This window comes from Heptranchias perlo, chromosome 16, assembly GCF_035084215.1.
Source record: "Heptranchias perlo isolate sHepPer1 chromosome 16, sHepPer1.hap1, whole genome shotgun sequence".
In the NCBI taxonomy this organism is placed as follows: domain Eukaryota; kingdom Metazoa; phylum Chordata; class Chondrichthyes; order Hexanchiformes; family Hexanchidae; genus Heptranchias; species Heptranchias perlo.
The window spans coordinates 57,172,196-57,244,284 of record NC_090340.1 but is presented as its reverse complement, the minus strand read 5'-3'; the positions used below and the strand labels follow the sequence as shown (position 1 = coordinate 57,244,284).

The 72,089-nt window shown below is 47.4% G+C and overlaps 1 protein-coding gene across 1 annotated transcript; it reads left to right on the top strand.

Annotated features, from left to right (window-relative positions):
• The first annotated feature begins 18,219 nt into the window (after positions 1-18,219).
• Positions 18,220-39,167, top strand: clec3a (C-type lectin domain family 3, member A). Its single transcript, XM_067997522.1, has 3 exons — positions 18,220-18,419; positions 26,133-26,213; positions 36,490-39,167. The coding sequence occupies exons 1-3, from the start codon at positions 18,317-18,319 to the stop codon at positions 36,879-36,881; spliced, it is 576 nt and encodes a 191-aa protein (XP_067853623.1). The 5' UTR covers positions 18,220-18,316; the 3' UTR covers positions 36,882-39,167.
• The last annotated feature ends 32,922 nt before the right edge of the window (positions 39,168-72,089 follow it).

Genomic DNA, 72,089 nt, shown 5'->3' with positions numbered 1-72,089 from the left:
CGAGCTGAGGAAATATTTCTTCACTCAGAGGGTTGTGAATCTTTGGAATTCTCTACCTCAGAGGGCTGTGGATGCTCAGTCGTTGAGTATATTCAAGACTGAGATCGATCGATTTTTGGACACTAAGGGGATCAAGGGATATGGGAATCGGGTGGGAAAGTGGAGTTGAGGTAGTAGATCAACAATGATCTGATTGAATGGTGGAGCAGGCTCGAGGGGCCATATGGCCTACTCCTGCTCCTATTTCTTATGTTCTTTAATAGGCGAGGGAGACATTTGATAAGGTCCCGCACAAGAGATTTTTAGCAAAAATGCAAGTCCATGGAATTGGAGGCAACCTTATGACATGGGTTGAAAATTGGCTGGTAGGTAGCGATAAAGGGAATGTACTCTGATTGGTGGGATTTGAAAAGTGGTGTTCCCCAGGGATCTGTAGTAGAGCCTCAGCTTTTCAGCATATATATCAATGACTTGGATGATGGAAGAGAGAGTTCTGTATCCAAGTTCACAGATGACACTAAGTTAAGAAGCACAGTAAGTTGTGCAGATAGGAGCAGGAAGTTACAAAGGAACATAAACAGATCAAGTGAGTGGGCAAAACTGTGGAAAATGTGGGGCACTGTGAGGTCATCTACTTTGGATCCAAGAAAGACAAATCAGAATATTTTCTTCACGGTGAGAAACTCGGAACTGTGGAGGAGCAAAGAGATTTGGGTGTCCATGTACACAAATCACTAAAAGCTAATGGACAGCTGCAAAAAGTAATCAAAAAGGCTAATGGAATGTTGGCCTTTATCTCAAGGGGGCTGGAATACAAAGGGGCAGAAGATATGCTTCAGTTGTACAGAACCGTTGTCAGACCCCATCTGGAGTACTGGGTTCAGTTCTGGGCACTGCACCTTAGGAAGGATATATTGGCCCAGGAGGGGGTACAGCGCACATTCATTAGAACAATATCGGGGCTTAGAGTTAAATTACGAGGACAGGTTGGAAAAACTTGGCTTGTGTTCCCTTGAGTTTAGAAGGTTGAGGGGTGATCTAATTGATGTGTTTAAAATGACAAAAGGAATTGATCGGGTAGATACAGAGAAACTATTTCCTCTGGTGGGGGAATCCTTACATCCTTGTTCCAAAAAGGGTGAAAGCATAAATCCAGCAACTATAGGCCAATCAGTTTAACCTCGGTGGTGGGCAAACTTTTAGAAACGATAATCCGGGACAGAATTAACAGTCACTTGGACGAGTATGGATTGATTAGGGAAAGCCAGCACGGATTTGTTAAAGGCAAATAGTGTTTAACTAACCTGATAGATTTTTTTGAAGAGGTGACAGAGAAGGTAGATGAGGGCAACATAGTTGATATGGACTTTCAAAAGACGTTTGATAAAGTGCCGCATGGTAAGCTTATCATCAAGATTGCGGCCCATGGAAAAAAGAGGGCAACAGCAACATGGACACAGAATTAGCTAAGGGACAGGAAACAGAGAGTAGTGGTGAACGGTTGTTTTTTGGACTGGAGGTAGGTGTACAGTGGTGTTCCCAGGGGTCGGTGCTAGGACCACTGCTTTTCTTGATAGACTTCAAGAGGATATAGATAGGCTGGTGGCATGGGTGGACACATGGCAACCGAAATTTAACGCAGAAAAATGCGAAGTGATACATTTCGGTAGGAAGAAAGAGGAGAAGCAATATAAATTAGAGGGCACAACTCTAAAAGGGGTACAGGAACAAAGAGATCTGGGGGTGTATGTGTATAAATTGTTAAAGGGCAGGTTGAGAAAGCGGTTAAAAAAGCATACGGGATTCTGGGCTTTATAAATAGAGGCATAGAGTACAAAAGTATGGAAGTCATGATGAACCTTTATAAAACACTGGTTCGGCCACAATTGGACTATTGCGTCCAGTTCTGGGCATCGCACTTTAGGAAAGATGTGAAGGCCTTAGAGAGGGTGCAGAAGAGATTTACTGGAATGATTCCAGGGATGAGGGACTTTAGTTACGTGGATAGACTGGAGAAGCTGGGGTTGTTCTCCTTGGAACAGAGACGGTTGCGAGGAGATTTGATAGAGGTATTCAAAATCATGAAGGGTCTAGACAGAGTAGATAGAGAGAAACTGTTCCCATTGGTGGAAGGGTCAAGAACCAGAGGACATAGACTTAAGGTGATTGGCAAAAGAACCAAAGGTGACATGAGGAAAAACTTTTTTACACAGCGAGTGGTCAGGATCTGGAGTACACTGCCCGAGGGGGTGGTGGAGGCAGATTCAATCATGGCCTTCAAAAGGGAACTGGATAAATACTTGAAAGGAAAAAATTTGAAGGGCTACGGGGATAGAGTGGGGGAGTGGGACTCGTTGGATTGTGCTTGCATAAAGCCGGCATGGACTCGATGGGCTAAATGGCCTCCTTCCGTGCTGAAACCTTTCTATGATTCTACGATTCTATGAACCCAGAACAAGGGGGTGTAACCTTAAAATTAGAGCTAAACCATTTGAGTGAAATCAGGAAGCACTTTTTACTCAAAGGGCAGTAAAAATCTGGAACTCTCTCCCCCAAAAGGCCATGGATACTGGGGGTCAATTGAATTTTTCAAGATTGAGAGAGATAGATTTTTGTTAGGTAAGAGTATCAAGAGATATGGAGCAAAGGCGGGTAAATAGAGTTGAGGTACTCTCTGAACAAGATTACTAATTAGACACAAATTAGAGAACTTTATACTGTGTGTGCATACTCACTACAAATTGGATTGAGTCCCTTTCCATGTAAGACCCTTATAGCCAGCAAACTGGGCAGATTTTTATCCATTCCATGTCTGGGCTGGATTTGAACTTCAGCCCCAGAGGTGAAAGGCAAGTATCCAATCCATTACAGTGTTTGCCATCTGATATTTTTAAATAAGAATTTTTTTTCTAAAATGGTGGTGTTAAATCTTTCTTACTTTGCAAAATATCTTAAAAGTGCAGCTCACTGTTTTCTTTCATTCATTCTCATCATTTGGTAATGAGCTCCAAGGAAAAACAAACTTGGAAGCCTTAATTCATTCGTTAACTTTGTAATGAATTTAAGCATTGCACATCACAAAAACAAAACCATGTGCACACATTTTGGTTATCTGCTCCATGCTGGAACTTTAAGAATTGACAAGGTAAGTTTGGATGTAGAAGACTGCTTGGCCCATTTGATCACATCCTTCTGGAATACAAACCCTACCATCTTCCCATTACAGCGTTTAGCTTGTTAAACGAGTCCAGTGTCCTGCTCTCAAACTCGGCAATCCAGAAGGTGAAAAGGTCTGATTCAGCTCATTTCAATCCTAAGTTGATGTCCTTTTTATGAAAGGCCAACAGCTACATGAATAGGCTTGATTGTCTTCTGGGGGAGTAATTTTAACCCTCAAGAACGGGTGGGTTGGGTGTGGGTGAGAGGTTAAAATAACAGCTTTTTGGAGCGGCACCGCATCCCGGCTCCAACTCGCCCAATTCTGGGTTTAACCCAGGCAGGTTTGTCTGCGTGTGCACACCAGACACCAGGAAGCCCCGCCCCCACTTAAAGCCGGCGGGAAGGGTTATGAGGTGAGTGCCTTTATTGCTTGTGGGCCCAGAGGAGCAGAAGTCCTTCATCCAGACCGAACAAGCTCATCTGGCCGACAGGAAACCCGCCATCGGCAGCCACCACCCTCCCCACCGTGGTGGACCCTCACCTACCTCTGACTCTTCACCCGACCTCCAGCAACCTCCGATCACCCTTCGATCTCCCCCCCGGCCCATGGTCCCTCCCTCCGATCCCTGTCTGCGGCCTGCTGTGCAGGCCATTCCACCCGACAGCCAGCCTGCCTGATTGACAGTGCAAAACCCGGAAGTAAAATTTATTGATCTCATTAATGTCACGACTTACCTTTCGGGTTTCACACCAGAAAATCTTCCTCTCCCCGGCTCCCTTCCCAGCTCGAAGTCAAAATTCTTCCCTGGGTGTCTACAGGGAGCCCTTAGAAAGAATGAACTTGCATTTATATCGTGCCTTTTACGACCCCAGGACGTCCCAATGCGCTTTACAGCCAAAGAAGAACTTTTGAAGTGTAGCCACTGTTGAAATGTAGGAAATGCGGCAGCCAATTTGCGCACAGCAAGGTCCCACAAACAGAAATGAGATAATGACCAAATAAGCTGTTTTTCTCTCTCTCTCCCTCTCTCTCTCTCTCCCTCTCTCTCTGCCTCTCTCTCTCTCTCTGCCTCTCTCTCTCTGCCTCTCACCCCCTTCTTCTCTCTCTCTCTCTGCCTCTCTCTCTCTCGGCCTCTCACCCCCCCTTCTCTCTCTCTCTCTCTCTCTGCCTCTCTCTGTTTCTCACTCGCGCTCTCTCTCTCTGTCTCTCACCCCCCTCCTACCTCTCATTCTCTCTCACTCATTCTCTCACTTGCTCTATCTCTCTCTCTCCGTCTCTCTCTGTTTCTGCCTCTCTCTGTCTCTCACCTCCTCGTCTCTCTCTCTCTGGCTCTCTCTCTGCCTCTCTCTATCTCTCTCTACTTCTCTCTCTGTTTCTCACTCGCGCTCTCTCTCTGTCTGTCACACCCCCCGTCTCTGTCTCTGTCTCTGTCTCTGTCTCTCTCTCTGTCTCTCACCCCCCCGTCTCTCTCTGTCTCTGTCTGTTTCTCACTCGCGCTCTCTCTCTCTGTCTCTCACCCCCCTCCTACCTCTCATTCTCTCTCACTCATTCTCTCACTTGCTCTATCTCTCTCTCTCCGTCTCTCTCTGTTTCTGCCTCTCTCTGTCTCTCACCTCCTCGTCTCTCTCTCTCTGGCTCTCTCTCTCTCTCTCACCCCCCCGTCTCTCTCTCTCTCTCTCTCACACTCAGCGAGTCTGGATCCCCTCAGGAGTGTTTCTCGTTGATGGGGATTAAAAGCCCCAGTCGGATCCTCCTCCCGTTTCCCCTTCCGATTCTGCCTCCGATCGAGTTCCGGGATTATCTTCCCGATTCGACTCTAATCGATTTTCAGGCTTTCTTTTGGATTATTGAGTGTTGTAGAGGCTGCTTACTGTGGATCAAACCCTGCTGTGGATTTATAATCTGAACACCTCCCCACTCCCCTCTCTCTCTGTGGTGGTGGGGGGGGAGTCCCTGCATGTCTTTGGTAGGGGGGGGCGGGGGATGGCGTTGAGGAGTACAACCTTTAACCCGCTTCCCAGTCTCCCCCTGCCCACCTCAAAGACACACTCGCCCCTCCCCCCCCCAACCAATGCCCATTCTCCAGGTCTTGACACTGAGTGTTGGTTGGCTATTTGACTGTGGAGGGCATCCCAGGGGAGCGCAGTTCAGGCTCCCTGCCCAGGTATAGAGGGGACCCCCAACCCCCCGCACCCAGGCCCACTCCCCACTCCCTACCCAGACGCGCAGGTTTTTGGTGACCCCTCTCCCGCGCGCTGACCATATATCAGGCAGGCGGAAACCGTCTCTCTCTGCTCCGTTAAATCCGGTTACCCACCCACACTGCCCCCCCCAGTGTCTGGAGAGGGTGAGGGGGGAGAGAGAGGGGGCACGGTGTTTGTATCCGGGGCGAACGGGAAGGTGTAGAACAATAAATGAAACACTTGCTCAACATGTTTCCTAAAACAGCGTTTCAAACTGGTGGGCCCGCAGCTCCTGGGTGGACTTCAGGTGGTTATTTGGAAGGGGTGACTGTGCAGTGCGGGAGGGAGCATCTGGTCTCGATGGCTGACGGTGCAGCCATGATACAAAAACAGGACTTGCATCTCTATATCGCCCTTTCAGAAAAGACATACTTGCTCTCGAGGCAGTACAAAGAAGGTTCACTCGGTTAATCCCGGGGATGAGGGGGTGGACATATGAGGAGAGGTTGAGTAGATTGGGACTCTACTCATTGGAGTTCAGAAGAATGAGAGGCGATCTTATTGAAACATGTAAGATTGTGAAGGGGCTTGATCGGGTGGATGCGGTAAGGATGTTCCCAAGGATGGGTGAAATTAGAACTAGGGGGCATAATCTTAGAATAAGGGGCTGCTCTTTCAAAACTGAGATGAGGAGAAACTTCTTCACTCAGAGGGTAGTAGGTCTGTGGAATTTGCTGCCCCAGGAAGCTGTGGAAGCTACATCATTAAATAAATTTAAAACAGAAATAGATAGTTTCCTAGAAGTAAAGGGAATTAGGGGTTACGGGGAGAGGGCAGGAAATTGGACATGAATTTAAATTTGAGGTTAGGATCAGATCAGCCATGATCTTATTGAATGGCGGAGCAGGCTCGAGGGGCCGATTGGCCTACTCCTGCTCCTATTTCTTATGTTCTTATAACTATTGGCCAGGATACCGGGGATAATGCCCCTGCTCTGGCACTGAAGTGTCATCTTAGATTATTTGCTGAAGTCTTTAGAGGGGACTTGAACCTACAACCTTCATGAGTGAAAGGTGAGAGTGCTACCACTGAACCAATGGCTGACATCTGACCCAAGTATTTTTCCGCTTGCAGTAGTTCTTCGTTGACTGAAATAAGGAACAGTTTGTCACTTCCCTCACTCGATTACTGCCTTGTAATTAGACAGAGAGGTTCCATTATACTTTGTGCATGTGCAACATAAACAAACAACCCAGTATTGAAAAGTAATTAAATCCCAAAGAAGGTCATTATTAAAGGGTCGATGTTTCCATTGTAATTTATTGGTATAGAGTCGTAGGGTATAATTTATGGGTGAAGTTAATCACTGTAATCAGGTCCCCTGCTGAAGTTGGAGCCATCTTGTACCGTGCTACAGAACCAACACTCAGTGCCATCAAATGGCCAATTTCAAGAAACCTCTGGAAAATTCCTCTCCGAATCAATCACGCCAGCTCCAGGCAAACGCAGTTACCTATGATGCATCACGAGACGTACTTAACTAACCCACACCTAACTACACTGGGTGCAGAGTACACTCGGGGCTCTTGTACACAAGCCCATATAAAGTGCAGGTAAGGTTTACATTTGGAAAAGGATTATTTTCTTGAAATGGCTGTGGATGTTGTTTGTTCCAGATTCCTTGCCAAGTGGCTTTGGGATACCGTTCTATTAAATGTCACATGTTGGCTCAAATGCTGAGTATTCCAGAACTTTCCACAGCAGTGGCATCAATCCCTTCCGGAATAAATGTGTCGTTCTTGGATTATGATGAAAGAATTTGCGTCCGATTTAACACTAAATGCTTTATGATCTCTTCCTCCCCCTCTCTCCCACCCCCAACACAATATGTGACTGATCAGACTCTTTTTTTTTTTCCGTTGACATATGTTATAGAATTAATGTATTGGGGAAGTGCCTTCAAATCCCACAGTCGAGGTATAATTTGCTGTTCACGTTCTGCAGTTCTGAGGCCTTTCTGTTCCATGTATAGATGAGATGGAGGAAAGAACTCGAAAGAGGCACACAAGGTGAAAAATAAAAGATGTGGTTGGCAGCAGATGAAACAGGACCAAGAGGAAACAGAATAAAAAGGTGATTCACTGCAGGATACCTGACAGCTACAAATAAGAGCTCACCTCATATCATAAACTGTGACAGTTCACAAATGGTTTCCAGTACTACCCAAGCTGCTTTTGAAGTTCCAACGAAAGGTCATCGACCTGAAACGTTAACTCTGTTTCTCTCTCCGCAGATGTTGCCTGACCTGCTGAGTGTTTCCAGCATTTCCTGTTTTTATTTCAGATTTCCAGCATCCACAGTATTTTGCTTTTGTTTTACTTTTGAGCAACGACTGATGTTACTCTTGTGATTGTGTTTATTTTTAGTTATGTCAGAAATTCTTTACTTTTTCAATGATTGGAGACCCGGGGGATGCTGTGATGTAAGATGGTACATTCTAAGATTCTTGAATAAAGTGTTCTTCTTCTTTACTGTCTTGATGAACGATCTCACCTGAAACATCAAACCCTCTTGCAGTTGCAGACTGACCTGCTCTGCACTCCCAGCATTCTCCACTCTTCGCAAACCTCGACTAATCCTGAACTCAGCATTCTGAGTTCTCACTCGGACAAAGTCCCAAGCGCCATGGTCTACCTGTGCCCCCCCAGAATCGAGTTCAAGGTCCCGTGTCCTTGTCTTCAAGTTGCTCCGCGATCTCACGTCCGCCCTACTGGAGCCATACGTCCCTGCTCCCATCCTGCACTCCTCTGACTCCAGCCGACTGCCTGTTTCCTGCTGCCTGCAATCCACTAATGGAGGCCCATCATTCAGTCACTATACCCCTGCCCTCTCCTGAAACTACTTCATCTTGCTACTTCCTAACCTGCTCCCGAAAGCTCCTTCTCTTTGACGGCGTCTTCATTCTGGCGCACCTTCTCACCCAAATTTTCTCCTTTTAAACTGTTCGGTGGCAACTTTTCAGCTTGTTAAGTGCTCTGGGACGTTTCTTCTGCATGACGAGTTTTTATTTGAGACCTTTTCTTTCATTCTCAGGATGTGGGCGTCGCTGGCAAGGCCGCCATTTATTGCCCATCTCAATTGCCCCGAGAAGGTGGCGGTGAGGTCATCATCTTGAACCACTGCAAGCAATGGTTTCATACAGCTGGGTGGTTTGCTAGGCCACTTCAGAGGGCAGTTAAGAGTCAACCGCGTTGGTGTGGGACTGGAGTCACATATAGGCCAGACTGAGGAAGGAAGGTTTCCTTCCTTAAAGGACATGAATGAACCATTGGGTTTTTATGACAATCTGATTCTTACCAATACCAGCATTCATGCCCTCTTCTATGTGTGTTCAGAAATCCTGTTGGATGAAGAAGTTCTCAGAATTCATTTATCACATGGTGTGATAGAATCACAAATGGAATTACAGCTCCCTGAATGATTACTGTTACCTCTGGAACAGGCTGAGGGCTCATATAGTGGACACCGATTCGCTGTATTCCTTCAAGCAAGGGCTGGACCTGTTTCTGTCAGGAGCGGCGATCACCTCATACAAGAGGTAGGCACTGCATACAATTATCAGGGCCAAAGTGATCTCCTGGACGAATTTCGGGGGGCAGGTTGGAGGCCGGAGAGGAATTTCCCAGATTTTGTTCCCCAAATTGGCCTGGGTTTTTAATCTGTTTTTTTTTTTTACCTCTCCCAGTAGATCATATGGTTTCAGGTGGGGTGGGGAGTGCGGATATTGCGATGCACAAGGTATCACCATTGTGTGGGACAGGCTGAGTTAATCCCGGGGATGAGGGGGTGGACGTATGAGGAGAGGTTGAGTAGATTGGGACTCTACTCATTGGAGTTCAGGAGAATGAGAGGCGATCTTATTGAAACATATAAGATTGTGAAGGGGCTTGATCGGGTGGATGCTGTAAGGATGTTCCCAAGGATGGGTGAAACTAGAACTAGGGGGCATAATCTTAGAATAAGGGGCTGCTCTTTCAAAACTGAGATGAGGAGAAACTTCTTCACTCAGAGGGTGGTGGGTCTGTGGAATTTGCTGCCCCAGGAAGCTGTGGAAGCTACACCATCCCTGGGTATGTCCTGTACCACCGGCAGGACAGACCCACCAGAGGTGGCGGTACAGTGATATACAGTCAGGCGGGAGTGGCCCTGGGAGTCCTCAACATTGACTCTGGACCCCATGAAATCTCATGGCATCAGGTCAAACATGGGCAAGGAAACCTCCTGCTGATTACCACCTACCGTCCTCCCTCAGCTGATGAATCAGTCCTCCTCCATGTTGAACACCACTTGGAGGAAGCACTGAGGGTAGCAAGGGCACAAAATGTACTCTGGGTGGGGGACTTCAATGTCCATCACCAAGAGTGGCTCGGTAGCACCACTACTGACCGAGCTGGCCGAGACCTGAAGGACATAGCTGCTAGACTGGGCCTGCGGCAGGTGGTGAGCGAACCAACACGAGGGAAAAACTTACTTGACCTCGTCCTCACCAATCTACCTGTCGCAAATGCATCTGTCCATGACAGTATTGGTAGGAGTGACCACCGCACAGTCCTCGTGGAGATGAAATCCCGTCTTCGCACTGAGGACACCATCCAACGTGTTGTGTGGCACTACCACCGTGCTAAATGGGATAGATTCAGAACAGATCTAGCAGCTCAAAACTGGGCATCCATGAGGCGCTGTGGGCCATCAGCAGCAGCAGAATTGTATTCCAGCACAATCTGTAACCTCATGGCCCGGCATATTCCTCACTCTACCATTACCAACAAGCCAGGGGATCAACCCTGGTTCAATGAGGAGTGTAGAAGAGCATGCCAGGAGCAGCACCAGGCGTACCGAAAAATGAGGTGCCAACCTGGTGAAGCTACAACTCAGGACTACATGCATGCTAAACAGCGGAAGCAACATGCTATAGACAGAGCTAAGCGATTCCACAACCAACGGATCAGATCAAAGCTCTGCAGTCCTGCCACATCCAGTCGTGAATGGTGGTGGACAATTAAACAACTAACGGGAGGAGGAGGCTCTGCAAACATCCCCATTCTCAATGATGGCGGAATCCAGCACGTGAGTGCAAAAGGCAAGGCTGAAGCGTTTGCAACCATCTTCAGCCAGAAGTGCCAAGTGGATAATCCATCTCAGCCTCCTCCCGATATCCCCACCATCACGGAAGCCAGTCTTCGGCCAATTCGATTCACTCCACGTGATATCAAGAAACGGCTGAGTGCACTGGATACAGCAAAGGCTATGGGCCCCGACAACATCCCAGCTGTAGTGCTGAAGACTTGTGCTCCAGAATTAGCTGCGCCTCTAGCCAAGCTGTTCCAGTACAGCTACAACACTGGCATCCACCCGACAATGTGGAAAATTGCCCAGGTATGTCCTGTCCACAAAAAACAGGACAAATCCAATCCGGCCAATTACCGCCCCATCAGTCTACTCTCAATCATCAGCAAAGTGATGGAAGGTGTCGTCGACAGTGCTATCAAGCGGCACTTACTCACCAATAACCTGCTCACCGATGCTCAGTTTGGGTTCCGCCAGGACCACTCGGCTCCAGACCTCATTACAGTCTTGGTCCAAACATGGACAAAAGAGCTGAATTCCAGAGGTGAGGTGAGAGTGACTGCCCTTGACATCAAGGCAGCATTTGACCGAGTGTGGCACCAAGGAGCCCTAGTAAAATTGAAGCCAATGGGAATCAGGGGGAAAACTCTCCAGTGGCTGGAGTCATACCTCGCACAAAGGAAGATGGTAGTGGTTGTTGGAGGCCAATCATCTCAGCCCCAGGACATTGCTGCAGGAGTTCCTCAGGGCAGTGTCCTAGGCCCAACCATCTTCAGCTGCTTCATCAATGACCTTCCCTCCATCATAAGGTCAGAAATGGGGATGTTCGCTGATGACTGCACAGTGTTCAGTTCCATTCGCAACCCCTCAGATAATGAAGCAGTCCGAGCCTGCATGCAGCAAGACCTGGACAACATCCAGGCTTGGGCTCATAAGTGGCAAGTAACATTCGCGCCAGATAAGTGCCAGGCAATGACCATCTCCAACAAGAGAGAGTCTAACCACCTCCCCTTGACATTCAACGGCATTACCATCGCCGAATCCCCCACCATCAACATCCTGGGGGTCACCATTGACCAGAAACTTAACTGGACCAGCCATATAAATACTGTGGCTACGAGAGCAGGTCAGAGGCTGGGTATTCTGCGGCGAGTGACTCACCTCCTGACTCCCCAGAGCCTTTCCACCATCTACAAGGCACAAGTCAGGAGTGTGATGGAATACTCTCCACTTGCCTGGATGAGTGCAGCTCCAACAACACTCAAGAAGCTCGACACCATCCAAGATAAAGCAGCCCTCTTGATTGGCATCCCATCCACCATCCTAACCATTCACTCCCTTCACCACCGGCGCACTGTGGCTGCAGTGTGCACCATCCACAGGATGCACTGCAGCAACTCGCCAAGGCTTCTTCGACAGCACCTCCCAAACCCGCGACCTCTACCACCTAGAAGGACAAGGGCAGCAGGCGCATGGGAACAACACCACCTGCACGTTCCCCTCCAAGTCACACACCATCCCGACTTGGAAATATATCGCCGTTCCTTCATTGTCGTTGGGTCAAAATCCTGGAACTCCCTTCCTAACAGCACTGTGGGAGAACCGTCACCACACGGACTGCAGCGGTTCAAGAAGGCGGCTCACCACCACCTTCTCGAGGGCAATTAGGGATGGGCAATAAATGCCGGCCTTGCCAGCGACGCCCACATCCCATGAACGAATAAAATAAATAAATAAATAAATAAATTTAAAACAGAAATCGACAGTTTCCTAGAAGTAAAGGGAATTAGGGGTTACGGGGAGCGGGCAGGAAATTGGACATGAATTTAGATTTGAGGTTCGGATCAGATCAGCCATGATCTTATTGAATGGCGGAGCAGGCTCGAGGGGCCAATTGGCCTACTCCTGCTCCTATTTCTTATGTTCTTAAAGGGTCTTTTCCTGTCTGCCTTTGTTCATGTGTTAGTGTGTTTGTAAATCTGGTCTGTTCAGGCACTGGGTGCCATCCTTGGGCCCACAGGTACCTGGAATGACATTTCGTTTTGAACAAAGGGCCAATGGTGATAAAGGAATGCACCAGCTCCATGATGTGCTGGTATTATAGTAAATCCCAGACCAACTCCTGTATGGAGAGAGGTGAGAGACAAGTCTTAATTCAGAGTCTTAAATCACTGCCTACAGCTGCTGAAATCATCATTAAAACTACATTTAAAAAAGATTGCAACAGCATGGGCAGCTGTTACTAATTGTTTACTGTTCAGGGGTCTCTCGAGGTTTAATTTGCTATTAACATCCTGATTGCCTGTTAAATGACAGTTTTTGACTTTTTCGAGCACACCCTCAGGACTTCACCTGCAACACATTCTTGGAGCTTGGCTGGGTCACAAGTTACCCTCTAGTTAAAAAAAACCTCTTCTCACCTGTTAACTCCACCCCCCCCGCCCCCCCGGTTAGTCATGTAGAATTTTTAGAAGGTGACGGATCTATTAAAGAATAAAAAAATGGATTAGACGTATTAGAGAGTAACTTATAACAAAGAAATATTTTCAATACATAATTTGTTTACAACAGGAAATGATATAAAGGAGGTTCCTGGGCACAGAGCCAATAACTGCCTATAAAATGACCTTTCCATTTACTATTTTAATTATTTATACACCTGTTTGCAGTTTCTTTCTTCCCTGTCCTTCCCTCCCTCTTCCTGAAGGGATGGGGTTGGATTTCCTGCCAAAACTCTGCTGGCCGTATTCTAACTCGCACCAAGTCCCGTTCACCCATCACCCCTTGTGCTCACCGATCTACATTGGCTTCTGGTCCAGCAACACCACGAATTTATAATTCTCATTGTTGTGTTCAAATCCCTCCATGGCCTCGCCCCTGTGTCCCTCCCCCAATGACACAGGCGAACAGCCAAAGTAATTTAAATAGGTCTGACCCTAGAGGGTCCTCAGGGGTCAAAGCTCATGGAAACAGAGGGACGCAAAGGTCCCCTCGTCATCAATTCCCGCAGGATCGAAAATCTAGGCCATTCCCCCCCACCCCCGCTCAAGTACGGTTACATTGGTTGTTGACAGCTCTTTGGTACCCGCTCCCAAGTGAACATTCTTCACACATGAGGCAAGGTGGTGGGTGTTGGCAGACTATTTGACCGTGGGGTGGAGGAGTATCACAGCTGAGCCTGATCCCATCTTTGCCCAACGCACATACCCACTTTCCAACACCAGTCGCTGTCTAGTACAAACGACGAAAAGAGGGACAAGAAAAGAACAGTTGGTCCCAAACAATCATGATGCAACAAGGCATCATGGCTCCCAGTGTTCCCTTCCACCATTGGTTTTGTAATCTCCTGGGAGAGGCAAAAAAAAACAGATTTAAAAGAACTCCCTAGGCCAATTCAGGGACAAATAACCTGGGAAATTCTGGAATTCCCTCCCTAAACCTCTCCACCTCTCCACCTCCCTCTCCTACTTTAAGACCCTCCTTAAAACTCACCTCTTTGACCGAGCTTTTGGTCACCCTCCCCACCCCCCATAATATCTCCGACTTGGGCTTGCCATCCTTTCTAGTCTGATTTCACCTTCGTGAACCGCCTTAGGACATTTTGTTTCTGTTAAAGGCGCAATATAAATACAAGTTGTTGTCATTGTCATTACCATGTAATTACAAGCTGCTTATCTTGGCAGCTACAGTTGTACAAATGTACATTGAAATATATTCGACAAAGATTAAATAACGTAATCTCCAACTCACAAACTTCTTTGAAATGTTGTTCATTGGAAGGAGGGGGGATGGTTGTCAAGGTGTGGGGGTGTCGTTGCTGTGGGAATTTTCATCCACTATTGCCATCATGAATGCCTATTTTGGGTATTATACAGGTTAGGTATAAGCTCCCTCTACAGCTACTCCAGCCTCTCCGTGTTTTTCACTGCATCAAGGCGAATTTTTCCATTTCCCATGCTAGCTTTCTCTGTGGTTTCTCCGAGAGACATTGCCAAATTTAACGCCAAACCATGCTTGAATTTTTACTGTAGTCTTGTGTTGAGACTGTGGCTAAATGGGAATCTGAGAGAGAGGAGGCTTTCATCCCATCAGTCTGGATTGAATTCATACCCAACTTCCTGTGGTGAAAGGACCCTGTGCTAACTCACTACACCACCCAATCCCCTTTGTTTGCCCCATTTATTTTCTGAAAGGTACACTATCTTCGTTATATAGGTGTCGTCCAAGGGACAGCTCAGAAGACGCCATGATAAATGCTGGATAAAACTTTACACTAAGCCTTGTTGCAGAATGAACTCTCTCCTCGTGGCTTTTATATTAAACTGCTTGACATCTTTTCAAACCCAACCCCCCTTCCAATTTTCTCCCCTTCTCTCCTGAAGGCAGTGGCGCAGTCCAGGAGTGCCAGTCATCCTCCAGTGAGAATGGTCGGTGCGTGTTGGTAAGCAATATGACTGAGGGGGGAGGGCACCGGGCACAGCCAGGTGGGTGAAACTGACCCTGCCCTCACTCTGCATCCGCACCTGGTCTTTCCAGCTTCAGGCTCAGTAGCAAAAACCATGCTCATTAGTTTTTCCCTCTGCTCTCTATAAAGCTGTAGCTCAGTAGGTAGCTGTCTTGCCTTAGAGTCAGATGTTGTGGGTTCAAGTCCCACTCCAGGAGACTTGAGCACAAAGTGTCCCCAGTGTCCTAGCCAATATTTATCCCTTAACCAACATTATTAAGGCAGATTATCTAGTCGCTATCTCATTACCGTTTGTGGCTGCGTGCAAATTGGCTGCCGTGTTTCCTTATGTTATAACAGTGATTACACTTCAAAAAGTACTTTATTGACCTGAGGTCATGAAAGACACCATATAAAGGCAAGCTGTCGGATTGTGAACCCACAATCTTCATGGCTCAGAGGCGATAGCGCTACCAATAAGCTACAGCTAACATCTAACTGCGAGCCTCTGAAGCTAAATGTTATTTTTTCTAATTAATGTCAAAGAAACCAAGTGAAAGAACCAAAAAAAAATCTGTCAGAAATAACCAGTTAAGACAAATTTCAGTGGGAAAAAAAATAGCCTCTTTCTTTGCCCCTCTTTTTCTCAGTTATTTCTTGGACTGTTATTTTTGCACTGATGTCATTTTTTTTTCCAGCTGTAATTCCCATCTTGAATTGCTTGAAGTGGTTACGGAATGTTTAGCATCTGTACAGGTACGTTGGACACAGTGAAACCACAAATGAGTTTCACATGTTGTATGAAAAGAGCAATCTGTGCCCTCCCTGCTAGCTCAAGTTACAAATGCACAAGAGGTCACTCCTCAGAACGGTTATGTAAGACCAAAGAGGAGAAAAAAAAAACGCACACTGAACCTATTCAAGCTCTTTAGGATAAGTCAGTAGTAAATTTTTTATAGGTACATTTGAGTTAAACAATTGTTCGTTTTAAGCTCACCTTGATTCATAGGCATTAGTATTTGGCACGGTGGCAAAAGATTTGTTTTGCAGACTGAAAAAAAAGGAGCTTTCAGCAGACGTTTCTGGCTTCAGGGTATAAATAAAAGAAAGGACAGGCTTCGGCAAATCAAAACCATTGCCTGGAATTTCTTGAGACTGATTTGTAGATTCTAATTGGAAATTGCTTAAAGGCCCGACACTACCAAACAAACTAATTTCACCTTTGTCTGGGTAAAGATTGAAAGAAAGAAAGACTTGCATTTCTATAGCGCCTTTCACAACCTCAGGACATCCCAAAGCGCTTTACAGCCAATGAAGTACTTTTGAAGCGTAGTCACTGTTGTAATGTAGGAAACGTAGCAGCCAATTTGCGCACAGCAAGGTCCCACAAACAGCAATCTGATAATGACCGGGTAATCTTTTTTTTTTAGGTGTTGGTTGAGGGCTAAATTTTGGCCTGGACACCGGGGAGAACTTCCTCGCTCTTCTTTGAAATAGGGCCATGGGATCTTTTACATTCAGCTGAGAGAGCAGACGGTTTAACGTCTCATCTTAAAAACAGCACCTCCGACTGCATGGCATGAGTTAGGAGTGTAATTGGGAAGATTGAATGCTGGCGAGTTGAATGAGATCATTTCAAGGAGGTAGGCACACACTCTGTGCACCAGCACAACAGGCTTAAAGGGAACTTTGAACAACTTTTCGAGTGGTTAGTTGGGCTCCTGAGAGCTTCTTTAAGCTTCATTTCAATATTTTTCTTGTGTCAATACAAGCTAACGCCCTGTAGGCTCTTTGCTAGCATCAAAATGTAACTAGTATTTGCATGTTGACAAGCAGAGCAATGTGGAGCCAGTGGTATAACTCTGGTCTGCTGATTCTGTACCACTGGAAGTCACACACTCCCATCACCACTGTCCTTTCCAAGCTCACCACGCCCCAGATGGTTGACTTCAAAATTCTCGTCTTTGCTTTCGAATCCATCCATCCACCACCCTAATACAACAATCTCCTCCAGTCTTAAATCCCCGCATGCACCACGCACATTTCTGACATGGAGATCCTCCTTGTTCCCTTGCCTTCCTGCCCCACCATTGGTGGCCACTCATTCGACCAATATGCTCCTGTCCTCTGGAGCTTCCTGCCCAGTTCTCTCCAACTTGCAACCTCCCTTCCTGCTCTCAGAAACCCCCTCTTTTTCACAGTGCTGTCACCCCTTCCCACATGCACTCTGTTTTCCCCTTCTCCTTCTTGCCATTTTTGAATGTTTTTTCTTCTTTAACGTTAAACAATTAGAGAAATTGGTTGTCATCATCACATTAGGTATTGGCCTCAAACAGTGGCACAAGAACTTCAGCTAAAGAACTCTGTGACTTTGTCAGTCATTTAAGGTATAAGCATCTTATCTGGGCTGACATTCTAATCGACTCATTATTTGTTTGCACTATAGAAAGAAAGACTTGCATTTATATAGCGCCTATTCATGACCTCAGGATGTCTCAAAGTACAATTCAGCCAATTAAGTACTTTTTTTGAAGCGTAGTCACTGTTGTAATATAGGAAACATGGCAGCCAATTTGTGCACAGCAAAGTCCCAGAAACAGCAATGTGATAATGACCAGATAATCTGTTTTAGTGATGTTGGTTGAGGGATAATTATTGGCCCAGGGCACCTCCGCTGCTATTTCTTTGAAATAACACCACAGGATCGTTTACATTCACCTGAGAGGGCAGACAGGTCCTTAGTTTAACATCTTATCTGAAAGACAGCACCTCCGACAACACAGCACTCCCTCAGTATTGCACTAGAGTGTCAACCTAGATTTTGTGCTGAAGTCTTTGGAGTGGGACTTGATCCCACAACCTTTTGACTTAGAGGTAAGAGTGTTACCCACTGAACCACAGATGGCTATAGCAGAGCCAGAATATTCTCCCTTGTGCACATTATCAAATAACAATGTGCTGCTGCTAATGAAAGAGAGTGAGACAGGAAAAAATAGCAAGGAATGTTGCAAAAACACACGCACACGGAGAAAAAGTGAACAGGAAACAGCAAGTTTGCAAACAGAAAATATGCATGAAAATAGATTAAATAACCGAAAAGAATAAAAATAGATTTAAAAAAAACACAAGAAGGTTCGATGTGTGTGAGTGGATGAAGAGGCTGATCAGGGACTGAAGCATGAAAGGACTGTGTTAATGCCAATAATATACAGACCTGAGCCAGGAGCTCCATGGTGCCAATCAAACAACGTCACAGCCTCCCTATAAATATAGGACAGAGTGTGCACTCATTCGGTGCCTCTCGGAGCTGTCAACACTCCATCCTGATTTAGATTCTCCCCCTGGTTCCGCTGGGAAGTTCCTCTGTCTTCAAGAGCGCTGCCTGGATATTTAGAATTCACTATGGCTGGAGCAAAACTCCTCTGTTTTGTTTGTCTCTGTGTTGTAATACTATCTCTGACCACAGCCCAGTCTTCTAGATCCAAACCATCAAAAACTGGCAAAGGTAATCGAAAGGTTTATTTCTGCTTTATTGTTTTGTGTGTGGCTTGTCAGGGGAGTGGAGAGAAAGCTTTGTCAATTCAAGACCTGCAGATAGATGCTTTACCCAACAACAAACAAATACATGGACTCAAATGCAGGAGTGAACCGGATCAGGAAGCCATGGTTCCTTAGGAAGCTACTTGCCACCATAGAGTTGAAGGTAGCCATCGAATAGGGAGGATAAGTTCATGTGCCTTTCATTAGAATGTGTCAGATCTACTCCCCAACAGTGTCTGGTCACTTGAATCTTCCTGCTTTAGAATGAGTGTTTTTTTTTCAATTCCAGGCTGTTGTAATTTTTTTCTAAGCTTGTCTGAACCAGGTATGTTTCTCAACCTAAAATGCTGCGAACGAACCAGTAGAATAAAGTTGGAATATTGCTGCCACTGATGGTATTCACATAAAGTCAGTGAAGCGATTTCTTCCTCGGTCAATTTCAATCTGTTGACCCGAACCGGATCAGTCATTATTTCAGCTGGTTATGCTGAGCTCTGTGTCGATAGTTCCAGAAATAAGGACTCTTTTAGTAGTATCATACAGCACAGAAGGATGCCATTCGGCCCACTGTGCCTGTTACAGCTCCTTCGTAGAGCTATCCAATTAGTCCCACTCTGCTGCTTTCTCCTCATAGCCCTGTAATTTTTTTTCCATTCAAGTATTTATCCAATTCCCTTTTGAAAGTTATCATTGAATCTGCTTCCTTTCAGGCACTGCATTCCAGATCATAACAACTCACCGTGTAAAAAAAAATGCTTCCACATGTCGCCTTTGGTTCTTTTGCCGATCACCTTAAATCTGTGTCCTCTGGTTACTGACCCATCTGCCACTGGAAACAGCTTCTCCTTATTTACTCTACCAAAACTGTTCATGATTTTGAACACCTCTATCAAATCTCTTAACCTGCTCTGCTCTAAGGAGAACAACCCCAGCTTCTCCAGTCTCCCCTGGAGCTTCTCCAGTTCTCTTCAGTAACTGAAGTCCCTCTGGAGCTTTCCAACAAGGAATGGGCAATTTTAACCTAACATGCCTGGTGGGAAACTGAACGGGTCGTGTTGAAAGCCACAGTTTACACCCTGCGCAATATTACTCTCCACTGAAGTCAAAGGAGAACAAATTTGGGAGGGTTGCAAAAACCCCTGGTCAGTTTCCCACCTGGCGGCTTAGGTTACGATTACCCCCAAAGTGCGTGCGTGGAGCTGGAGCTGTCAAGGTTAATATCTGCCGCCAACACAATTAGTTCAACGGCTCATTCCGTGATTTCTCAAGACCGTGTAAACGCAGTGAGCCATTCCCGCGTTGCCTAAATCCCACCTTGTGTTGGTGTTGATTCATTTCCCCTGATCTTCTTGAGTTACCCGCAGTGAATTTCACGCTCTAGTGCGCTATGGGGTAAAAGGTTATTAAAAGTCACAGAGTGCCATAGTTCATGCAACAAAAACAAAAGTTAGCCTGCGACTAAGAGCTACGCTTACTTGTATAAAACAAAATATACTTCTGCCCAGCAGCAGGTTTCACGGATGGGCTGCGTTACATCATCCGGGGCTCTCGCCCTGTAATTTGCAGCTGGTCAAAGAAAGGTTGGCATTTATATAATGCCTCACCCTTTCCCCTCAGAAACATCTCAAAGCAGTGAATTACTTTGACTGACTGTGATGTGGGTCAGCGCATGTGTCCATAATCGATATCCACTGTGTAAAGCTAGACTATCTTCACAATGAAAGGCACTTGCAGACAGGTTTCAAACTTGGAACAAAATCTGTTTGGGGCCAGTGTGTGTGCAGTCTGTAGTGTTGGTTTGGGCGCCACTGTGAGGCACGGGGTGCCCGGGGTGGGGGGGTAACTTTCAACGTTGGCCGTATCGCATCAACCACCCGTTCATACACCCTCCCTGCTTTTCCTATAAAATGGAAACTCTTGCAGCGCTATGGGGAAAGAGCACAGGGAGTGAGACTGATTGGATAGCTCTTCAAAGAGCCGGCACAGGCACGATGGGCCAAAGGGTCTCCTTCTGCACTGTATGATTCCATGATACCCCCTCCTGCATTTCATTACCAATCAGATTTCGTTATAAAATCACATTTTATTATAAATCACATTTCATTGTCATCGATTCTATTCTGTGATTGTTCACTGAATACAGAGAAGAACTGTAAATCCATAACTTTTTTCGCGCTGGAGGGATGGCATTCCTCTTTTAAATGAAAAGCGGGAGCGTGGTGTCCATAACTAATGATCAACTAGTGTAATCATCCAAATGCTGAGCTTTGAATTTTCAGTGAATGTGGTTTCATCAGAAGGTCTTGAATTGCAGATCAAAATCGTCATTCTCCCATTTTTCTTCACTGCAAGAGGAATTTCACCCTCTCAGCTTTAATGGTGAGAATGTGGAACTCGCTACCACATGGAGTAGTTGAGGCGAATAGCATAGATGCTTTTAAGGGGAAGCTGGATAAGTAGATGAAGGGGAAAGGAATAGAAGGGGATGTTGAGAGGGTGAGATGAAGCAGAGTGGGTGGAAGCCCGTGTGGAGCAAAAACACCGGCATGGACCAGTTGGGCCTAATGGCCTATTTCAATGCTGTAAAATTCTATGTAAGGAATCTTACAACACCAGGTTATAGTCCAACAGTTTTATTTGAAAATCACAAGCTTTCGGAGATTATCTCCTTCGTCAGGTGAGTGAGTGAATGAGAGGTTCTCAAATCGCATATCTTATATTAGGCTGGGAATCAAAGGTGTCGTTGGTGTTCAGACAGGTACATTTGTACATCCCAGTCCATCACCGGCATCTCCACATCATAAAATTCTATGTAATTCTGTGTAGCTTAATATTGAAGGCAGTGACACAAGCCATGTCCCATGGCTCAGTGCCATGGTACTTTGTATCCATATATCTTTTCACGATGGGCTATCGATCCCAGGCATTTGTTGGAGTGGGAAGGGGGCGCAGAGGGACAAGGAACGGGACAGAGGAGCTTCCCCACAGGAGGAGAAAGGATAATCATACAGCAAGTCACCCTGTTCATGCTTGTCAACCTCCCTGTCGCCATTTTGAAAAAGTCTGAAATGCAAAGAATTGTTTCACAGCCTAAAGTAAATGAATATATGTCTGCCAGACTCTTATTGGTGTTCTTTAATGTAAAAAAACACGAACCGTCAGCTACACAGTTTGCGTTTATACAAGTAGTGCAAAATGTTCTGTGAAAAGATTGGTTCTACTTTATGGTATTAAAGCACCACCTTGTGGAACAAAATGGGAACTGAACATGGAAATCTGAAGTGTGCAGCATTTATTTCTGGCAGGACGACACCTTAAATCCCAACATTTTTATTGGCATTTTCTACGTATCTTGTCTATCACCCTATTAGGTTCCCAACTATGTCCTGCACCATTCACTTGCTCACCTATAGGGTGAGCAAGTGAATGGTGCCCCAGAGCATGGTACATTGGCGAGACCATGCAGACGCTACGACAACGGAAGAACGGACACCGTGCAACAATCGCCAGACAGGAGGGTTCCCTCCCAGTCGGGGAACATTTCAGCAGTCAAGGACATTCAGCCACCGACCTTCGGGTAAGCATACTCCAAGGCGGCCTTCGAGACACACGACAACGCAAAATCGTCGAGCAGAAATTGATAGCCAAATTCCGCACCCATGAGGACGGCCTCAACCGGGATCTTGGGTTCATGTCACGCTACACATAACCCCATCAGGGAACAAATGTTATCTGTTTTTAATATAACGGGTCATTTGCTGTCTTCCTTCCGGATGTCTCTATGTCTCAGCCTCTCTCTTTTTTTGGGGGGGTTTGTATATTCGGTGGCCTTGTAGGTGACACCTCGCTGTCTGCTCACTGTGATTGCCTTGGCAACGGGCAGTAATCACCAGGCATTGTTCTGTGATTTATAAATGCGAAGGATTCGAAGATTTCATTTCCACAACATTCACCTGAGGAAGGAGGAAGCCTCCGAAAGCTTGTGAAATTTAAAATAAATTTGTTGGACTATAACTTGGTGTTGTAAAATTGTTTACAATTGTCAACCCCAGTCCATCACCGGCATCTCCACATCATCTCACCTATAGGGTGGGCATTGGTTTGCTTCTCTGGCATTGCCACCCTTGCGCCACCCCCACACTGAGGTTCACCAGCATGGCCCCGAGGGGAGGTGCACTCTGGCCTTCTCTCCCTCACTCATTAACTCCCTCCCTTCCTTTAGGGATGCACCTGGTTGACAAGTCTTCATGACAGGACAATTAAAAATGGGAACAGCAGTGTCTGCCCCTGTTGGGGAACTGAATGAACTATTGGAGCAGAGTTTCCTCTGTTTTATTTCATAATTGGGACAGGGTGGGTCTCTGACAAGGCCAGTATTTATTGCCTGTCCTTAATTGCCCTTGTTCTTGAACCGTGTGGTGAATGCTGTTGGTTTGGGTAGGGAGTTCCAGGATTTTGACCCAGCGACGATGAAGAAATTTCCAAGTCGGGATGGTGTGTGAGTTGGAAGGGAACTTGGAGGTGATGATGTTCCCATGCACCTGCTGCCCTTGTCCTTCAAGGTGGTAGAGGTCGTGGGCTTGGGAGATGCTGCTTAAGAAGTCTTGGCGAATTGCTGGAGCACATCCTGTCGATAGTACACACTGCAGCCATGGAACACCAATGGTGGATGTTTAGGCTAATGGATGAAGTGCCAATCGAGCGGGCTGCTTTGTCCTGGATGGTGTTGAGCTTCTTCATTATTGTTTTTTTAAATTTGTTCATGGGATGTGGGCATCGCTGGCAAGGCCAGCATTTATTGCCCATCCCTAATTGCCCTTGAGAAGGTGGTGGTGAGCCGCCTTCTTGAACCGCTGCAGTCCGTCTGGTGAAGGTTCTCCCACAGTGCTGTTAGGTAGGGAGTTCCAGGATTTTGACCCAGCGACGATGAAGGAACAGCGATGTATTTCCAAGTCGGGATGGTGTGTGACTTGGAGGGGAATGTGCAGGTGGTGGTGTTCCCATGTGCCTGCTGCTCTTGTCCTTCTAGGTGGTAGAGGTCGCAGGTTTGGGAGGTACTGTTGAAGAAGCCTTGGCGAGTTGCTGCCGTGCATCCTGTGAATGGTACACACAGCAGCCACTGTGCGCCGGTGGTGGAAGGAATGAATGTTTAGGGTGGTGGATGGGGTGCCAAACAAGCGGGCTGCTTTGACCTGGATGGTGTCGAGCTTCTGAGTGTTGTTGGACCTGCACTCATCCAGGCAAGTGGAGAGTATTCCATCACACTCTTGACTTGTGCCTTGTAGATGGTGGAAAGGCTTTGGGGAGTCAGGAGGTGAGTCACTCACCGCAGAATACCCAACCTCTGACCTGCTCTTATAGTATTTATGTGGCTGGTCCAGTTAAGTTTCTGGTCAATGGTGACCCCCAGGATGTTGATGGTGGGGAATTCGGCGATGGTAATGCCTTTGAATATCAAGGGGAGGTGGTTAGACTCTCTCTTGTTGGAGATGGTCATTGCCTGGCACTTGTCTGGTGCGAATGTTACTTGCCACTTATCGGCCCAAGCTTGGATGTTGTCCAGGTCTTGCTGCATGTGGGCACAGACTGTTTCATTATCTGAGGGGTTGTGAATGGAACTGAACGCTGTGCAATCATCAGCGAACATCCCCATTTCTGACCTTATGATGGAGGGAAGGTCATTGATGAAACTGCCCTGAGGATCTCCTGCAGCAATGTCCTGGGGCTGAGATGATTGGCCTCCAACAACCACTAGCATCTTCCTTTGTGCTCGATATGACTCCAGCCACTGGAGAGTGGCTCTGCAGCTGCTCCAGGCAAGTGGAGAGTATTCCATCATTAGACCTCCTGACTTGTGCCTTGTAAGTTGTAAATAGGCTTTGGGGAGTCAGGAGGTGAGCCACTCGCCGCAGAATACCCAGCCTCTGAACTGCTCGAGTAGCCACAGTATTTATGTGGCTGGTTCAATTGAATTTCTGGTCAATGGTGAGCCCCAGGATCTTGATGGTGGGGGACTCGGCGATAATAATGATGTTGAATGTCAAGTGGCGGTGGTTATGCTCCCTCTTCTTAGAGATGGTCATTGCCTGTCACTTGTGTGGTGCGAATGTTACTTGCCACTTCTCAGCCCAAGCCTGGATATTGTCCAAGTCTTGCTGCATGTGGGCATGGACTGCTTCATCTTTTGAGGAATTGCGAATAGAGCCGGACTCTCATTGAACAGCCTCTTTCTGATCTTATGATGGAGGGAAGGTCATTGATGGGGCAACTGAAGATAGTTGGGCCTAGGACACTCCTGTCCTCAGGTTCCAAGCACAGGCCCGCCTCTCTGGCTCGGCTTTGCTCCAGAAGGTCTGGGAAGAAATTGGAGGGCAGTGATCAGAGCCTTCTCGTGCCTTGGGGGTCATCAGAAGAGAAAAGAGTTGGTGGGGTTCAGGTAAAATGTATTAACTCGCCTGCATTATCTGCAGCCCACCCCCAAGTCAGGAGTACCCACGCCTGCCCCAGTATAATGTGACCGCTGAACCTACGCCTACTATAGGTGCAGGCCCAGTTCTGTTTACTTGGGAAGCCCCAGGGGGTGAGGGTAGGGGACAATCTCATGTAAGTTAGCTGCCTCATTTTCCTCTTCAATATGCCTCAGGAATGCTGATTCCCCAGATGCAGGGAAGAAGAAAATCTTCCAGACACAAAAACAGACACAGACACAGACAGACACCCAACATACAATCCTTGTGTAAAGAGGTTTCTTCTACCCTCTGTTCTAAATTCTTTAATCCATGTATCTATGGCTCCTCATTCTAGACCCCACAACTACTGGAAACAGTCTGCTACTATTTATCCTTTCCCATCCTTTCATCATTTTAATCACTTCTACCATATTGCCCCATAATCTGCCAAGTTCCAACAAAAGAAAAGCCCCATTTATTTTAAATTAGTTAATGTCTTCGTTAAAATAGCAGAGAAGGGAATTCTTACAACAACAACAAGAACAACAACAACAACAACAACAACTTGCACTTGTACAGTGCTTTTAACGTAGTGAAACGTCCCAAGGCTCTTCACAGGTGCTATTATCAAAGAAAATTTGACACCGAGCCACATAAGGAGATATCAGGACAGGTGATCAAAAGCTTGGTCAAAGAGGTTGGTTTTAAAGAGCGTCATAAAGGAGGAGAGAGAGGTCGAGAGGCGGAAAGGTTTAGGGAGGGAAATCCAGAGCTTAGGGCCTAGACAGCTGAAGGCACGGCCGCCAATGGTGGAACGATAAAAATCATGGATGCGCAAGAGGCCAGAATTGGAGGAGCACAGAGATCTCGGAGGGTTTTGGGCTGGAGGAGGTTACAGAGATAGGGAGGTGCAAGGCGATGGAGGGATTAACAAACGCGTTAAGTGTTCATCCAGTAATATCGCCAATAGTAACTTTCACACGAGAGATCTTTGTGGTATGTGGGAGTCTTGAGTCACCCAGTAGCAGTGACTGAAGCCTCTTATCAGTAATTATAATGGCAAATTACACTGTTGCATGATAATAAAAAGAGTGACTGCTGAAAGTCGGTCACCCCTGTTGCTTTGGGGAGGTGTGCGATTATTGTTTTTAACCCCGAGCGTTTGATCTTTTTAGGTTTATATCCAACCTTTTAAGAATAGCCTTTGTTTTATTCCTGTTAAACCACAGGCAAAGAAGATTTGAAGAATGAAATCGACAAACTATGGCGGGAAGTGAATGCGCTTAAAGAAATGCAGGCACTGCAGACTGGTAAGTAATCCCACCGTGGGGGAAAGGCGTCAGTACTGACACTCCCAATACAAGCTACTGCCACTCCATGTGGAGAATCAGTACTGACACTCCCAATACAAGCTACTGCCACTCCATGTGGAGAATCAGTACTGACACTCCCAATACAAGCTACTGCCACTCCATGTGGAGAATCAGTACTGACACTCCCAATACAAGCTACTGCCACTCCATGTGGGGAATCAGTACTGACACTCCCAATACAAGCTACTGCCACTCCATGTGGGAAATCAGTACTGACACTCCCAATACAAGCTACTGCCACTCCATGTGGGGAATCAGTACTGACACTCCCAATACAAGCTACTGCCACTCCATGTGGAGAATCAGTACTGATACTCTCAATACAAGCTACTGCCACTCCATGTGGAGAATCAGTACTGACACTCCCAATACAAGCTACTGCCATTATAGAATCATAGAATCATAGAAGTTTACAACATGGAAACAGGCCCTTCGGCCCAACATGTCCATGTCGCCCAGTTTATACCACTAAGCTAGTCCCAATTGCCTGCACTTGGCCCATATCCCTCTATACCCATCTTACCCATGTAACTGTCCAAATGCTTTTTAAAAGACAAAATTGCACCCGCCTCTACTACTGCCTCTGGCAGCTCGTTCCAGACACTCACCACCCTTTGAGTGAAAAAATTGCCCCTCTGGACCCTTTTGTATCTCTCCCCTCTCACCTTAAATCTATGTCCCCTCGTTATAGACTCCCCTACCTTTGGGAAAAGATTTTGACTATCTACCTTATCTATGCCCCTCATTATTTCATAGACTTCTATAAGATCACCCCTTAACCTCCTACTCTCCAGGGAAAAAAGTCCCAGTCCATCTAACCTCTCCCTATAAGTCAAACCATCAAGTCCCGGTAGCATCCCAGTAAATCTTTTCTGCACTCTTTCTAGTTTAATAATATCCTTTCTATAGTGGGGTGACCAGAACTGTACACAGTATTCCAAGTGTGGCCTTACTAATGTCTTGTACAACTTCAACAAGACATCCCAACTCCTGTATTCAGTGTTCTGACCAATGAAACCAAGCATGCCGAATGCCTTCTTCACCACCCTATCCACCTGTGACTCCACTTTCAAGGAGCTATGAACCTGTACTCCTAGATCTCTTTGCTCTATAACTCTCCCCAACGCCCTACCATTAACGGAGTAGGTCCTGGTCTGATTCGACCTACCAAAATGCATCACCTCACATTTATCTAAATTAAACTCCATCTGCCATTCATCGGCCCACTGGCCCAATTGATCAAGATCCCGTTGCAATCCTAGATAACCTTCTTCACTGTCCACAATGCCACCAATCTTGGTGTCATCTGCAAACTTACTAACCATTCCTCCTAAATTCTCATCCAAATCATTAATATAAATAACAAATAACAGCGGACCCAGCACCGATCCCTGAGGCACACCGCTAGTCACAGGCCTCCAGTCTGAAAAACAACCCTCTACAACCACCCTCTGTCTTCTGTCGTCAAGCCAATTTTGTATCCAATTGGCTACCTCACCTTGGATCCCGTGAGATTTAACCTTACGTAACAACCTACCATGCGGTACCTTGTCAAAGGCTTTGCTAAAGTCCATGTAGACCACGTCTACTGCACAGCCCTCATCTATCTTCTTGGTTACCCCTTCAAAAAACTCAATCAAATTCGTGAGACATGATTTTCCCCTCACAAAACCGTGCTGACTGTTCCTAATCAGTCCCTGCCTCTCCAAATGCCTGTAGATCCTGTCTCTCAGAATACCCTCTAACAACTTACCCACTACAGATGTCAGGCTCACCGGTCTGTAGTTCCCAGGCTTTTCCCTGCCGCCCTTCTTAAACAAAGGCACAACATTTGCTACCCTCCAATCTTCAGGCACCTCACCTGTAGCTGTCGATGATTCAAATATCTCTGCTAGGGGACCCGCAATTTCCTCCCTAACCTCCCATAACGTCCTGGGATACATTTCATCAGGTCCCGGAGATTTATCGACCTTGATGCGCTTTAAGACTTCCAGCACCTCCCTCTTTGTAATATGTACACTCCTCAAGACATCACTATTTATTTCCCCAAGTTCCCTAACATCCATGCCTTTCTCAACCGTAAATACCGATGTGAAATATTCATTCAGGATCTCACCCATCTCTTGTGGTTCCGCACATAGATGACCTTGTTGATCCTTAAGAGGCCCTACTCTCTCCCTATTTACTCTTTTGCCCTTTATGTACTTGTAGAAGCTCTTTGGATTCTCCTTTGCCTTATCTGCCAAAGCAATCTCATGTCCCCTTTTTGCCCTCCTGATTTCTCTCTTAACTCTACTCCGGCAATCTCTATACTCTTCAAGGGATCCACTTGATCCCAGCTGTCTATGCATGTCATATGCTTCCTTCTTCTTTTTGACTAGGGCCTCAATCTCCCGAGTCATCCAAGGTTCCCGACTTCTACCAGCCTTGCCCTTCACTTTATAAGGAATGTGCTTACCCTGAACCCTGGTTAACACACTTTTGAAAGCCTCCCACTTACCAGACGTCCCTTTGCCTGCCAACAGACTCTCCCAATCAACTTCTGAAAGTTCCTGTCCAATACCATCAAAATTGGCCTTTCCCCAATTTAGAATTTTAACTTTTGGACCAGACTGATCATTCTCCATAGCTATCTTAAAACTAATGGAATTATGATCACTGGTCCCAAAGTGATCCCTCACTAACACTTATATGTGGGGAATCAGTACTGACACTCCCAATACAAGGAACTGCCACTCCATGTGGGGAATCAGTACTGACACTCCCAATACAAGCTACTGCCACTCCATATGGGGAATCAGTACTGACACTCCCAATACAAACTACTGCCATTCCAAGTGGAGAATCAGGACTGACATTCCCAATACAAGCTACTGCCACTCCATGTGGAGAATCAGTACTGACACTCCCAATACAAGCTACTGCCACTCCATGTGGGAAATCAGTACTGACACTCCCAATACAAGCTACTGCCACTCCATGTGTCGAATCAGTACTGACACTCTCAATACAAGCTACTGCCACTCCATGTGTCGAATCAGTACTGACACTCTCAATACAAGCTACTGCCACTCCATGTGGAGAATCAGTACTGACACTCCCAATACAAGCTACTGCCACTCCATGTGTCGAATCAGTACTGACACTCTCAATACAAGCTACTGCCACTCCATGTGGAGAATCAGTACTGATACTCCCAATACAAGCTACTGCCACTCCATGTGTCGAATCAGTACTGACATTCCCAATACAAGCTACTGCCACTCCATGTGGAGAATCAGTACTGACACTCCCAATACAAACTACTGCCACTCCATGTGGAGAATCAATACTCATACTCCCAATACAAGCTACTGCCACTCCATGTGGGAAATCAGTACTGACATTCCCAATACAAGCTACTGCCACTCCATGTGGAGAATCAGTACTGATACTCCCAATACAAGCTACTGCCACTCCATGTGGGGAATCAGTACTGACATTCCCAATACAAGCTACTGACACTCCATGTGGAGAATCAGTACTGACACTCCCAATACAAGCTACTGCCACTCCATGTGGGGAATCAGTACTGACACTCCCAATACAAGCTACTGCCACTCCATGTGGGGAATCAGTACTGACACTCCCAATACAAACTACTGCCATTCCAAGTGGAGAATCAGTACTGACACTCCCAATACAAGCTACTGCCACTCCATGTGGGAAATCAGTACTGACACTCCCAATACAAGCTACTGCCACTCCATGTGTCGAATCAGTACTGATACTCCCAATACAAGCTACTGCCACTCCATGTGTCGAATCAGTACTGACACTCTCAATACAAGCTACTGCCACTCCATGTGGAGAATCAGTACTGACACTCCCAATACAAGCTACTGCCACTCCATGTGTCGAATCAGTACTGACACTCTCAATACAAGCTACTGCCACTCCATGTGGAGAATCAATACTCATACTCCCAATACAAGCTACTGCCACTCCATGTGTCGAATCAGTACTGATACTCCCAATACAAGCTACTGCCACTCCATGTGTCGAATCAGTACTGATACTCTCAATACAAGCTACTGCCACTCCATGTGGAGAATCAGTACTGACACTCTCAATACAAGCTACTGCCACTCCATGTGGAGAATCAGTACTGATACTCCCAATACAAACTACTGCCACTCCATGTGGGGAATCAGTACTGACATTCCCAATACAAGCTACTGCCACTCCATGTGGAGAATCAGTACTGACACTCCCAATACAAGCTACTGCCACTCCATGTGGGGAATCAGTACTGACACTCCCAATACAAACTACTGCCATTCCAAGTGGAGAATCAGTACTGACATTCCCAATACAAGCTACTCCCACTCCATGTGGGGAATCAGTACTGACATTCGCAATACAAGCTACTGCCACTCCATGTGGGGAATCAGTACTGACACTCGCAATGCAAGCTACTGCCACTCCATGTGGAGAATCAGTACTGACACTCCCAATACAAGCTACTGCCACTCCATGTGGAGAATCAGTACTGACACTCCCAATACAAGCTACTGCCACTCCATGTGGAGAATCAGTACTGACACTCCCAATACAAGCTACTGCCACTCCATGTGGAGAATCAGTACTGATACTCCCAATACAAACTACTGCCACTCCATGTGGGGAATCAGTACTGACATTCCCAATACAAGCTACTGCCACTCCATGTGGAGAATCAGTACTGACACTCCCAATACAAGCTACTGCCACTCCATGTGGGGAATCAGTACTGACACTCCCAATACAAACTACTGCCACTCCATGTGGAGAATCAGTACTGACACTCCCAATACAAGCTACTGCCACTCCATGTGGGGAATCAGTACTGACATTCGCAATACAAGCTACTGCCACTCCATGTGGGGAATCAGTACTGACACTCGCAATGCAAGCTACTGCCACTCCATGTGGGGAATCAGTACTGACACTCCCAATACAAGCTACTGCCACTCCATGTGGAGAATCAGTACTGACACTCCCAATACAAGCTACTGCCACTCCATGTGGAGAATCAGTACTGATACTCCCAATACAAACTACTGCCACTCCATGTGGGGAATCAGTACTGACATCCCCAATACAAGCTACTGACACTCCATGCGGGGAATCAGTACTGACACTCTCAATACAAGCTACTGCCACTCCATGTGTCGAATCAGTACTGACACTCTCAATACAAGCTACTGCCACTCCATGTGGAGAATCAGTACTGATACTCCCAATACAAACTACTGCCACTCCATGTGGGGAATCAGTACTGACATCCCCAATACAAGCTACTGACACTCCATGTGGGAAATCAGTACTGATACTCTCAATACAAGCTACTGCCACTCCATGTGTCGAATCAGTACTGACACTCTCAATACAAGCTACTGCCACTCCTTGTGGAGAATCAGTACTGATACTCCCAATACAAACTACTGCCACTCCATGTGGGGAATCAGTACTGACATCCCCAATACAAGCTACTGACACTCCATGCGGGGAATCAGTACTGACACTCCCAATACAAGCTACTGCCGCTCCATGTGGGGAATCAGTACTGACACTCCCAATACAAACTACTGCCATTCCAAGTGGAGAATCAGTACTGACACTCCCAATACAAGCTACTGCCACTCCATGTGGAGAATCAGTACTGACACTCCCAATACAAGCTACTGCCACTCCATGTGGAGAATCAGTACTGACACTCGCAATACAAGCTACTGCTGCTCCATGTGGAGAATCAGTACTGACACTCCCAATACAAGCTACTGCCACTCCATGTGGGAAATCAGTACTGACACTCCCAATACAAGCTACTGCCACTCCATGTGGAGAATCAGTACTGACACTCCCAATACAAGCTACTGCCACTCCATGTGGGGAATCAGTACTGACACTCCCAATACAAACTACTGCCATTCCAAGTGGAGAATCAGTACTGACACTCCCAATACAAGCTACTGCCACTCCATGTGGGGAATCAGTACTGACACTCCCAATACAAGCTACTGCCACTCCATGTGGGGAATCAGTACTGACATTCGCAATACAAGCTACTGCCACTCCATGTGGGGAATCAGTACTGATACTCCCAATACAAGCTACTGCCACTCCATGTGGAGAATCAGTACTGACACTCCCAATACAAGCTACTGCCACTCCATGTGGGGAATCAGTACTGACACTCGCAATGCAAGCTACTGCCACTCCATGTGGGGAATCAGTACTGACACTCCCAATACAAGCTACTGCCACTCCATGTGGAGAATCAGTACTGACACTCCCAATACAAGCTACTGCCACTCCATGTGGGGAATCAGTACTGACACTCGCAATGCAAGCTACTGCCACTCCATGTGGGGAATCAGTACTGATACTCCCAATACAAGCTACTGCCACTCCATGTGGGGAATCAGTACTGACACTCGCAATGCAAGCTACTGCCACTCCATGTGGAGAATCAGTGCTGACACTCGCAATACAAGCTACTGCCACTCCATGTGGAGAATCAGTACTGACACTCCCAATACAAGCTACTGCCACTCCATGTGGAGAATCAGTACTGACATTCCCAATACAAGCTACTGCCACTCCATGTGGGAAATCAGTACTGACACTCCCAATACAAGCTACTGCCACTCCATGTGGGAAATCAGTACTGACATTCCCAATACAAGCTACTGCCACTCCATGTGGGAAATCAGTACTGACATTCCCAATACAAGCTACTGCCACTCCATGTGGAGAATCAGTACTGACACTCCCAATACAAGCTACTGCCACTCCATGTGGGAAATCAGTACTGACACTCCCAATACAAGCTACTGCCACTCCAGGTGTCGAATCAGTACTGATACTCTCAATACAAGCTACTGCCACTCCATGTGGAGAATCAGTACTGATACTCCCAATACAAAGTACTGCCACTCCATGTGGGGAATCAGTACTGACATCCCCAATTCAAGCTACTGACACTCCATGCGGGGAATCAGTACTGACATTCCCAATACAAGCTGCTGCCACTGCATGTGTCGAATCAGTACTGATACTCCCAATACAAGCTACTGCCGCTCCATGTGTCGAATCAGTACTGATGCTCCCAATACAAGCTACTGCCACTCCATGTGGGAAGCCAGTACTGACATTCCCAATACAAGCTACTGCCACTCCATGTGGGGATTCAGTACTGACATTCCCAATACAAGCTACTGCCACTCCATGTGGGGAATCAGTACTGACATTCCCAATACTGCCACTCCATGTGGGGAAGTCTTCATGAAGACGCTCTCCTTTAACTGTGTTAACACTGTTTCCCGACCTTCTCCTATTTTCACCCCACGCACTGCTCAGCGTTCACTCTCTATCCTTGGCCCTGAGATGTCTTTTTATACATGAGTGCTGTTGTTGTTACATAGCTTTATGGGGTCCCCTCTTGGTCACCTCCTTTCAAGGCTGCACGGCACGACCTACTCCAGTCTTTCCTCACAACTCAATCCTCGCTTACTCGGAATCAGCCTCGTTTCTCTTCTCTGTACCATCTCCAGAGCTGGAGCATCACCCTTGTGGCTCTGACCAGATCTGAACTCAGTACTCAAGGTGTCCCCTGACCAGAGCACTGAACAGTTTGAGGCACAGCTTCCTCTGACTTGTATTCTACTGGTTGGCTGTATAGGTCAGGGTTCCATTTGCTTTCTTGATTACTGTCTGCAGACACTAGATTTGTGAAGTGCCTTTTTGAAACTCTCCCAACACAAGCTACATAAGTGAAGTGCAGGAGAAATGTTTTTTTTTGCACAGAGGGTTGTGAGGCTGTGGAACGCACTACTGGAATTAATGATTAAAGCAGAGACCATGTCAACATTACAGGATAAGTTGGATAGTTGGTTGAAGGGGATAAAGGAATATGGGAACAGGGTGGGGCACAGGGGATTAGGATGACTGCTCTTGTGGAGGATAAACACCAACATGGATTGATTGGGCCAAATGTTGTTCTGTGTTGTAATTTCTATATAATTTTATTTAAGTGCTAATTAATTAATGTCGGGGACCAGATACTGGAGTAATGTTCTGCCTTTACAATGTGATTGGTAATTTTTTTAATTAATGGTTAACTGTAACTATTAATATAAAATCCTCTTTAAAATCGGTTCGAAATGAACACTTTGCATCTGTCTTCACAAAAGTGGGGACTATACAGACATTGTAGTTAAGGAGGAGGAGTGTGAAATGTTGGATGGGATAAGCAGAGTGATAGAAGAAGTATTAAGGGGTTTAGCATCTTTGAAAGTAGATAAATCACCAGGCCCGGATGAAATGTATCCCAAGCTGTTAAGAGAAGCAAGGGAGGAAATAGCAGAGGCTTGACCATCATTTCTCAATCCTCACTGGATATAGGGGTGGTGCCGGAGGATTGGAGGACTGTTAACTTTGTACCGTTGTTTAAAAAGGGAGAAAGAGATAGACCTAGTAATTATAGGCCATTCAGTCTAACCTCAGTGGTGGGCAAATTATTGGAAACAATTCTAAGGGTCAGCATCAATCATCTTTTAGAAAGGCACGGGTTAATTGAGGACAGTCAGCATGGATTTGTTAAGGGAACATCGTGTCTGACTAACTTGATTGAATTTTTTGAGGAGGTAACAAGGAGGGTCGATGAGGGTAATGCATTTGATGTAGTGTACCTGGATTTTAGCAAGGCTTTTGACAAGGTCCCACATGGCAGACTGATCAAAAAAGTAAAGGCCCATGGGCTCCAAGGGAAAGTGACTAGTTGGATCCAAAATTGGCTCAGTGGCAAGAAGCAAAGGGTAATGGTTGACGGGTGTTTTTGTGACTGGAAGGCTGTTTCCAGTGGGGTTCTGCAAGGCTCAGTACTATGTCCCTTGCTTTTTGTGGTATATATTAATGATTTGGACTTGAATGTGGGGGGCTTGATCAAGAAGTTTGCAGATGATACAAAAATTGGCTATGTGGTTGAAAGTGAGGAGGAAAGCTGTAGACTGGAGGAAGATATTAATGGACTGGTCAGGTGGGCAGAAAAGTGGCAAATGGAATTCAATCCAGAGAAGTGTGAGGTAATGCATTTGGGGAGGGCAAACAAGGCAAGGGAATACACAATAAATGGGAGGATACTGAGAGGTGTAGAGGAACAAAGGGACCTTGGAGTGCATGTCCACAGATCCCTGAAGATAGCAGGACAGGTAGATAAGGTGGTTAAAAAGGCATATAGGATAATTTCTTTTATTAGCTGAGGCATGGAATATAAGAAAAGGGAGGTTATGCTAGAACTGTATAAAACATTGGTTAGGCCACAGCTTGAGTACTGCGTACAGTTCTGGTCACCGCATTACAGGAACGATGTGATTGCATTAGAGAGGGTAGAGAGGAGATTTACGAAGATGTTGCCAGGGCTGGAGAATTTTAGCTATGAGGAAAGATTGGATAGGCTGGGGTTGTTTTCTTTGGAACAAAGGAGGCTGAGGGGAGATTTAATTGAGGTATATAAAATTATGACGGGACTAGATAGAGTGGATAAGGAGGACCTATTTCCCTTAGCAGAGGGGTCAGTGACCAGGGGGCATAGATTTAAAATAGTTGGTAGAAGGATTAGAGGGGAGCTGAGGAGAAATTTTTTCACCTGGAGGGTGGTGGGGGTCTGGAACTCACTGCCTGAAACGGTGGTAGAGACAGAAACCCTCAACTCGTTTAAAAAGTACTTGGATGTACACTTGAAGTGCCGTAAACTACAGGGCTATGGACCAAGTGCTGGAAAGTGGGATTAAGCTGGATAGCTCTTTTTCGGCTGGCAAGGACATGATAGGCTGAATGGCCTCCTTCTGTGCCGTATCTTTTTATGATTCTATGATTCTATAAAATCCGTCCTTGGGATGAGACGTTAGACGTAGAAGATCCATGACACTATTTCGAAGAAGAGCAGGTGAGTTCTCCCCGGTGTCCTGGCCAATATTTATCCCTCAACCAACATCACTAAAACAGATTATCTGGTCATTACCACATTGCTGTCTGTGGGATGTTGCTCTGTGCAAATTGACTGCCGTGTTTCCTACATTACAACAGTAACCACACTTCAGAAATACTTCATTGGCTGTAAAGTGCTTTGGGATGTCCTGGGGTCATGATAGACGCTGTATAAATGCAAGCTCTTCCTTTCTCCTCACAGTTTGCCTGAAAGGGACGAAAGTTCACAAAAAATGTTACCTGGCATCAAAAAGCCAAAAGAATTACCATGCAGCCAATGAGGACTGTATTGCCCAAGGAGGGACACTGAGCATCCCGCAAAGCGCTGATGAAGGCAACTCCCTCCGCTCCTATGCCAAGAAGAGCCTAAGCGGGGCGAAGGACTTTTGGATCGGTGTCAATGACATGACCACCGAGGGCAAATTTGTCGACCTTAACGGATCGCCGATTACTTACGTCAACTGGGATCGGAACGAGCCACGTGGAGGGACGCGCGAGAATTGCGCGGCGGCATCGATTGGTGGGCAAGGCAAATGGTCGGATGAAGTGTGCCGTAACGAGAAGCGATACATCTGTCAATTCCTCATTCCTTAGAGCTGTCACTTGTGTAAAAAAATCCCAGATTAATTTCGGTCATCACCTTGGGCATATTCTTGATTTTGATTTTTCAGTTGAGGATGTTGAAATAAGATTCTTAAGGGACACACGTTTCAACGGCACGGGACAGTGAGGAGTAGAAATTCGTCCCTGGGTGGCGGCACAAAAAAAGGGCAGTACCACATGGGCTGCCCATTTCACGCCCCGTTCCATTGAAGTCAATGGGACTGATTGTCAGGCAGGGCGTATAACGGGCAGCCCATGCGATGCCACCCATTTTTGCGCTGCCTCCCAGAGACAAATTTCCACCCATTGTTTACCAATATTAGTACTGGGTGTTGGGAATGTGTTACAATGGTATTTCAAAAGTTGGTTTCGCATAAATTCCTTGAAATTATGCTGTGAGGATTAGCTTTTTTGCACAATTCCTTAGCAATTTTAGCAGAGGCATGAGCAAGCTGATTTAAAACCATTACAGGCTCTCTTAAACAAAGGAATTGCCACCCGACATGTTAAGTGTTTCTACACTAATCTTCGCATAGTGTAATTTCAAGACCTATGACCTTTCTTATCTTATACCCTTATTGTCAATAAAACGATTCCCAGTAATGGATGACCTCGTAGTACCAGAGTTGGGCCTGGCTTTTCCTTTGGGATTCTGCCCATTTTCAGGTGGCCTTGGAGTGGGTCTGCCTCAGATATTGGTGCACGGAGGCTTACCATCAAATGCCCATTTCTAAAATGAGTTCTGAACTCTGGATGTTGGCATCCCACCATTGCCTGCCCTGCCGCTGGTAAAGGATGGTGGGGATTGGGGGGAGGGTGGACATTGGCACTCCAACCGATTTCTTTTCCTTCCCTCCCTGAACAGCTGATGCCCACCAAGACCAGAAGTAAGTAGGATGCTGTAGTGGTTGGGAATCAGCAGGGCTGGCTGACAGGCGAGGAATGGCCACCTCGCTGACTCCTATGTCGGGCGAATCGCTCGATCGCTGACCCTGGCGTCCTTCAAAGCCCCTTCCACATTTCAATCAGCCTCTGCCCCCTTCGACGTTGGGCGCCGTGTGGCACTGCATCCATTTTCCATGATACCGCTGAAAGCCTGCCCTGCATGTGTCATGGCGGTAGGGTTGCCAACTCTGGTTGGACGTATTCCTGGAGGTTTCATCACGTGACCAACTGCCCGCCCCACCCCCACACTATTGCCATTGGTAATCCAACACGCCCATCCTCGCAAGGTATCGCCTTCCCGCGCCAATTGGAAAATGAACAGACTCTTCAGATGATCCTTGACTTGTCAGTCAAACAGACTTTTTCCCCCATTTCCAATACTTTTATAACTAATAAACAAAAGTATTCTAAGAAAATGAAAAAAAAACACACTATTTTCCTTAATGCCCCTGTGATTTTTCTCCCAGGTTTGCTCGCAGCAGTGTTCTGGAGATTAATTTTCGATTCCTGAAGATCCCAGGACAATCCTGGAGGTTTGGCAACCCTGCATGATGGGGTTGGGCTCGCAAACGGAAATCCTATCTCCAGCAGGAGGAGGAAAATCCATTACATAATACATAAGAACATAAGAAATAGGCGCAGGAGTAGGCCATACGGCCCCCCCGAGCCTGCTCCGCCATTCAATAAGATCATGGCTGATCTTCTACCTCAACTCCACTTTCCTGCCCAATCCCCATATCCCTTGATTCCCTCAGTGTCCAAATATCCATCAATCTCAGTCTTGAATATACTCAACAACTGAGCATCCACAGCCCTCTGGGGTGGAGAATTCCAAAGATTCACAACCCTCTGCGAAAAGAAATGTTTCCTCATCTCGGTCCTAAATGTCCGACCCCGTATCTTGAGATTATGACCCCTAGTTCTAGACTCTTCAACCAGGGGAAACAGCCCCTCAGGATCTACCTTGTCAAGCCCTCTAAGAATTTTATACGTTTCAATGAGATCACCTCACATTCTTCTAAACTCCGGAGAATATAGGCCCATTCTACTCAATCTCTCCTCATAGGACAACCCTCTCATCCCAGGAATCAATCTAATGAACCTTCGTTGCACCCCCTGTAAGGCATTGTTACTGTACAATCTTTCAATGACTGTTATTTTTCTGCACATATTTTCTATTACATCTATTTTTTTTAACAGAATCTACTCTGAGCACTTGCTATGCACATTTTCATGATTATGTCTTTAGAAGCTGCACATTGGAATTATATACTCTGTCTTTACTTGTCAGGTTTGTTTTCTATATAAAATATGCAATTTTCTTTAAACCTTTCAGGTTCTGACTCGTTGCAATCATTAAAAAAAGTTATTTTTTTCAACAACATAAAGCATTAAATGAAACCTTCCTTGTGCTGCCATTTTGCTGCAATATGTTGATCTCTCTGATGTTTAATTGCAAATTCTCGGGTTGGAGAATCAGTAGGTAATGGTCTGTTGCTTCCCTACAGTGCTGCTGCAAAGTTCCCCTATCTCTGTAACCTCCTCCAGCCTTGCAACCCTCCGAGATCTCTGCGCTCCTCTGATTCTGGCCTCTTGTATTGGCGGCCGTCCTTCAGCTGCCTCGGCCCTAAGCTCTGGAATTCCCTCCCTAAACCTCTCCACCTCTCTCCCCCTTTAAGATGCTCCTTAAAACCTAGCTCTTTGACCAAGCTCATGTGAAGCACCTTGAGACATTTTACTATGTTAAAGGCGTGATATAATGCAAGTTGTTGTTGCTGTACATTGTGCCTTTATTTGTTTAGTTTCTCACACTGTTGATTAGTGCACCCAACTGGAAAGATGGTTGACGGTTACATGAATTACAGTGCTGGGTTCTTTTTGCTTTCTCCAGGCAAGACAAGATCGTTCAGTGAAGGTCAAACCAAAATCAGTTGTGCTCAATTGGTTAAAAAGTTACCCCAGCACAGACTGGACAACATGGCAGTTTAACACTGCGCTCAATAATAAATACAAGTTTACAGTTCCGGTCTTGGCTCAGTGGGTAGCACTTTCGTCTCTGAGTCAGATGTTTGTGGGTTCAAGCTCCCCTTCAGAGGTTTGAGCACAAAATCTAGGCTGGCACGCCAGTGTAGCCCTGAAGGAGTGCTGCACTGTTGGAGGTGCCGTCTTCCTGATGAGATGTTAAACTGAGGCCCCGTCTGCCCTCTCAGGTGAATGTAAAAGATCCTATTGTACTATTTCGAGGAAGAGCAGGGGAGTTCTCACTGATGTCCTGGCCAATACTTATCCCTTAACCAACATCACCAAAAAAACCTGATTATCTCATTGCTGTTTGTGGGATCTTGCTGTGTGCAAATTGGCTGTTATGTTTCTACATTACAATAGTGACTGTACTTCAAAAAAGTATTTAATTCGCTGTGAAGTGCTTTGCGATGTCCGGAGGTTGTGATAGGCTCTATATAAATGCACCTCTCAGATGCTGGCCAGCCTGCATTTCCAGCAATTTTTTGAAGACATCTGATTCACTTAATAGAGCAAGTGGTGAGGAAAATTAATCGAGGGCGTTGGAAGAGATAGAGCAGGTAGATGGAACTCAATGGTCTCTGACCATTGGAGCTGCACGAGTGGTGGGAAGTTTGCCAGAAGCATGCACCTCCGGCTCACAGCAGTGTCCAGGAGATTAATCTTTAATTCCTGGAGACACCAAGATAATCCTGGAGAGTTGGCAACCCTAGGGCAGACGGGGCTGGGTTTAATGTCTCATATGAAAGACGGCACCTCCGGCAGTGCTGCACTCCCTTAGTATTGCACTGTTGAACCCGTAACCTTCTGACTCAGAGGCGAGAGTCCTTCCGCTGAGCTACGGCTGAGAGAGAAAAATAGGTTAATATTTCAGGTGGGACACTTCATCTAAGTTAACCTATCTCATTTCTCTCAGATGCAGACAGACTTATTGTGCATTTCCAACATCATTGGTTTTTATTTTTTGTTTCTAACGTTTGTGGTTTTCCTTACCATTCTATCTCTCTTCAGTTTTTAAATAACTTTTAAGATAAATGAATGTAAGTTAGAAAGGGATAAGCAGGTTTCTTAAAACTAAGTTGAAGATTTTGCTAGTAAATAGAATAACATAAAATTTACAGCACAGAAACAGGCCATTTGGCCCAACTGGTCCATGCCGGTGTTTATGCTCCACACGAGCCTCCTCCCTCCCCTCTTCATCTCACCCCATCAGCATATCCTTGTATTCTTTTCTCCCTTATGTGCTGATCTAGCTTCCCCTTAAAGGCATCTATGCTATTCATCTCAATTACTTCATGTGGTAGTGAGTTCCGCATTCTAACCACTCTCTGGGGTAAAGATGTTTCTCGTTAATTCTTTATTAGTGACGTTATTATATATATGACCTCTAGATTTGGACTCCCCACAAGTGGAAACATCTTGGGCAGTGAAGCACTCGTTGTGCAGGTGCTCCGCAGACTCTTAAGAACTCAAAATGGCGTCCGGAATGCGTGCACACACTTTGAGCGCGACGTGCGCCGGACGACATCTTGGTAAAAGTGTTCACGCACGCGCAGATAACGAATGTTGGCAGCATGTAAAGTAGGGAGAATATGCGGTAGATCAGTGTCCAATGCTGATTTAAAGGGACAGATGCGATTTTGGAACTCAGTGCTCCAGCCAATGCACTGTCTTAACCTCGCGCAGCTGAACAGGTCTTAAACAGCATGGAGGACTCCCCCCACCAGTGCTATTTAAAGGGATCATACAGGAGTTACAGGTTAGTTTCTGGATTGTTGCTTTTGGCTGCTGATGCATTTGTACCTGTTTTTGGAGGTCTCCTATACTTGAATACTAGGATTAGGGGACATAGCCTAAAAATTAGAGCCAGGACTTGCAGGAGTGAAGTTAGGAAAAGCTTCAACATGCAAAGAGTGGTAGAAATTTGGAATGCTATTCTGCAAACGGCAGTCGATGCTAGCTCATTTGTTAATTTTAAATCTGAGATTGATAGATTTTTGTTAACCAAAGGTATTAAGGGATATGGGGCTAAGGCAGGTATATGGAGTTAGGTCACAGATCAACCATGATCTCATTGAATGGCGGAACAGGCTCAAAAGGCTAAATGGCCTACTCCTGTTCCTATGTTCCTATAATAAAGTTTCAATACTCTACAGGGAGTGGGATGGCTGGCTGACAGGCAACAGCAAGGGCACTGGCAGAGTGGCAGGGGTGGGAGAGGAATGCTGTCACCCTGATAGAGGACAGCAGATTCATGTTCCCTGGAGCCACTGCCACAAGCTGCCTCCTGTTATGCGCCACCTTCTCCTGCAAGAAAGCGGGATGTGTGTCGGTGAGTGTCCTGCAAGATGTTTGGGTGATGTGGCTGCCATGTTTGAATAGCTGCCAATGTGTGTGACCTGTGAGTTGTGGATGTGCGGCTTGCAACAGTGATGATGTGTGAGGGTGAGAGGAAGAAATCTGATTGGAATAGTTAAGTACGGATTGAAAGAGTTTGTTGGTATGTGGGTGATGGGGGGAGTAGTGAGTGGAGCAGTGGATGCGGCTAGTGGTGCAATTGGTAGGAGATGACACTTGACAGTTGACCTCACTCATCTTGGCCAGTCGTGTGAAAGCATTGAACTTCTTCCTGTACCGCATCCATGTTCGCGGTGCTATGCCGCCTGGCATTAGCTTCCTCCCCTACTGCCTCGGCAGCATATGTCTGGAGGGCCTCTTGCCCCACTGCGGATATATGATGCCCCTCCTTCTGTCCACCTCTTGCATCAAGGCCTCTAATGCATTATCAGAGAACCTTAGTACACGCTCTCTCGCAGGCCTGGTACAAACTCAGATCGGCAGATTGGTGAGGTCTGGTGTGCAGATTGGAGGATGTGGGATTTAGTAGTGTGCAACCTTTATTCAATGTTTTAAAATAACTCAATAATTTTAAACATAGGGACGGGATCTTCAGCTGTGTTTTACGCGTGCGATGTCTGATCTCCATTCAGACTCCGTGCGGACCCGTAAATCATATTTTGCAAGTAAGAGGTGCAGGCTGCCTTTAAGAGGCGCAGGCTGCCTTTAAGAGGCGCAGGCTGCCTTTAAGAGGTGCAAGGCTGCCTTTAAGTAGTGCTAGCCACTCATGATATCTGGGCCAGCTGCTGGTGAGCAGCCACTCAACAGCGCAGGTAGCGCTGGCTGCACGCAGCAAACAGGTAAATCACCAGGCAGCATGAATGTTACATGTTGCCTGCATCTCAACAATTGGGCGCAGGTTAATCGTGCACCGTGACCCCTGCGGCCTGATTCGGGGGTTATCCAATATAACCTCCCTTCTCTACATCTACCGTATCGAACACCTTCATAATTTTGAAGACCTCTATCAGGTCACCCTTCAGCCTTCTCTTTTCTAGAGAAAAGGCCCCCAGCCTGTTCATTCTTTCCTGATAGTTCTAACCTCTCAGTTATAGTACCATCCATGTCAATCTTTTTTGCATCTTCTCCAGTGCCTCGATATCCTTTTTGTATAAATATGAATTCAGTGCAGAGACAGCAGAGGGAGCTCCAGGCGTACTAGAAAGTGCAGGTTGAGTTTTCATTATGATTCCCTTTCAGTGGCTCTGTGCTGTCTTCTGTGAGAACACCCGTGAGTTTGGAGTAATGCTAACGCATGATGTTATAGAACAAAGCCCCAATAGATAGCGATGCTTTTTCTAAAAAGAAAAGGGCTTTCAAAAATTGACAGTTTGGGTGCGAACTCGAGGCCAAGTTTTCATGTCACAGTCTTGCTCCTGCTCAACTCTGTAGGGCTGAGTTTAACTCGGGGCAGTAATTGGGGGTGTGGAGGGTTAGGTGCGAGGCAAAACTGTCTGTCGCCCCCGCCCCAGAGTTTGAGGCTCAGGAGATTTCAACTCCAAGGCCTCCTTTGCATCGCCCCGACCCTGACGCTTCACCCTGACCCTGACCTTTACCCCTGCCCGAAGCCGGTGCGAATGACATCACCGCCAGCGGGCGAGAGTTAAAATTCCTGGGGGAGGGGGGGGGGTTCAGGCTGCTGCCAGGGACCCACGGAAATGGTCCACCGGCAAGGTAAGTATGAATTGGGGGAAGGGAGTGAAGTCTGGGGCAGGGGAGGTCCAAGATATCCTGCTCATCCTGACCCTTTCAACATTTTTTCCAAAAAAAGGACTTAGCTTTGCCTGAATCCTTGCAGCCGCCGGCTTTCGCTGACCGCGTGAGCCGTAGTCCGGCCCACGGTTAAAATGGTGTTGGCGTCTTGATGACATCATTGGGGCCGCAACGCTACCGTTTAACTGAGGTCCCAGTCCTCCGGGGGTGGGCGGCCTCCTCGTGCCTGAAGCCAGGTAAGTAAATATGGTGGGGGTGCAGTGAATATGACGCAAGCACACCCCGCCATCTTAACCCCCAACACCCCCCCCCCCCCCCCCCACTCCCGCACGCACTGTGCTCGTCGGAGGCGCACGGAGGTTGGGGAGAGGGTTAAAATCAGCTCTTTTGTCTTTGGAAAGAACAATTTTAGCCTAAACCACCTGATGCGCAACGAAGGGGGATTGGATGGAGAATAAAATTGGGCGGGGTGTAAAACAGACGGCCAATCTGATCCCGTAAGTTCCCGTCGGGTGGGTACGGGTAAAATCACCCCCAACATGGCAATTATATTTTTGAGAAGCAGAAGGTCCAGAAGAATCATTTGCCATTAACCAAAAAAACTTGTATCACTACCTACCGGGGACAGTTGGTTAGGCCTAGTTATTCAATAGCCTCCTATCAGTGTCCTTAAGGAGGGACTATTTTGCATGGTTTTCTTCAATGTCTCTGAAGGCAGAAAGATTAGAGGTAATTGGAGGAGGGAATTAGGCGTATCTATTTTTATGGCTGCTAAAACCCACTTAAATTAGAAACTAGGTTGAGACTGCCCAGACTCAGCTCATATGGTCCCTGGAAGGCCATCAAAGAGAAGAAATAAGAACACAGAAATTTAGGAATGTACTGGACTGACAGAGACTACATTGTGTCCCAAACTTTGAAAGATCTCATATATGTCTCATACCCCTCAATCCCTTTCGTCTCCCAATATCTATCAGCACCCTCTTGAATTTGCCAATATGATCAAGCCCCATTGCCTCTTTGGTCATCTATATCCACCTGTATGTAAAGTGGTTAAATTTAAACTGTCTGAACATATTGGGGGGAATCTTAACAACCCCCCCCCTCCACCCCACAGGGCAGGAGAGGGGCATAGGTTAAAATTTCAAAACTCTGGAACCCGAGTTTTTAACGGAGGCGGGTTGGGGGGCGGGCGACTAATCTGCTCTCGAGAGCTGGGTCAGTTATTTAAATATGTCAATAAGGTTGCGTGCCACAGATTTTAACAGTCTTTTACATTTAATGCCTGCGGGCCGGGATTCCCGGGGCTCGGGAAACCCGGCAGCCGAAGGGAGGCGAGAACTGCTGGATCCAGCAGGTAAGTGCCCTTCCAGCACTGCTTGTGGGCCAGGAGTGCTTCCCCCGGGCCCCTCAAGCAAACCTGCTTCCCTCCCTGTGATCCACCGACCCCCGATCTGCAGGGCGACCCACGACCCGAAGACACACCCGCCCCCCCCCCCCCCGATCTCCCACCTCGACCTGTGATCTCTCCCTCCCTCGCTTCATGGGCGCGGCCTCATTAATAACCACCGGCCAGCTGCCCATCCGAAACAGGGGGAAAGAGGCAGCTGGTCGGCATTGGGCAGGTCAAACTCGTGGGGTCCAGAGGTCTCCCGCTGGCACCAAGGTGAGTCGTTGTGGGGGGGGGGGGGGAAGGGGAAATCAGGGCCTGGGGCCTCAGAGGCCTGGACTATTCTTGTGGAGGAGCATTCTTGCCCCTCCTGGACCCATTAAGGAAATCTTTTGACTTACCTTGGAGGGCCTCCTCTTCCTCCCTGCCAGGTTTTACTGAATGGGTCCACTCAGTAGGCCATTGAAACTCCATAAGCGTCCTATGCCTATATTAGCATATATTAACAAGGCTCCTGCCTGAGTCAGGCGAGTGCCTTGGCCGCCTTGAAAAAAAGAAGCCCCGATAAGATGGCGGTGGGTGGGAATTGAGCGGTAAGTCTTCATGCCGCTATTTTAACTCCGTGCCTACACTGTTTCCGCCGGGCCCCTTTAAGAGGCCCCCAAGAATGCTAAACAAACCGTTAGAAAACAAATTCGTGTATATCATAAAAAACAAATAGATACCAAAGTGGAGAAGTTAACCTCTCAAACTTTGCCCTCTTAGTTGACAACATCCTCTGAACCCCTCGATTACATTGCTTTCATTATTATTTATATTCAAAACCTCTAACCTAACCACAACATCAGAGCCAAACAGTTAGGGTTGCCAACCCTCCAGGATTGACCTGGAGTCTCCAGGAATTGAAGATTAATCTCCAGGGCACTGCTAACAGCAACACCGGAGAAAACTCATCGGGGCATTAAAAAAAAAAGTGCTTTTTTCATTTTCTTTGAACGCTTTAATTTATTAGTTATAAAAATATTGGATGTGGGGGATAAAGGCTGTTCGGTTGACAGTCAAGAATCATCCAATCGGGCAACAAAGAGTCTGTTGGCTACCCGATTGGCCGTGGGAAAGTGGGGTTGCTGTGACGATGGACGTGTCGGGTGACCAATGGCGGGTGCGGGGGGGGGCGCTGAAGGTGGGTGGGTCATGTGATGATGATACCTCCAGGAACTCGTCTGACCAGAGTTGGCAACCCACAAACAGCAGCAATGAAAACCTCAGAACTGCTTCTGTTTCAAGAGTTTCCTCATGACAACAAGGCTTCTACTCTAATTAAAAAGAGAAGGTCACTTTTGGTATGCAGCAAGCACCAGTATCTGAACGTCTCCTGAAAGAAACCTGCTCAAGGTATGTGGGTAGAAAACACTATTGCTGCATTTATATTACAGGAAGCATATAAATGAGGTTAAAAAAAACAGAAAACGCTGGAAACACTCAGCAGGTCAGGCAGTATCTGCGGAGAGAGAAACAGAGCTAATGTTTCAGGTTGATGACCTCTCATCAGAACTGGAAGATGTTGGAGATGATCAGCTTTTCAACAGGCACAGAGCCAGGGAAAAGGCGGGGTTGGGGGGGGCAGTAAAAGAACAAGAGGGACACATGTGTGTGATAGGGTGGAGGGCAGGTGTTATTAAATGACAAAAGTCATGATGGTGCAAGGCAAAAGGAGGTGATAATGAGACAAGTATGGAAACAAAAGACGGGTCCAGAGGAGATGTAAATAGTTATGGCAGAGGAGGAGGGAAACGTGGAAAATCTGGTAAAGAGAAGGCTCCCATGGCCCAGGAGTGTGGCAGAAGATAGGCCCAGTTCTCTCTCCACAGATGCTGCCTGACCTGCTGAGTGTTTTTATTTCAGATTTCCAGCGTCTGTAGTATTTTACATTTGTTTTAATTTAAGTAAGGTGCAGCTGTGACCTGTCTCATCAGACGGGGTTTCCAAGGCAACTGTCACTGGAGCCAAAAATAATTGGCTGACTCAATGGGCTCGATTTTAGGAGCGTGTTTCCGGCGGGTTCCCAGCGGGGTGGCCCCGAAAATCCCGATCTCCGGTCACGTGACCGGATCGCGATGAAATCCCGGCCACTTCCGGGTACCGCGCTGACGTGCGGGGCTGCGCGCGCAAGCCCCGCTGGTGGGAATCCCGCAGGCAATTAAAGCCAGCGGGGTTCCACTTGAGAGTACTTACCTTGCTCGTTGTGGTCAGTTAATGAGCTGAAGCAGCTGTCAAAAGAGGAAGTGTGGGATTTTAGGTTCAAGGCAGTGAGTTTCCCACACTGGGGGAAACAGTCTCCCTCCAACCAGGCGTGTTGCAGCCAGCAGCCTGTGGCAGGTGCCAAGGTGCGCTCCACGGGGGAGCGCCCTCACCCACGCAGGAGGCCACCGTGTCACATAGGGCAACCCCTGCCCTCCACCACCCCCCGCCAAGCCAGAGGACAGACCGACACGAAACCGCAGCCCCAGTCCGAGGAACCACACACCTACCCTGCACAACCCCTCAGACCAACACCTGCCAGTTGGGTGGTGTGTGGAGACCCTCGGAGGACGAAGAGCATGACCAGCACCAGCAGCCTCGCAGTCCACGCCGTCCGCCGCAGGGACGTGGATCCCCCCAACACGGTGTTGTTGCACGCCCACCTGCACAGCAGGAGGGAGGGCTACCGCAGAGAGAGACGCGTCGCAGAGGGCACTACCCTCGCCACAGGGTCCACAGACCGAGGCGCAGCTCCCCGGACCTCTCCGAGCAGCAGTGCACAGGGAGGCGCAGATTCGCTCGACATGTAGTCGTGGAGATCTGCAGCCTCTTTCATGCCAAGCTGCTCCTGGCTGGCCCCAGCACCAACTGCTTACCTGTCGCTGGCAAAGTCACCACTGCCCTCCACACCTTCTCCTCCGCATCCTTCCAGGGTGCAGCCGGCTACACCGCCAATGTCTCTCAGTCGTCTGCGCGGACGAGCCCTGCAAATACACCTGCACCTACTCTGCAGTAACACGATGGGTGGCATCAGTGGTGGGTCCTCATAGTGATACCCAGGAGCGGGCATTATTGGACACAACGGACAGGATTCGCGGAGACATGGCAGTGGTGGTGTCAATATAATGTGTGCTGTTTGTTGCTCTGAAATTCAATATGGGTAACACCCATGACAAACCCTCAGACACCCTTGTGCACCCCTTTCATGCTGACGAGACGTTTGCCTTACGCTGCCTACTGCACATATGTGATGCATGCCCTGTGGCTGCAGCACAGGTGGTGGCAGGTTGAGTGAGGCTGGCCGTGAGGGAGATGCACGAGAGGGTGAGTATGGGATGGAGCAATGAGATTGTATGAGGAGTGGGGTGCGTGTTAGTGGCAGGGTGAGTACTGGCGAGGTGAGTAGGTGGAGGTAAGATGAGGATGGGGTGTGAGTGGGTATGAAGGGTGATGTGACAGAATAGTGTTGGCGGTGCCGAAGGAGATGTGGGGTGGGGGCAGTGTTGTGGCAGACGGAGTGTAGGGGAAAGACTTCGTGTTCTCACTGCGGCTGACCTACTGCGGTCATTGCAGCGCCTCCTGCACTGTATGCAGGTGGGCGATATGTTGGTGGCGCAGGTGACCCCCTCTGCCACCTCGAGCCAGGCCTTCTTGGTGGCAGAGGCAGGCCGCTTCCTCCCGCCCGCCGGGGGGAAGATCTGTGTCCTCCCCCTCCTCCTCACCCCATCTGATGATACCTGGGGTGAGGCATCATTAAACTGGGAGCAGCCTTCCCCCTGGGCTGCTCCATGCTGCAATTTGTCCCATTGGTTGCAGCATCTGTCAGTGGAGGACTGCCCCTTTAACTAGAGGGCCTCTAGCTGACAGATCGTACTGCGCATGCGCAGCCCGACCGACGCGCAGGCCAGCGCCGTGGACCCCGGAGGAGCAGGTAATTGATTCCAATTAGTGGGTTGCCTGCTACGATCGCGCGGGCAACCCACTAATTTCGCCGAGCGTGTTGACCACGCTCCCGGAGGACCACCCGCTGGGAACCCGCAGGCCTGCTAAATTCGGGCCCAATGTGTTCCCCTTGCCAAGGGGGGCCACAGTGGATACCAGGCATCTTTCTCGAATGGCTGACCTCTGCCAGGACTTTCGGGCCTTCCCAGTATGGCTGATGCTGTAGATGTGCCCTCTTGCGACAGGATACTCAGGGGACCTGCCCCCGACCCCAGAAAGTCTGCGGCAGAGGTTCCTGGTGGGTGTCAACCTGACATAATTGCCCATGGATTTTCGGAGCCTTGGACTTTAGATACTGTGCTAATCAATGAATGAATTCGTGCTGAAATCTAATCCCTTGGCAATCCTTCCTTCTCTCTTTCCCTCCTTTTCTTTCTCCTTCCCTTTCTACTGATTTCCCAAAACGAGAATTGCTTTACACCACATAGCTAAACCCCAGGACATCAGCCTCTCAAGTTAAATATTACAACGTGGTTAAGTGTAGATTAATATGTAGCAAAGGCTCAAGTACAAGGCTGTAATTTGACCCCAGGGTTCAGGTCAGTGACAAGAACCTGAAGTCTATGATTAGGCGTGACAAGAAGATTAAGATTATGTATCAGGAAAACGCATTTCTGTAGCACTTTGATTTTGCAGATGTATTTTATTCAGATGTAAATCTATAAAGCTGGGATGACTCCATCAAAATGAGGCTTAAATTCGAGCCTCCTAGCAACCAATACAAGATTGGGATTGTTGAGGCCTGTTCCAGTTTACCTGTTTATCCCCGTATCTGGAGGGCAAATTCAATGGCGAGAATAACACAGCGGAAGCAAAATAACACACAGGGTAAAATAAAAGTCTAAGTCATACATTCTGAGTCATTTTCATATGAAATTCAGCTTAGAATCTGCGTCGTTTTGTTCTAATCCATCCTGGATTTGTAAAGTAAACAGAGCTGAAAGCAGCACAGGATAACATGGACAGAAGGGTTCCTAATGTCATTACTGCAGATTTCTAAGAAGAGTAATTTAATATTGATTGCAGATAATTTCTCTGTGCAGTATAAATTAGACTGTAACTGCAGTGCACTAGTAAAGGAAGAAAAGAATGGTGTTAAATGGAATTCAATACTTGTAGCTAGCTTTATTACTATAAAAATCCTGGACTATTTGAGATTATCATAGAGAAAGAAAAGGGAAGGGGCAGGGTGTCAAAGTATTTCCAATTGTGATAAATGGAAGATATTTTAATCTCCAAATGGGAACAGGAACAGGAGTAGGCCATTCAGCCCCTCGAGCCTGTTCCGCCATTCAATTAGATTGTGGCTGATCTGAATCTTAACTCCATCTACCCACCTTGCTACTGTACCCCTTAATACCCTTACCTAACAAAAACCTATCAATCTCAATATTAAAATTTTCAATTGGCCCCCCAACCTCAACAGCATTTTGGGGGAAGAGAGTTCCAGATTTCCACTCCCCTTTGTGTGAAGAAGTGCTTCCTGACATCACCCCTGAACAACCTAGCTCTAATTTTAAGGTTATGCCCTCATGTTCTGGACTCTCTCTTATGCATGCTATTCTCCTCCTTGTATCCTTAATGTGTTGAAATCGAGTTGACTGTGTGTCAGCTTGGCTTAGTCAATAGTGCTTTCACCCTGAGAGTTAGATTGTTCTGTATTTTAGCCCATTCAAGGGTATTAAGTTTTTGGGTCTTTTTAAGCCTTCTTAACCCAGATTATTTTCAGATCTCATGTCTTCGATCACTCTCATAGGTGAATCCCAACTCCCCAAATTTTCAAGAGTGTCAATCTTTGCCCTGAGCTCTAGATAAGATTTGAGTAATACACCCAGGGAATTGAGGGCAAATCCTGTTTGGTAATTCCTTTTAGGTGCTGGACTATCTTTTATACCATGGTACAATCCCACTTCGGTCTTCAAAAGCAGTGCCTTCCGGAGCTGACCTTGGCAGAGTTTGCGAGGTCAATGGGAGGACATCTTAGCTGCATGAAGCCAATAGGTCCCCAGAACGTTAGCTTGGGCGCCCAGTTGCCCCAGTGATGCCGGAATCTCCAGTACCAGGTCACTATCTGATGATGGGTGGTGTCCAGGCTTTGTCCCCCACTCCGTGACATCATCCAATACCCCCCTCCCCCTCTACCCCCGGCCCTCAAAAATACATAATTTATGTCAGAGAGTTCAACTCCTATTCAAGGCTGACACTCCAGTACAGCATTAAGAAAGTGCTCAATTATCAAAAGCTTCATTCTTCAGATAAGCCGCGTCCCTGTCTGCTTGTCCGTTGGTTCTGGTAAATCTTAAAGATCCCATGGCACTGTTTGAAGAAGCATAGAATCTTACAGCACAGAAGAAGGATATTCGGCCTGTCGTGCCTGTGTTGGCTCCTTGAAAGAGCTATCCAATTAGTCCCACTCCCCTGTTCTTTCTCCATAGCCCTGCAATCTTCTCCCCTTCAAGTATTTATCCAATTCCCTTTTGAAAGTTATTATTGAATCTGCTTCCACCACCCTTTCAGGCAGTGCATTTCAGATCATAACAACTCGCTGTGTGTAAAAAAAAAAAAATTCTCCTCATCTCACCTCTGGTTCTTTTGCCAATTACTCTAAATCTGTGTCCTTTGGTTATCGACCCTTCTGCCAGTGGAAACAGTTTCTCCTTATTCACTCTATCAAAATCCTTCATGATTTTGAACACCTCTATTAAATCTCCCCTTAACCTTCGCTGTTCTGAGGAGAACAATCCCAGCTTCTCCAGTCTCTCCACGTTACTGAAGTCCCTCAACCCTGGTACCTTTCTGGTAAATCTCCTCTGCACCCTGTCCAAGGCCTTAACATCCTTCCTAAACCATGGGGAGTTCTTCTGGTGCCCTGGCCAATATTCCTCCCTCTACAAGTACCATAAAAAAGATTAACTGGTCTTCATCTCATTGATTTTTGAGGGACATTGCTTGTACAAAATGGCCACCATGTTTACCTATAAATAACAATCACTGCACTTCAAAAATAATTCATCAGTTGAAGTGCTTTGAGGCATTTCAACCAGATAAGGCATGTGATAAAATACAAGTATTATTATAAATGTTATCAAACCATCGCCTACATTAATTCATTCCTTTCCAGAACCTCAAAACCATGGAACTCCTTGGGCCCGATTTTACCAGGGGTGCGGGTTGGCAGCGGGTGGTCGGGCGGGCTCGAGGAAAACGCGCCGGCCAAATTGAGTGCGTTGCGCACGCGATCGCGGGATGATTGATGTGATTAGCCGGCAGTTACGGGTTCCGCGCTTCTCAGCTGCGTGCCGGCGGCCTGCGCATGCGCATTGACGTCTGAGCGATGGTTGCGCTCTATTTAAAGGGGCAGTCCACCAAAGCCCCTCCAGCCACAAACTACACTCCATCAAGGATGGAGGAGCACAGGGGTAAGGCTGCTCCCCGTTTCACGGACCACGCCCTCCAGGTGCTGCTGGACGGGGTCCGCATGAGGAGGGAGACGTTGTTCCCCACGGATGGAAGGAGGTGCCCTGCCAGCGCCACCAAGAGGGCATGGGAGGAGGTGGCCGCGGAGGTCACAAGCAGGGGAAACACCACCCGCACTTGGATTCAGTGCCGCAAGAGATTCAATGACCTCACCAGGTCCGGGAAAGTGAGTACACGAACGCACTCTGCATCACTCCGTCTTCCACATCACCTCAAACACCTCACAACCCCATCTCCACTGACAGCACTGCGCTCCCGCACCAATCCTCACAGCCACCCAACTATCAGCCTCACAGTGCCTGCACGTACCCACCGTCCCTGTCCCCACTCGACCACTACCACACACCCCAATGCCCATACAATGGGATGGCCATGTGGCACACGCATCATCCCATCCATCTGGCACACGCTCAACCCAATCACACCAATGCTTGAAGCGTCTCACATTGTAATCATCACTCAATAACGTTTTTGTGTTTTGCCCTCACAGGAGAAGAGGGCCAGGAACGCACGCGATAGGGCACGCACCGGAGGGGGCCCGCCACACGAGATGGCCCTGACAGACGCCGAGGTCGAGGCACTGGAGATCAGCCGCACGCTGCATTGCCTGTCGATGGCGGATGGCGAGTCTGGTTCTGGCGAAATGGCCGGTAAGGGAAAGCTGACACTCAGCACTCATGATTGTGAATGATCGTAGCATCACATGGCATATGCCGCACCGCCACATTTGGTCACATGCCTGATATTTCCCTCTGTTCTCTTGCAGGACCATCTGCGATCGACGTCTCGGTTGAGGGCGATTCCTCAGAGGACATGCCCGTCTCTGAGGGTGCATCGTCACACATGAGCCTTGCATCCACCAACGCAGATACACACACCTCGGTGGGTCCCCCCCCTCAGCTAGTTGGGATTGCACATGGTGAGTCACCGGGCACACGTGAGCATGAGCAGACCCTGGTGGCAGGGTCAGCCGCGGAGGGTCCGCGTCGGTGGGAGCACTCTTCTCCAGGCTTTGCTCAGCCGGACCCAGATGCTGAACCCAGGGGGCCACCTGTCAAAAGGAGAGTCGTCGAGGGGCACCAGAACATTGCTGAGGTACTGGGAGAGGTGCCACGCGCACTCTCCACAATCGCACGGAGGATGGAGGAGTCCAACTCCTGCATGAGGGGAATGGTGGCACAGGTGCAGGAGGGTATCGCCGAGATAGTGTCGCAGGGACGTGAAGGCATCTCTGAGATGGAGGACAGGCTAGCCTCCCTCGAGCGTCACGCACAGCTCACCAATGAGTCCATCCAGGCCCTCACAACGGCTGTTCGGATTCAGGGTGAACAACATTCTGCCGCCATCAACAGGTTGACAGATACATTGGAGGTGGCCTTGCAAGGTCTCACCCACGTCATCCAAACTGCCGTCCAGCAGGGTGGAAGGGGTGATGTGGGCCTTGGCCATGAGAGGGAAGATGGTGAACGGGGAAATGGAAGTGTGGACGCTGCTCAAGGCGCCCCCACGTCTCACCCGTTGCCCCCCTCTCAACCAGTGCCCGCAATAGTCCATCCTCTCCAGGTGGCCGAGTCTGCCCCTGCACAGGTGCAGGAGGGGCAGTCTGTGGAGGTGCCCTCACGGGCACCGAAACCCAGGGGGCGTCGGCCCAAAGCATCTACCCGGTCAGGGCACGAACAGGAGCAACCTGCCACCACCTCTGCTGGAGCCACAGGGGTAGCACCACGTAGGGGGTCCCGAAAACGAACGCCTAAAGTTCCGTGAGCACACAGGGATTGCACCAGGGTGTTTGTCGTTTTTTAAAAAATTTTCTACTCTTTGAATGTCACCACAAAATAAACTCACTTTTTCTCACCAATGCTGCCACCTCTTGTCCATAATTCTGCGGCTTGTGCAATATGTCCCTTCCGTGCGCCTCATCATGACGACGACCACCCCGTCCCACCCATTGGGCATAATCCAGTGGGTGCAGGTGTACAGGCACCACTCTTCTGTGGAGGGAGCCTGTATGGACCCTCGTCTGTGCACGTTATGACATGTGAACGCCTCACACAGTGTGATGTTAGGAGAACCGTTGGCATATGAGTGCCTCCCTGGCCTGACGAGCACGCAGGTGAGCCGGTGTTCGGGCCATGGGTCGTTCCTCCTCCTCTCCCTCTTCCTCCTCCTCCTCTTCCTCCTCCACCTCCTCCTCATTGTCGTCCTCAATGTGGGTGGCGGGTGTGCATGGGGCCTCCTCCAGCGGCACCCCTCTCTGTAGTGCCATGTTATGCAGGGCACAGCAGACAACTATAATTCGTCCCACTCTGAATGGCGTGTATTGGAGCGCTCCCCCGGAACGATCAAGGCACCTGAAGCGCATCTTGAGCAGCCCTATGGCCTGCTCAATTGTAGACCTGGTAGCAATGTGGCTGTCATTATACCGACGCTGTGGCTCGGTAATGGGGTTCCTCAGAGGTGTCAATAGCCACGTGTCCAGGGGATATCCCTTGTCGCCAAGGAGCCAGCCGTTGCCGGCGTTGGGTGCGTGGAAGAGGGGCGGGACGGTGGACTCCCTGAGGACGAAGGCATCGTGGCAGCTGCCAGGGTATCTGGCGCACACGTGTAGGAATCTCTGGCGGTGGTCACAAATGAGCTGGGCGTTCATGGAGTGATACCCTTTCCTGTTGATAAACAGCCCTGGCTCATGTGGAGGTGCCCGTATTGCTATGTGGGTGCAATCGATTACACCCTGCACCCGTGGGAAGCCAGCCACAGCATGGAATCCAACCGCCCTCTCCATCTGGCTGCGCTCATCCATGGCGAAGTTGATGTAGTTCGAGGCCCTGCGGAACAACCCATCGGTGACCTGCCTTATGCACTTGTGTGCAGACGACTGACAGACCCCGGTGATGTCCCCCGTGGCACCCTGGAAGGATCCGGAGGCGAAGAAGTTGAGGGCAGTGGTGACTTTGACGGCGACGGGTAAGAAGATGCTGCTTGGTCCATCCGGGAGCAGCTCGTCATTGAGGAGGCTGCAGATGTCGGCGACTACCTGGCGAGTGACTCTGAGCCTCCGTATGCACTGCTGCTCAGAGAGGTCCATGAAGCTGAGCCTCGGTCTGTAGACCCTGTGCGGAGGGTAGTGCCTCCTGCGACGCCTCTCTCTCTGCGGATGCCCTCCATCCTGCTGTGCAGGTGGATGTGCCGCAGCACCGTGTTGTGGGGATGCACGTCTCTGAGGCGGACGGCGTGGACTGGGAGGCTGCTGAGGCTGGTCATGCTGTTCGTCCTCCGAGGATGTCAACGCAGCACCCATCTGGCAGGTTTAGGTTTGCGGGGTTGTGCACGCTAGAAAAGTGTGTCCTCGCACAGGGATTGGACTTCCACGCCGGTGAATCTTCTTGCTTGGAGGAGGGTGGTGGAGGGCAGGCGTTGCCCAATGTTACGGAGTGTCCTCCTGCGTTGGTGAAGGCTCTCCCTCCCCCACCTGTGGAATGCACCTTGGCAGCTGCCACAGGCTGCTGGCTGCAACACGTCCGTTGAGAGTGTGAGTGTTTCCCCCAGTATGGGAAACAGTCTCATTTCACTGTAAAATCCCACACCTGTTAAATAAACAGCTCAATCAGGTCATTTAATGACCTGAAATACCAAGATAAATACACTCAAGTGGAACCCCGCTGGCTTTAATTGCCTGCGGGATTCCCACCAGCGGGGCCAACGCACGCACCCCCGCACGTCAGCGCGCAACCCAGAAGTGGGCGGGATCGAGGCGCGATCCGGTCCCGCTCCTCGAAACCGGGATTTTAGAGGCCCCCCCGCCGAGAACGCACCCGGAACCGGGTGCTAAAATCGGGCCCCTTGTTTCTCTCACTCATCCCTCCTTCCTGCAATCTAATCATTACCTCATATTCTCTCCAGCTTTTCTCAACCTTGCACTCAGGGCCTTGGAACTTCACTTTGGTTTCCCAATTAAAATAAAAATTATCATTATTTTTTATTATTCAACAGCTTGTAGCTAGAGCACATCCAGTATAATTAATTATGGGTGGCTATCTATACTGCTTTAATGTGCGACTGAAGGATTAGTCCGGTGTAGTACCAGGGGAGTCGATTACTAGTGTATGATCAGAAAAAGCGTTGGATCTCATCACACATTAATTAAACATTTTCAGGTACTGTTTTCCATTGGACCTAATCTCTCCTGAAGGAATGATTCAGGCAGACTTTTTGCAGCCTTTGGTACCTTATCCAATTGGACTGCCGCCAAACTCCGAGCTGAGCTTCTGACATCTCGAAGAATCTCTCCATCACAAAGACCGCCAACTTCCACCACCATAATATCGTCCACCTCCACCCCTGCCTCAGCCCATTTGCTGCTGAAATGTCTCTCTTCTGACCACCAGACTCGACTATTCTAATGCTCTCCTGGCCGGCCTCTCATCCTCCATGCTCTGCCAATTTCAAATCAACCAAGACCCAACTGCCTGTATCCTATCCTGCATCAAGTCCTGCTAATCCATCATTCCTGTCCTTGCTGACCCAGCGGGATGCCACTTGAAGACATTTATTTCGCTTGTTCAGGTCATTAACTGACCTGATTAAGGGATTATGTGAGGAGGGGTGGGATTTTAGAGCAAACTGGGACTGTTTCCCACACCGGGGGAAACACTCCCAGTTCGAATGGACGTGTTGCACCTGTCAGCCTGTGGCAGCTGCAAAGGTCCATCTGACAGGTAGGTGGGAGGGGGGGGAGAGACCCTCACTCATTGCAGGAGGCCACTCTGTCACTTGGGACAAAGTTTGGCCTCCACCACCCTCCTCCTGACAATCAAAGTCACCAACCTGCACACTTACCCCGGTGTCCAGACACACGTACCTACCTTGCGGACCCCCTCAGATGTACATCTTCCGGATGGGGGCCGCCGTAGCTGCAGTCATGACCTCCTCGGAGGGCGAATAGCATCACCAGCCTCGCCATCCACGCCGTCCACCTCTGACACGTGGAGCTCCACAACAGAGTGCTGTGACAGATCCACCTGTACAGCAGGAGGGAGGGCAACCGCAGAGAGAGATGCGTCGCAGAGGGCACTACCCTCGCCACAGGGTCCACAGACCGAGGCTCAGCTTCCTGGACCTCTCCAAGCAGCAGTGTACACGGAGGCTCAGAGTCACTCGACATGTAGTCATGGACATCTGCAGCCTCCTTCATGCCAAACTACTCCTGGCTGGCCCGAGCACCATCTTCTTACCTGTCGCTGTCAAAGTCACCACTGCCTCAACAACCTCTCCTCCGCATCCTTCCAGGGTGCAACCGGGGACATCACCGAGGTCTCTCAGCCGTCTGCACAAAAGAGCCCTGCAAATACACCTACACCCACTCTGCAGTGACACAATGGGTGGCATCAGTTGTGGGTCTTCATAGTGATCCTCAGGAAAGGGCATTATTGCACAAACCAGACAAGATTTGCGAAGACGTGGCAGTAGTGGTGCCAATATAATATGTGATGAGAGTTGGTCAGAAATTCAATATAAGTAACAACCATGACAAACCCTCAAACACCCTTGTGCATCCCCTTCATGCTCACGACACGTTTGCCTTACGCTGCCTACTGCACATATCTGATGCATGCCCTGTGGCTGCAGCACAGGTAGTGGCAGGTTGAGTGAGGCTGGCCGTAAAAGAGATGCACGAGAGGGTGAGTACGAGATAGAGCCATGAGATTGTATGAGGATTGGGTTGAGTGGTAGTGGCGGGATGAGTACTGGCGAGGTGAGTAGGTGCAGGTACGATGAGGTTGAGGTTTGAGTGGGTGTGAGGGGTGATGTGACAGAGTAGTGTTGGCAGTGCAGAAGGAGATGTGGGGTGGGGGCGGTGATGTGGCAGACGGAGTGTAGGGGAAAGACTACGTGTACTCACTTTGGCTGACCTACTGAGGTCATTGGAGCGCCTCCTGCACTGTATGCAGGTGGGCGATATGTTGGTGGTGCTGGTGACCTCCTCTGCCACCTCGAGCCAGGCCTTCCTGGTGGCAGAGGCAGGCCGCTTCCTCCCACCCGCCGGGGGGAAGATCTCTGTCCTCCCACTCCTCCTCACCCCATGTATTGATACCTGGAGTGAGGCATCATTAAACTGGGAGCAGCCTTCCCCCTGGGCTGCTCCATGCTGTGATTTTTTCTGTTTGTTGCAGCATCTGTCAATGAAGGACTGCCCCTTTAAATAGAGCTCCTCCAGCTGACAGATCTTACTGCGCATGCGCAGCCCGCCCGATGCGCAGATCAGCAGTGGGAAACCCGGAAGACCAGGTAACTGGATCCAATTATGCTACGATCGCGCGGGGACCTGACTGATTTCGCCGGGCGCGTTACCCACGCGCCCGATAGCCCCCCCCGCCAAGAACCCGCAGCCCTGGTAACATTGGGCCCCAAGTCTCTCTGGACACCAACATTTAATAGTTTCTCACCATTTAAAAAATATCCTGTTTTTCTATTCTTCCTACTAAAGTGAATAACCTCACATTTCCCCACGTTGTACTCCGTCTGCCACCTTTTCGCCCACTCACTTAACCTGTCTATATCCCTTTGCAGACTCTTGGGGAGGTGATTTTAAACCCCAAGAACGGGTGGGTTGGGGACGGGTGGGAGTTGAAAATAGTTGTTTTTTTGGGTGGCAACCGCAAAATTTTCAGACTTTGCATTCCCAGTGGGAAGCCTGTATTTTACGCGCCGACATTAAACCCAGAATTAAAGCCGGGTTGCGGTCGCGACCTAAAAAACAACTATTTTCAACTCCCACCAGCCCCCAACCCACCCGTTCTTGGCGTTTAAAATCACCCCCTTTGTGTCCTCCTCACAGCTTACTTCCCCACCTAACATGGTATCATCAGCAAACTTGGATACATTACACTCGGTCCCTTCAGAAAGGAATACAAGGATATGTTGATGAGGTGAGATGAAATAAATGGGGTGGTAGGAGGCTTGTGTGGAGCGTAAACACCAGCATGGACCTGTTGGACTTAATGGCCTGTTTTTGTGCTGTAAACGCGACATAATATTGGAGTCTGCTCTGCAGCAGCCACTCTACTCCCTCCCCCTCACACAACCCATCACACTTTTTCTGACTCCTGCGTTAGCCAGGCTGCTTCTGACATCTCATCATGAAGCAACATTGACATGAAAGGTCAGTGAAAGGCGCAAACACTGCAGCAGAACGGGTGATCTTCGGAGAAGAGAACAAACAAGATAGAGGAGAGTGCCGGCCTCTCCTGTAACTACATCCCTGCCAATTAATTTTGCATTATATTCTTTCTCAAGAGTTTCCCAGATGCTGGTTTAATGAAGAGACTATTTGATTGTGATAAATCTATAGATGAATAGCTATTAGTTTTCTTTCACTGCCATCCCTTCTTTAATGGCCCTTTTTCACTAACAGCTGCTTTGATTTCCTTCTAAATGAAACGTGTGGAGCTGGATTATGAGTTGCTGTAATACTTGAGGTTTGACTGAAGGTTTTTTAGGAGTCAAATCTACTTGAGTACTAATGATGAAATCACACGGTTCCCAAGGGGCTGTGGAATGAAAATAAGTCATCTGTGACTTTTTAGGAGTACGATTTATTAGTTGATACCTCATTCATGACTTCTTAGTAATGTTAAATAATATATGATGCAATATTCCTTGCAACATTGTTCAATACTCTTCCACCATCTGACTTTTTACTTTGATTTAAAAAAAAATGGAAACCTTCCATTTGCTTTGAGCAGGCGTCTTCTTGAGATATTTTCTCCTTTTCCCCCTTTCTTGTGTGATGCACCACTTTGGCCAAGGGAGGGGACATCCAGCTCCCAGGTCACTGCTTGTGATTCCGAAACTACTCACTAGAAGGTCTTGACATTTTTCATTTAAGTCAAACTTTTCGGGAGGTGAAATTGGCCATGGGCGGTAACACCAAAAAGGCGATAGCGAATCAGCAGTGTGTTTGACACGTCGCCTTGTTGGGACAGAAATCGCTCCCGAAATAACGGAGGAGCTCGATATCGCTCTCCGTTTTTAGCGGCGTATCGAAGGAGCAAGTTCCCGCGTTCACACGTGCGCACTGAAACGCGGAAATCAGGAACTTGCTCCCATTGGTTCGCCGGCGATTTGACAGCTGCGAATTAAAGGGCCATCACACGCCGCAATCGTAGAAATCACTGAAAAATCACAAACTCGCTCATCCGCCCAGCTGGAATGTACCTAATTACACCTCCAAAAGGTACCTTTAAAAATACCAGATCTAAACTTAGTTTTAAAAGCACGATAATTCTTTATGACTGCCAAACAACTAAAAATTTAAATTTAAAAATGAGGAGTCCCATATTATTACTTATTTTAATAGTTTTTGATCATTTTTTTAAAAATAAATTAAAAATGTAAAATTTTTTTTTACTTTTCCCTTCTGTCTCTTTAATTTAATTCAATTCTTTCTTTGGCTTTTTATTAAATTTTTTGTTTACAGTGGCTCCCAGAATAGTAACCGAAATGAATGAAGTCCGCTTGCCTGCTTGTGGGCGGGACTTCTCTTCCAGACAGATTTTGTGGGCGTGTCTTCTATTCTCACAGACATTTCCATGCGAATCAACTTACCCCGCTCAGAGGCTGGGTCGATAATGCACAATTCTTTAAAAGTTCAAAATCACGCAAGTCGATGCCACAGAGCCCTCAGTAAACACATTCGGAAATTAATTTTGCAGGCGCTGCAGTGATCGTTGCCATGCTGCTCTGCACAAGTTCTGGCCCACTTTCTTTCCGTTGACTTCATTGGAAATGAAAATTGGGTGTAGTGTAAGACAGGTACACTATCACCTGTACTGCCCAATACCAAGTTAATTCCCTGTGCCTCTATTGGCTCAGTGGGTTGCACTCTCACCTCTAAGTCAGAAAGTTGTGGGTTTAAGCCACACTCTAGAGACTTGAGCGCCTAATCTGGGCTGACACTCCAGCACTGAGGGAGTGCTGCACTGTCGGAGGTGCCGTCTTTTGGATGAGACATTGAACCAAGGCTCTGTCTGCCTTCTCAGTTGGATGCAAATGATCCAATGGCACTATTTTGAAGAGCAGGGGAGTTCTCCCTGGTGTCCTAGAATCATAGAATCATAGAAGTTACAACATGGAAACAGGCCCTTCGGCCCAACATGTCCATGTCGCCCAGTTTATACCACTAAGCTAGTCCCAATTGCCTGCACTTGGCCCATATCCCTCGATACCCATCTTCCCCATGTAACTGTCCAAATGCTTTTTAAAAGACAAAATTGTACCCGCCTCTACTACTGCCTCTGGCAGCTCGTTCCAGACACTCACCACCCTTTGAGTGAAAAAATTGCCCCTCTGGATCCTTTTGTATCTCTCCCCTCTCACCTTAAATCTGTGCCCCCTCGTTATAGACTCCCCTACCTTTGGGAAAAGATTTTGACTATCGACCTTATCTATGCCCCTCATTATTTTATAGACTTCTATAAGATCACCCCTTAACCTCCTACTCTCCAGGGAATAAAGTCCCAGTCTGTCTAACCTCTCCCTGTAAGTCAAACCATCAAGTCCCGGTAGCATCCTAGTAAATCTTTTCTGCACTCTTTCTAGTTTAATAATATCCTTTCTATAATAGGGTGACCAGAACTGTACACAGTACTCCAAGTGTGGCCTCACCAATGCCCTGTACAACTTCAACAAGACATCCCAACTCCTGCATTCAATGTTCTGACCAATGAAACCAAGCATGCTGAATGCCTTCTTCACCACCCTATCCACCTGTGACTCCACTTTCAAGGAGCTATGAATCTGTACTCCTAGATCTCTTTGTTCTATAACTCTCCCCAACGCCCTACCATTAACGGAGTAGGTCCTGGCCCGATTCGATCTACCAAAATGCATCACCTCACATTTATCTAAATTAAACTCCATCTGCCATTCATCGGCCCACTGGCCCAATTTATCAAGATCCCGTTGCAATCCTAGATAACCTTCTTCACTGTCCACAATGCCACCAATCTTGGTGTCATCTGCAAACTTACTAACCATGCCTCCTAAATTCTCATCCAAATCATTAATATAAATAACAAATAACAGCGGACCCAGCACCGATCCCTGAGGCACACCGCTGGACACAGGCATCCAGTTTGAAAAACAACCCTCGACAACCACCCTCTGTCTTCTGTCGTCAAGCCAATTTTGTATCCAATTGGCTACCTCACCTTGGATCCCATGAGATTTAACCTTATGTAACAACCTACCATGCGGTACCTTGTCAAATGCTTTGCTGAAGTCCATGTAGACCACGTCTACTGCACAGCCCTCATCTATCTTCTTGGTTACCCCTTCAAAAAACTCAATCAAATTCGTGAGACATGACTTTCCTCTCACAAAACCATGCTGACTGTTCCTAATTAGTCCCTGCCTCTCCAAATGCCTGTAGATTCTGTCCCTCAGAATACCCTCTAACAACTTACCCACTACAGATGTCAGGCTCACTGGTCTGTAGTTCCCAGGCTTTTCCCTGCCGCCCTTCTTAAACAAAGGCACAACATTTGCTACCCTCCAATCTTCAGGCACCTCACCTGTAGCGGTGGATGATTCAAATATCTCTGCTAGGGGACCCGCAATTTCCTCCCTAACCTCCCATAACGTCCTGGGATACATTTCATCAGGTCCTGGAGATTTATCTACCTTGATGCGCGTTAAGACTTCCAGCACCTCCCTCTCTGTAATATGTACACTCCTCAAGACATCACTATTTATTTCCCCAAGTTCCCTAACATCCATGCCTTTCTCAACCGTAAATACCGATGTGAAATATTCATTCAGGATCTCACCCATCTCTTGTGGTTCCGCACATAGATGACCTTGTTGATCCTTAAGAGGCCCTACTCTCTCCCTTGTTACCCTTTTGCCCTTTATGTATTTGTAGAAGCTCTTTGGATTCACCTTTGCCTGATCTGCCAAAGCAATCTCATATCCCCTTTTTGCCCTCCTGATTTCTCTCTTAACTCTACTCCGGCAATCTCTATACTCTTCAAGGGATCCACTTGATCCCAGCTGCCTATGCATGTCATATGCCTCCTTCTTATTTTTGACTAGTGCCTCAATCTCCCGAGTCATCCAAGGTTCCCTACTTCTACCAGCCTTGCCCTTCACTTTATAAGGAATGTGCTTACACTGAACCCTGGTTAACACACTTTTGAAAGCCTCCCACTTACCAGACGTCCCTTTGCCTGCCAACAGACTCTCCCAATCAACTTCTGAAAGTTCCTGTCTAATACCATCAAAATTGGCCTTTCCCCAATTTAGAATTTTAACTTTTGGGCCAGACCTATCCTTCTCCATAGCTATCTTAAAACTAATGGAATTATGATCACTGGTCCCAAAGTGATCCCTCACTAACACTTCTGTCACCTGCCCTTCCTTATTTCCCAAGAGGAGGTCAAGTTTTGCCCCCTCTCTAGTCGGGCCATCCTCATACTGAATGAGAAATTCCTCCTGAATACACTCAACAAATTTCTCTCCATCCAAGCCCCTAATGCTATGGCTGTCCCAGTCAATGTTGGGAAAGTTAAAGTCCCCTACTATTACCACCCTATTTTTCTTGCAGCTGTCTGTAATCTCCTTACATATTTGCTCCTCAATTTCCCGTTGACTATTTGGGGGTCTGTAGTACAATCCTATCAAAGTGATCTCTCCCTTCTTATTTTTCAGTTCTACCCATATGGACTCAGTGGGCGAACCCTCGGATATATCCCCTCTCACTACTGCCGTGATGTTCTCCCTAATCAAGAACGCAACTCCCCCTTCTCTCTTACCTCCTGCTCTATCTTTCCTATAGCATCTGTACCCTGGAACATTGAGCTGCCAGTCCTGCCCCTCCCTTAGCCATGTTTCAGTAATAGCTATAACATCCCAGTCCCATGTACCCATCCATGCCCTGAGTTCATCTGCCTTGCCCATCAGACTTCTTGCATTGAAATAAATGCAGTTTAATCTAGTCTTCCCTTGGTCTTTGCCCTGCTTTCTCAGACCATCTGTCCGGTCATGTTCTGTACACTCTCCCTTACTGCCTTTTGTTTCTGTCACCACTTTATTTCCCACTGACTTCCTGCATCGGTTCCCATCCCCCTGCCACATTAGTTTAAACCCTGGCCAATATTTATCCCTCAACCAACATCACTAAAACAGGTTATCTGGTTAAAATCTCATTGCTGGGACCTTGCTGTGTGCCAATTGGCTGCTGCATTTTTTTTTTATTTGTTCATGGGATGGGGGTGTCGCTGGCAAGGCCAACATTTATTGCCTATCACTAATTGCCCTTGAGAATGTGGTGATGAGCTGCCTTCTTGAACCGCTATAGTCCATGTGGTGAAGGTTCTCCAACACTGCTGTTAGGTAGGGAGTTCCAGGATTTTGACCCAGTGACGATGAAGAAACGGCAATATATTTCCAAGTCGAGATGGTGTGTGACTTGGAGGGGAATATGCAGGTAGCGTTGTTCCCATGTACCTGCTGCTCTTGTCCTTCTAGGTGGTAGAGGTCACGGGTTTGGGAGGTGTTGTTGAAGAAGCCTTGGTGAGTTGCTGCAGTGCATCCTGTGGATGGTACACACTGCAGTCACGGTGCACCAGTGGTGAAGGGAGTGAATGTTTAGGGTGGTGGATGGGGTGCCAATCAAGCGGGCTGCTTTTGTCCTGGATGATGTTGAGCTTCTTGAGTGTTGTTGGAGCTGCACACATCCAGGCAAGTGGAGAGTATTTCATCATACTCCTGACTTGTGCCTTGTAGATGGTGGAAAGGCTTTGGGGAGTCAGGAGGTGAGTCACTTGCCGCAGAATACCCAGCCTCTGACCTGCTCTTATAGCCACAGCATTTATGTGGCTAGTCCAGTTAACTTTCTGGTCAATGGTGACCCCCAGGATGTTGATGGTGGGGGATTCGGCGATGGTAATGCTGTTGAATGGGAGGTGGTTAGAATCTCTCTTGTTGGAGATGGTCATTACCTAGCACTTACCTGCACGAATGTCACTTGCCACTTATGAGCCCAAGCCTGGATGTTGTCCAGGTCTTGCTGCATGTGGGCACGGACTGCTTCATTATCTGAGGGGTTGCGAATGGAACTGAACACTGTGCAATCATCAGCGAACATCCCCATTTCTGAACTTATGATGGATGGAAGGTCATTGATGAAGCAGCTGAAGATGGTTGGTCCTAGGACACTGCCCTGAAAAACTCCTGAAGCAATGTCTTGGGGCTGAGATGATTGGCCTCCAACAACTATTACCATCTTCCTTTGTGCTAGGTATGACTCCAGCCACTGGAGAATTTTCCCCCTGATTCCCATTGACTTCAATTTTACAAGGGCTCCTCGGTGCCACACTCGGTCAAATGCTGTCTTGATGTCAAGGGCAGTCACTCTCACCTCACCTCTGGAATTCAGCTCTTTTGTCCATGTTTGGACCAAGGCTGTAATGAGGTCTGGTTCCGAGTGGTCCTGGCAGAACCCAAACTGAGCATCGGTGAGCAAGTTATTGGTGAGTAAGTGCCGCTTGATAGCACTGTCGACGACACCTTCCATCACTTTGCTGATGATTGAGAGTAGATTGATGGGGCGGTAATTGGCCGGATTGGATTTGTCCTGCTTTTTATGGACAGGCCATACCTGGGCAATTTTCCACATTGTCGGGTAGATGCCAGTGTTGTAGCTGTACTTGGCTAGTGGCGCGCCTTGTTCTGGAGCACAAGCCTTCAGCACTACAGCCGGGATGTTGTCGGGGCCCATAGCCTTTGCTGTATCCAGTGCACTCAGCCGTTTCTTGATATCACGTGGAGTGAATCGAATTGGCTGAAGACTGGCTTCTGTGATGGTGGGGATATCGGGAGGAGGCCGAGATGGATCATCCACTCGGCACTTCTGGCTGAAGATGGTTGCGAACGCTTCAGCCTTGTTTTTTGGACTCATGTGCTGGACTCTGCCATCATTGAGGATGGGGATGTTCACGGAGCATCCTCCTCCCATTAGTTATTTAATTGTCCACCACCATTCACGACTGGATGTGACAGGACTGCAGAACTTTGATCTGATCTGTTGGTTGTGGAATCGCTTAGCTCTGTCTATAACATGTTCCCCTTCTGCTGTTTAGTATGCATGTAGTCCTGTGTTGTAGCTATTTCCTATATTAAAGCAGTGATTACACTTCAAAAGTATTTCATTGGCTGTGAAGTGCTTTGGGACAACCTGAGGTCGTGAAAGGTGATATATAAATCCAAGTCTGTCTTTTTTTTCCTATTTGGCTTTTTTTATTTTTTTTCACTCCAGCAATGCCTGCAACTTCAAAAACAAATGAAGGTGAATATTTTACATTAATTATTTATGGAAGAATATCTCGCATGACTTTCACAGACCTTCCACAGCTTGGGATTGGAATGGATTGGATGTTTATTGAATATATATATTTCCTTTGGTGGACTGTTGAGAGGTTTACAATCACTTCAAGAGCTTTATTGATGTTAATCGCTGAAGCTTCGTGGGTTTTTTCTAACTGCACGTTCAAGAGTTTGCATGTATTAGAACTTCAACAGCTGATTCCCCCAAGCTAAGAAGGCGAAAATAAAATCAGGCAGGGCTCCTGCTCTTGAAGACTATCCAGCGACCCCTGGAAAATTAGTGAGGGCAGCACCAGGTTCACGAACTCCATGTCTGAATAAGTTGTTGATGCTCTTTGTCCAGACTCAAACATGAAGTGTGACCACTTCAGTCAACAACAATTTAGAATCGTAGAAAGGTTACGGCACAGAAGGAGGCCATTCGGCCCATCGAGCCTGCGCCGGCTCTTTGCAAGAGAATCCCACTTGGGGATGAGGGGGTGGACATATGAGGAGAGGTTGAGTAGATTGGGACTCTACTCATTGGAGTTCAGAAGAATGAGAGGCGAACTTTTTGGAACATATAAGATTGTGAAGGGGCTTGATCGGGTGGATGCGGTAAGGATGTTCCCAAGGATGGGTGAAACTAGAACTAGGGGGCATAATCTTAGAATAAGGGGCTGCTCTTTGAAAACTGAGATGAGGAGAAACTTCTTCACTCAGAGGGTAGTAGGTCTGTGGAACTTGCTGCCCCAGGAAGCTGTGGAAGCTACATCATTAAAGAAATTTAAAACAGAAATAGACAATTTTTGAGAAGTATAGGGAATTAGGGGTTACGGGGAGCGGGCAGGAAATTGGACATGAAGCTGAGTTTGGATCGATCAAGGCCCTGTGGGTGGCAGAGCGGGCCCAGGGGCTGAGTGGCCGGGTCCTGCTCCTACTTCTTGTGTTCTTTAGATTTGAGGTTAGGATCAGATCAGCCATGATCTTATTGAATGGCGGAGCAGGCTCGAGGGGCCGATTGGCCTACTCCTGCTCCTATTTATTATGTGCTTATGTTCTTATGTTCCTCCGCTCTTTCCCCGTAGCCCCGCAAATTTTTCTCCTTCAGGTACCTATCTAATTCCTTTTTGAAAGCCACAATTGATCCTGCTTCCACCACCCTTTCAGGCAGTGAATTCCAGATCCTAACCACTCGCTGTGTAAAAAAAAAAGAAAAGTTTTTCCTCCACTTACATTTATATCACACCTTTAATGTAGCTAAACATCCCAAAGCTGGTCACATGAGCATAATCAGACAAGAACTGACAGCGAGCCAAAGAAGGAGACATTAGGACAGGTAGGTTTTAAGGAGCGCCATAAAGGTTTAAGGATGGAATTACAGAGCTTAGGGCCTGGATGGCTGAAGGCACAGCTGCCAATGGTGGGGTGAAGGAAGTAGAGGATGGATAGGAGGCCAGAATTTGAGCAACACATAGTTCTCGGAGGGTTGTAAGGCTGGAACAGATTACAGAGATAGGGAGGGGTGAGGCCGTGGAGGGATTTGAGAACAAGGGTGAGATTTTAGTGGACCGGGAGCCAATATGGGTCAGCGAGCACAGGGGTGCTGGGTGAACGGGACTTGATGTGGGTTAGTAGGATACGGGCAGCAGAGTTTTGGGTTAGCTTAAGTTTATGTAGGGCAGAGGGCTGTGGATGGTGAGTCGTTGAGTATATTCAAGGCTGAGATCGATAGATTTTTGGACTCTAGGGGAGTCAAGGGATATGGGGATCGGGCGGGAAAGTGGAGTTGAGGTCGAAGATCAGCCATGATCTTATTGAATGGCAGAGCAGGCTCAGGGGGCCATGTGGCCTACTCCTGCTCCTATTTCATATGTTCTTATGGAGGGTGAAAGGTGGGAGGCTGGCCAGGAGAGCATTGGAACATTTTAGTCCGGAGGCAACTAAAGCACGGATAAGGGTTTCAGCAGCAGATGAGCTAAGGCAGGGGCAGAGACGGACAATATTACGGAGGTGGAAGTAGGCGGTCTTGGTGATGGAGCGGATATGGGGTTGGAAGCTCAGCTCAGGGTCAAATAGGACACCAAGGTTGCGAAGGGTTGGAGTAGGATCAGGTGCTCGCAGAACCATACTGAGCAAGAGTCAGTGCCTTCAGGAGCAGAGGCAAATTTAAAAAACCTATTCACTACTCACTCGGAATGGCTTATCATATCCTTAACTTACAGAATGGTCAAACTGCATCAGCAGGAATACCGTACACTGCAGTCACGTCATGTGCCATAATGCACTGATTGAGAACACACTGTTCCTCCTTCTAAGTGGTTCTTGTGATTGCATATTGAATGCATTTACTTAACAAGGGATTGTAGTGCTCTTTTAACCAGAGTTGTTTGTTCAAATTTCATAATTCACAGGGGGTAATTTCAACATCAGGACAACTTTTCTTGTCTAACGGCTGAGAGACAATCATTTCCCTGCCCACTTAAATTACTATCTATTAAAATAACAGCATGAGCTCAAGAAAGACGAAGGAAGGGCAAATCTGAGAAAACATAATTCAGAAAAAGGAAGAGAATATTTTCTATGAGAGACACGCTGTTACATGGCGATAGAATAAAAGGTTCAGAACTAATGGTGTCTTTGGCACTGGTGCTGCACTAAAATCTTTGGCAAGCTCATACCAAAAGTACACTGTTGGTGTGAGCCGGTATGAAGTGTGTGTGAGATCAGTCCCAGGTCCTGTCTGCCTGTTCAGTAGATGTCAAAAGCTTTAGCGTTAAACTAGTAGGGTTGGTATTCTGGAATTGGATTTGGCTGAAGAGAGTTTCATCCGTGGCTCAGTGGGTAGCATTCTCGCCTGAATCCAGAAGGTTGTGAGTTCCAGTCCCACTCCAAAGACTTTAGCACATAATTCAGGCTGACACCCAAGGTGATCATCACTTAAACTGCTGCTTCTCGATTTACTTGGTATTGTCTCATACTTGATAGAATGTTACCCTATGGGTCCCAGCCCTTCACCTAGGCTTCTCAATAAAAATCACAAACAAATCTCTTGTAATGTTTCAGGTATCAATAGTAATCCAGAGGTGGTCTGGAGTGATAATCCAGAGAATGTGAGTTCAAATCCTACCTTGAGAATTTGAGTTCAATTTTTTAAAAAAGAAATCATGAAGCTGTTGGATTGTCGTAAAATGCAATTGGTTCACTAATGTCCTTTCGAGAAGGAAACCTGCCGTCCTTACCAGTGTCTGGGCCTACATGCGGCTCCAGTCCCACAACAACTTTTGATTGCCCTCTGAAATGATCTAGCAAGTCACTCAGTTGTATCAAAGAATACCACCTTCTCGGGGCAACTGAGGATGGGCAATAAATGCTACCCTTGCCAGCGATGCCCACACCCTGAGAATGAATTTTTAAAAATCTTACAAACCGTTATGGATCCACCGACCTTTATGAAATCAAAGGACCACCTCACCCTTGCTTAGAAATGCTCGTAAAGTGGACTCTCAAATGGATCAGCTTCCATTTCTATAGCAACTCTTAGGGGGTAATTTTAACCTAACTGCCAGTTGCAAAACTGCTTTCCACCCCGCCTGACTCTCTATCGGAGTCACTGGAGAGTGATATTGGGCGGGGTGTAAAACTGACATTCCACCCGTTCCCGTTGATTTCCCGCCCCGCGAGTTAAGTTAAAATTACCCCCTCGAAGGCTCAGTTGGATCTCAGCAATTGGGAAATATCTTCAACGTATAATTGTAAATGTTGGTTACAACATATAATTGTAAAATGTTATAAATTACTGAGCACCGTGGATTCTTGACACTCAATCCCATGTTCTGATGCTGTGGTTATAGTGCACGACTGATCTGCACAGTAGCATTTGTTTGCAAGTTATACCGTAGGCTGCGAAGTGCACTTCCACAGCCAGCAGCGAGCTTCGAGAACGCATGTAAAGTTTTGAATATTTTGAGAATGCAGGTGGGAGGGCTTGCTGTCTCAAAACATTGAACAGAACTTGGCAAAAGTTTGTAAAGTGCCTAGGAGATCCAACTCTAAGGCGTGGCAGGTCCAAACGATATGGGACAACCCCTCCCATGGGGAGGGGAAGGTCTCACATGGCTGCCGACTAGAATCAGATCGGAACCGCTCTGCAGAGGTGTAAAGGTAATGGTAAAATTACACCATAAATCTCCCTTAATTCTGGAACATTTAATTGTGCAGTGGCAAACAATTGATAAATGGCTGTTTGCTTTTCTCACGCTTCAAGAGGTAACTATAATGGGGTGGCAGTGATTTTCCAACACTGGTTCTTTGTTAATTTAGATTTATCTCATGCTAAATCCTGCGGCCTCCTCATAAAGCACAAGAGAACTGGTTTTCAAATGGACTACCTGTAAGAAAGGGAAAAGAAAAGATCCATTTTGGCTTACACTTCAGGTGCAAATAGTTTGAGATTGCACAGCAATCAATTCCCCATCTCCCCCAAATAAACACATCCTACACACGCTCACGCATATGTACCCCACACGCACCTATATTAGAAACTATAGACAGAGAGAGACAGACATGCATTTATATTGCAGTTTTCACCACCTCAGAATGCTCCAAAGTGCTTTACAGCCAATGAAGTACTTTTGAAGTGTAGTCACTGTTGTAATGTAGGATATGTGTGTGTATATATATATATATATATATATATATACACACTAAGGTAGTACAATGTTAAATGGATTAAGTTACTTCTTGGAGTTGGCGTAAAGCCTACAGTTCAATTTAGAAATTAATGCCACACTGGACTGTTTTCCAGAAACTCATTTAGGCTAAAGGTGCAGATTGTAAACCAACAATCACAAGGTTACTGTTTTCTTGGT

What these genes read in the sequence shown, in the direction of transcription:
- clec3a (XM_067997522.1), top strand. Translation starts at nt 18,317, where the DNA reads ATGGCTGGAGCAAAACTCCTCTGTTTTGTTTGTCTCTGTGTTGTAATA. An exon ending in ACCATCAAAAACTGGCAAAG is followed by an intron (nt 18,420 to 26,132) that starts GTAATCGAAAGG and finishes GTTAAACCACAG; the next exon opens with GCAAAGAAGATTTGAAGAAT. An exon ending in AATGCAGGCACTGCAGACTG is followed by an intron (nt 26,214 to 36,489) that starts GTAAGTAATCCC and finishes TTCTCCTCACAG; the next exon opens with TTTGCCTGAAAGGGACGAAA.